Here is a 72,089-nt window from a genome sequence, read left to right on the forward strand (position 1 = left end):
TTATATCTACCTTGTACTGTGTATCCAGTATATCCACAAATATCCAGTCTAGCCTTGTTAGAGAAATAAGATATATATAAGCCTAGCTAGAAAGCCATGCTAACGAGGATCTGGAAGCCACCGTGCTGCTAGAAAACTACAGCCTGGTTGCCATTACTGAAACTTGGTGGGACGAATCCCATGACTGGAGGGTGGCTATTGATGGCTACAGGCTGTTCAGAAGGGACAGATGAGGAAGGAGGGGTGGAGGGGTTGCCCTCTACATCAAGAAATGGATAGAGTGTGAAGAGCTGTCTCTGAAGAATAGCCATGAGCAGGTTGAAAGCTTATGGCTAAGAATCGGAGACCAAGGCAACAAAGGAAACCTTGTGGTTGGTGTCTACTACAGGCTGCCTGATCAAGGGGAGCCTATTGACAAAGCCTTCTTACTCCAGGTACAAGAGGCATTGCACTCACAGGCTCTCATCTTGCTGGGGGACTTCAACCACCCTGACATCTGCTGGAAAAGTAGCACGGTGAGCTGCAGGCAGTCCAGGAGACTCCTGGAGTGCATGGAGGATAACTTCTTAAGCCAGATAATAGACAGCCCTACCAGCAGAGCTATGATACTGGATCTGTTGTTCGCCAACACAAGTGAGCTAATCATCGGTGACGTCAAGATTGGGGGCAGCCTGAGCTGCAGTGATCATGCACTGGTGGAGTTTGCAGTCCTGAGGGATATGGGTCAGACGAAGACTAAAGTCAGGACCCTGAATTTTAGGAAAGCAAAATTCCAGCTCTTCAAGGAGTTGGTCAAAAGGACCCCCAGGGACAAGGGAACAGAACAGAGCTGGCAGACCTTTAAGGATGCTTTCCACAGAGCGCAAGAGCTCTTGATCCCCAGGTGTAAGAAATCAGGAAAGGAAAGCAAGAGACTGGCATGGCTGAGTTGAGACCTGCTGGTCAAACTAAAGGGGAAGAAGGAAATGCACAGGCAGTGGAAGCAGGGACAGGTATCCTGGGAAGAGTAGAGGGACACCGCCTGGTTGTGTAGGGATGGGGTAAGGAAGGCCAAGGCACAGCTGGAGCTGAACTTAGCAAGGGATGCAAAGAATAATAAGGAGGGCTTCTACAGGTATGTCATCCAGAAAAGGAAGATCAAAGAAAGTGTACCCTCCCTGATGAGCAAGACTGGCAAACTGGTAACAATGGATGAGGAGAGGGCTGAGATACTCAACAACTTCTTTGCCTCAGTCTTCGCTGCCAACCTCTCTTCCCACTCCTCTCGAGTGGACGGCCTGCCAGACAGGGAATGGGGGAACAAAGTCCCTCCCACTGTAAAGGAAGATCAGGTTCATGACCACCTGAGGAACCTGAACATACATCAGTCTATGGGATCTGACAAGATGCAGCCCAGAGTCCTGAGGGGATTGGCTGATGTAGTTGCCAAGACACTCTCCCTGAGAGCTGAAAAGCCATGGCAGTCAGGTGAAATCCCTCGTGACTGGAAAAAGAGAAAAAGGGTCGAAAGGAGGACCCTGGGAACTACCGACCTGTCAGCGTCACCTCTGCACCTGGGAAGATCATGGAACAGATCCTCCTAGAAGCTATGCTAAGGCACATGGAGGACAGGGAGGTGATTTGAGACAAACAGCACGGCTTCACCAAGGGCAAGTCCTGCCTGAACAACCTAGTGGCCTTCTATGATGGAGTGAGTACATCAGAGGACAAAGGAAGAGCTACGGATGTCATCTATCTGGATTTCTGTAAGGCCTTTGACATGGTCCCCCACAACATCGTTCTCTCTAAATTGGAGAGAGACGGATTTGATGAGTGGACTGTTCGGTGGATGAGGAATTGGTTGGGTGGTTGCATCCAGAGGGTAATGGTCAATGGCTCAATATCCAGATGGAGATCGATGACAAGTGGTGTCCCTCAAGGGTCCATACTGGGGCCAGTATTGTTTAATATCTTCATTAATAACATAGTGGGATCAAGTGCTCCATCAGCAAGTTTGCAGGTGACACCAAGCTGAGTGGTGCAGTTGACACGCTTGAGGGACAGGATGCCATCCAGAGGGACCTAGACAAGCTTGAGAAGTGGGCCCATGTGAACCTCATGAGGTTCAACAAGGCCAAATGCAAGGTCCTGCACCTGGGTTGGGACAACGCCAGTATCAACCCCGTAGCTCAGGGATGAAGGGATAGAGAGCAACCCCATGGAGAAGGACTTGGGGGTACTGGTGGATGAAAAGCTGGACATGAGCCGACAATGTGCTCTCGCAGCCCAGAAGGCCAACCATATCCTGGGCTGCATCAAAAGAAGCGTGGCCAGCAGGTCAAGGGAGGGGATTCTGTCCCTCTACTCCCTTCTGGTGAGACCCCACCTGGAGCCCTGCGTCCATCTCTGGAGTCCTCAGTACAGGAAGGACATGGACCTGTTGGAGTGGGTCCAGAGGAGGCCACAAAAATGATCAGAGGGATGGAACACCTCTGCTATGAGGAAAGGCTGGGAGAGTTGGGGTTATTCAGTCTGGAGAAGAGAAGACTCTGAGGACACCTTACTGTGGCCTTTCAGTACTTAAAGAGAGCTTATAAGAAAGATGGGGACAAACTTTTTAATAAAGCCTGTTGCAATAGGACAAGGGGTAATGGTTGTAAACTAAAAGAGGGTAGATTTAGACTAGATCTAAGGAAGAAATTTTTTACACTGAGGGTGATGAAACACTGGCACAGGTTGCCCAGAGAGGTGATAAATGCCCCATCCCTGGCAACATTCAAGGTCAGGTTGGACGGAGCTGTAATCAACCTGATCTAGTTGAAGATGTCCCTGTTCATTGCAAGGGGGTTGGAAGGTACCTTTAAGGTCACCTAGTCAAACCAACTATTATATGATTCCATGATTCTATGCTTCCAGGATGCAGTCAGGTTTGAGTTTCTTTATACAACTTTACATTGTGCTTTATAACAGCACAGTTTGCACCATACAAATACTATTTTCTCCACTAATGAGAAAAAAATAATAAATCCCAGTAATAAGGTATTTTATGTTGTGTAGACCAGGCAAATGGTTGTGCCAAAACAGATTATAGCCTAGTAGATAGTGTACTGGATTGTAATTGCATTGGTCTTGCTTTTATTTTTGGCTCTAATAAAGGCCTGCAAGGATGCCTTGCTGAAGTCACTTTACCTTTTCTTTGTCTTTTTTTGGTAGCTGTACGGTAGGAATAATGACAGGATCCTGTTTTGTAAAGCACTGTGAGATCTACTGAGCTCTACATAGGAGTTAGGATGTATTATTACTAGTAATATTAATGTTAATTAAATTATAAGAAAATAAATTAACTCATTTGTACCAAATATAGATAAGCTATCCAGTAATTTTTTAAAAGTGAACCAAGCTGATTGTGATAAATTTTTTTCTTCATCTTCTTTTATTTGTTCAGTCACCTCTGTGCTATGAATATTTAGCCTGGTCCAAAGGACTGAATGCCTTCAGGCAGTCTGAGCACATCAGGTATGACCTGGAGCTCATTCTCCAGTTGAGTTTCATCCATAAGGAGTCCAAGTCACACAGTCCAACACCACTCCACAGTGAGAGCAGAAGTCTGCATGGATGATCAAATTTACTTCAAAACCTTATTCCTGATTTGTAATATTCTACAACTTGTGGTGGCAATCTGATGCCTATTTCCATCCTATACAGCTGTAAATCTGACCTCAGCAACCACGTCACAAAACTGTATTCCAGCTGATAGAGTGTTTCTAGAAACAGAATCCTGCAGGAAGTTCAAGTACCTGAAAAATATGGAAAAGGAATGAATGATCCACACACCAAGCTTGAATTATATCAAAGAATGAGCAGAGCAGATAAACATCGTTACCTCCAGTCCTGAACATATTTTATGTATACTCAACATCCAGGATCCAAGCCTGACAGTCCACCAGTTTTCAAAGTTGCTATTGCAAGGACACAAGCCAAGGATAAGGAGCTATAGCCAGAAACCATATGTGATGACCAGATGCTAGACAGACATTGGCAGCTGCCATAATTGGAGGAGGCTACACACAAAAAAAAAAGTGATATGAGGCTGCCTTTGCTCTCTTCATCTATTGTGTGAACGTCCTTTTGTTCTGTCTCAAGATTGGGAACTATGAACAACTTTCAGGAAAACAATTTCAAAGGAAACAGCCAGTTTCAACAGGCTGATGCAACACAACTGATATTTATAGCATTTTCTAGGGGGCTGTAGCAGAAAAGTCTCTGAAGGCCTTAAAAGAATATATGGCTATTTACAAAAGCAAAGAAAGCTAGAGAAAAGCCTATGAAAAGTACCTAGAGCCATTTACTCAAATAACAATAAAAAAAGAAGTATCCTCATTATTCTGAAGAATATTTTTCCAATGGGTCTGAAAAAATTCTATTCTAATGTTTCCTTTTGTGCTATTCAGACCAGAGCTTTATTATTGTGACAGATGACAGAAGTTATGGGATCTAAACCCATTTAAACAAGGATGCCAAGTATAACCACAGAAGCAGCTTTTTTCTGAATTTTGGTACATTTGATGCTCACTGTACAACACATCCAAGACTGCCATCTAATGCTGTTCAGTAAAATTTTTAGTTCAGTCTTATATTTTTTTGTATAATATAATGCCAGTAGGAACACTGTGGCAACATAAAAAAATTCTTAGAAGATAATTTTCTTTAATCAAATAACAACATTTGGTTTTGCTACTGCTGTTTAATTCCCTGCCGGTTTGGACATTAGGCAATAAGTAAAAACATTTTTTAAATTATATAGCTGTGATGAAAAATCTATGAACAGAAAATTCTACAAAGTTGTGTTATGTAATATGATAAACATTGACCTATAAATGATTATTTATGCATTGTCTGTTTGCTTAAATTTATCACTAGGCTGAACATTCATGCCACTTGCAAATTCTTATCTGAACTTGTTTCTAAATGCCTTGCAAATAAAAGCTCCTGTAAATACTAGAGTTTGAGCCAAAGTCATTGAACTAGATAAGATCAACAAGCTGATTGGCTTCAAATAGCTGCGGATCATGTACCTGAATAATACATCAGTTACCTTGATTTTTACCATGTTGGTACTTAGTCATTCAGTATTAAAAATAACATTTATTTAATCTTGCTGAGAATGTCTGAAGATTTTTGTACAATACAAGGGAAGAAATGTTTTTACAAGAGTAAATTATACCTCTCTTCCCTAAAGGAATACCTCAAGATTTATCAAAATAGTAGGTGATAGACTATAAGGAAATAAAATGTATTTCTTTTTTAAGCTTATGCTCCAGATTGCTACTTGCATATTATACTGTATTAATTCCATGTATCAGGAATTGTACTGGTTAGCTGTGAGAGCAAGGAAGAATTACTTTCTCTGCTAACTACAGCATTTTTGCTTTCCTTTAAACCTTCCTTGTACACTGACCTTCATAAGCAAAAGGTGTAGGCAAGCTATTCTGAAACTACTGACAGAATTAAACATTCAGGGATCTCATCACCTGCTCACTCACTTGAAGGTAGACCGATTCCATGTTAAGACCTATCACTCTGCACTACCAGTATGAAACACTACTGTCTAATAGAGTGCAGATTTTGATGTATGATACCATGTATTTTCTGAATAGCTATAAAGTCCTTAAACTTCACCAGCAGTGCTGGACCCCTTTGGCTCAGCTTTCTGGAAGTGGTTCATCCCATATGTTATCACAATATGGAAGAATGATTCACTTCACAATATTAGCATTAAAATGATCATCGCCTGGCATCTCCACCATGAGGATGAGTAAGTGACTTAACATTTCTCATGGATCCAGGATTTTGATGGAACCATCCCTACACCAGTCAAATTTTGTATACATTGGTAAGGGTTCATTGCCATGGCTATAACAAAAGAAACCTATGTATAAATTAAGATTTTGAAAAATACAGTATAGATTCCATGTAAAGTATCCACAATATGTCAGAACCCACTGGTTTAAAGACTGAAGTTTTCAAAATGATGTGTAAAGCACATGATGAATAATTTGAGGGTGTACCTGCGAACAAATAAATTTCAACACTTGGTAATATTCTGATGTGGTTTTCATGCATGCCTCTAAAATTTGCCATTGAAATCCAGCATTCAAGCTGTGCTTGTTCGCTGGATGTACTCAGAATACGTCCTACTGATGATCTTCTATTTCAGGATTCCCTACATTTTTCCAGTTAAATTCAAATTTTGATGGACTTAATCCAAATAAATGGAAACATATAAGTTCAGCTGAGTTCCAGATTGAACATCTAACTTATGGGTCTTCAGTGTAATGTCTCTGTGTCAGATGGATGTCTTCACTCCCATTATAGGGTTCGAGATCTGAGGTTCCGTTCAGCTGTGCCCACACGGGTGTCTTACAGCAGCAGAGATACCCAGGGTATCCGAGACATCCACACTGATATGGCAGATATGACAAGAGTCTTACAGGAGCCCTGTGTCCTTCTGCAGCAGAAGCGGGAAATCAGGCAGGATATCTGGGGCATCTTGAATGGTGCTAGGCACATTTGTGTAGTCATCTGAGCAGGGTCTATGGAATCTGTGGCATCATTATTACACAGATGGTTTAAAATGAGTAGTACATATCTGTACTGAATATACCTGAAAATATACAGATAGCTGCACTAGAAACTCATAAAATTAGGCAGACATAAATTCTTTTCATGGCTTTCATGAAGATTCAAGTGAATAAATATAAAATTTGCTTCACTCTTTATGAACTATGTCTACTAATTGAAAGTTTAAGAAAATTTTTCTGGGAAATGAACAATAAAAAGGTTTGAAATAGGCCAAGGATGAAGAGTATGCACAATTTAATGTATATTTACTGAAATACATAACAATAATCATCAAAGCTAAAAGTAAACTGAACGTTGCATACTACTGTCATTCAAATTAATGGTAACTTGGGGAAAGGACTTTTTCTGCAATTCAGGATTCTGATTTAGAGATCCTTTGAGACTAAATGTTTCACAGATCAAGAGACAAATAAATACACCCAAAACTATGGTGCTTAACACCCTTTCTGTTAAGTTTAAGAGACATTTGGACGATGCCCTTAACAATAATATGTTTTAACTTTTGGTCAGCCATGAAGTGGTTGGGCAGTTGAACTAGGTGATTATTGTAGGTCCCTTCCAACTGCAACTATTCTATTCTATTCTATTCTATTCTATTCTATTCTATTCTATTCTATTCTATTCTATTCTATTCTATTCTTATGTGTGGGGAATAACAGCATCAGTTTTAAGAGCTTTAAGGAGATCTACACCATTATTCCTAGATCTTGCCCTAACCAATGAGTGGACAAATAATTACTCTCATCATTGGGAGGAAAAATCCTCATGAGCAGTATTCAACTTCCTCCTCTGTTCCTTTTCCTTTCTACTGGAAGGATTCTACTCTTTGGATTTTTGAGATCATGTCAGTAAGTTTCTGCTTGCTCATTCTTTGAAACATAGCCACAAGGCATACTGAGAATCAAAATTGCTTCAGTACTTGACAGTACGGGCTTTATAAATCGTTCCTTATCCCTGTATTGTAGGAAGAAAGTCAGGATTTGCAAGTGAAAGTGTTGGAGTTTTTCATTCGGGATTCGTTGACTTAATTGGTGAAACTGTTTTCAGATTTGTAAGCTTGCTGTGGGACTCAGAAATACTTTGTGAGATTTGCAAAACGCATAGATGTTCCAACTTGAAAATACTCTTGAAATCAGCTGAATATCATACCAGTAGTTTAAAACAAAATTGGTTAGTTTTTAACAATGCTTGTTCAGTTTTTCATAGATCACAGAGTCAGACACATCTCAGTTACTGAGATTTAGTGCCTTGTAAGACAGGTGCTGCTGTGAGTTGTTATTTTTCTCCTGACAAGATGCCTGATGGCAAATGAACGGACGGTCAGGTATCAGGTATTGGGCTGTTGGAGAACAGGTAGGAAGAGAGCTCCTGGCATTGTTGGGAGATGTAGGGTCAGACGCTGTGCAAAGGCCGTTACAAGAGTTTGTTCTCAAGGCCACATCATAGAGAGATTAATAAATTGAAATGGCATGTTTTCTGCCACCTCTGCAAAGAAATCTGAAAAGGTCTCTGATGACTGTTAGGTGTTTTTCTACTCCAGCCCTTCTAACGGAAACAACATCACATTAAACAAGTGCCTAGAGGAAAGGGACCCACAGTGGACCAGCACTGCCATTTGTTAATACCCTTGTTCAGTGTATTTCTACAGGACTTGATTCAAATCTTGTTGGAATCGGTGGTAGGCTTTGGATTTGCCATTTCAAGAAACTGGAGACAAAACCACCCTTATTATGGGTGGCCAAATATAGCTTTGGTATATATTTAGAATGGAATGGAATGGAATGGAATGGAATGGAATGGAATAGAATAGAACAGAACAGAACAGAACAGAACAGAATAGAATAGAATAGAATAGAACAGAACAGAACAGAACAGAACAGACTGGACTCTTTCAGGTGGAAGGGACCTACAACAATCATCTAGTCCAACTGCCTGACCAATTCAGGGCTGACCAAGATAAAGCATGTTATTAAGAGCATTGTCCAAATGCCTCTTAAACATTGACAGGCTTGGGGCATTGAGCACCTCTCTAGGAAACCTGTTTCAGTGTTTGGCCACCCTCTCGGTAAAGAAATGTTCCCTAATGTCCAGTCTAAACCTCCCTTGGTGCAGCTTTGAACCATTCCCACATGTCCTATCATTGGATACCAGGGAGAAGAGATAAGCACCTCCCTCTCCACATCCCCTCCTCAGGAAGCTGTAGGGAGCAATGAGGTCACCCCTCAGCCTCCTTTTAAAGGCCTTAATCAATAGCTACGATCTCAACAACAAGGGTTCCTGCTGTTATTTATACAGCATGTCAGGATCATGGTTCTTGGCACTGTAGGTGCTATACAAATACATAAGAAGATAAACCCCCTATTCTAACAAGCTAATAAGATAGTAGCTGACCATAAATAACAGTAGCACGAATGTAAGAAAGAAGGATGACAGCAGCAAATATAGGAAGATTACACAGGTAGCTACTGAACAAGTTGATGCCCTACTGAAGGCAGTGACTTTTCCATTTACAAGCAAAAAAAAATGAAATTAATGGTCCATGGCTGATTCAGAACCAAATCATCATATGTTGGTCAATTCGTCATAGATATCACAGCAAACACACCTCATCTAAAGCTTACAAGGAACGGGTAAGTGGGTAATGCACTGCTTCCATGCTCAGTGCAAGACAAATTCTTTGTTGAAAATAAATGTGGTAAGTCTCAGGTAGCCAGAAGTAAAACATATGTACGATTTTAAACTATAATAGACTTTTTTTTAACAGTGATAAAAGACCCATGCTCAGTTTCAGGGGTAGGAAATTTTGATTTATTTCCATGGATAAAGAGGAATTAATCATGTACTGCAAGTTGTTGGTTGACTCATGAAATAAAGTTATACATTCTGTGAACTAGGATAAACAATCAAAAAAAGCCATGTTCCAAATTAATTTCTGAATCTAATCTAAGTACGAGAGCTTCACAACTACCCCATGTTTCATGGCTGGAGCTGTGTGCACCTCAATGGGCAAATCCTAGCTGGGAGGGAGAGGATCTGGTAGGACTTAGAGTCTCTTCCCTCAAACCACATCATTTCCTCTGTAGATCCATTTACACTTTTATCCCTTAAGTGGTGGTGTAAATATTCCAGCATTGAGAGACCTGAAATACACACCAGACTGGAAAGTACTTGCAGAACAACAGGCCAGTGTCACCTCTCCACTATCCATGCATATTTCATCTGTCAAAACAGATATATAAGGCTACTTCCTAGATTAGAGAAAAAAATGAAAGGAAATACACTAGAAGAAAAGTGTTAGAAAAAAACAGATGAAATCTGGGAGGTCTTTAAAAAGAACTGAAGTACCTAAAATGTCATAAATACACATCTAAAAGAGAGGATAACATTAGTTATAACCCTCCCAGCCTCAAGAAAAACTGGAAGCAGCACTTAGAAATTAAAAGGCAATATTTAGCAAACAGAAAACCGAAGCAACAGCTATCAACTAGAAGGAGAAGTTATAGGTTGTAGGAAATTAAGGCAGCAAAAGACCAAAACCTGTGACTAGCTGGAATAAGGTAGGTTCTGAATAATAGCTATAATAAAATTCTGATGCTTAGGGGGGTGGCAGAACTTTTAATGACAGATGTGTTTATTCAATATTTCTGTTTTGTATCTTGAAAGAAGCAGGAGGATGTATTTGAATCATATGAACATGATAAAGTATTTTCCAGTCCATTAGTAGCTGTGGAGGGTGTTAAACATCTCTCAGAGATAAATAATTTTAAATCAGCAGGCCGGGATACTTGCACGGATGGATTCTGTGTGAGTTGATGGAGGACATCTCTAGTTCATGCTCTGAATTTTTAATAGATACCAGGAATAGATAGGGATAGAGGGAAAACATCAGTGAGCTGGATGAATCCTAGCACTGTACTCTGATTCAGAGAGGGCAAGCAAGGGAGTCTAGGATACTATGGAAACAATTAGCCTTATATCTATCAAAGACAAAATTCAAGGAAAAGCTGATCCGGGTATAAATTCCTAAATGATTAGGCTGGGAAAGTGATTAATACCAGTCAATACATTTTTTTTCCCAGGAAAATCAATGCAATCAAAACAAAAAATTTCATTTTTTGAAATGACAGGCTTGATAACTGCAAACATACTAAGACTTCTGAAGAGTGTGGGATTTAGTATTTCACTACCTTCTGGTTAAAAGTTGTCAAGAAAGAACATTAGGTGGGTTGAGAACTAGCTAACTGTCTTTTCTCAGAAAGAAGTTCAGTGGAGAATTATTGTCAGCCTGGGGAGGAAGACGAGATGAAACAGATTTGCAAGGACTAGCCTACTGCCACTCAGTATTTTCATAAGAAAATCAGAAGCAAAAAAAGCGGCTGACGTCATGACAGAAAGCATGGAAAATTGTGATGAAGTCAGAGCAGTTTACAAGTGAAATACAGCCTACTAAGGTAAGCTAGATTCAAGTGCTTAGACACAGCCAGCACAGTATTAAACAATGAGGAACAGGCAATGAAGACCATACCTATAAAAAGAAAAACTATGTCTTGGAGAGCAACAGCTGGAAGAAGTTAGTGAATCAGTGTAATTGGGTCAAATCTTGGGCCCAAGCTGTTAATTCAGTCTTTTGACCTGTAAACAAGAGATTGACTTGTGGGATCTGTAAGGATTCTGCACTGAGACCAATACTACTACAGTGCAGCTGTTTATCTTGTTATTTTGAAAAAAAATCAACAACAGTGATTTAAGGGCTGAAGAAGTCTTACACCAAGAGACTTGAAGAACTTGATTTGTTTAGCTTCTCAAGAATGAGAGCCAACCACTTTACAATGTGCAATATCTTCATGAAGAGAAAGAGTGCTGTGTGCCAAAAGGTTCTTTATTCTCACAAAGATACAACCACTAAGTTTAAAGCTTCAACCAGATGAAAGTGAGTAAGAGTTATACATTTTCTTTTAAGAGTAAGGATGTTTAACTATTGGAAAACAGTGACAAGGGAAATGCTCTATCTCCTGACCAAGAGCAGATGCCTCGTTGAAAGGTAGACTTTAAAACTACAAAAGTAACAGTCAAGTTGCAAGGCTTACTGGTAAGGTAATGAGGACAAAAAATAAAAGATACTATTTGTTTTAAATTCTACCAATCCCTGATATACTGTATAACAGTACACCTGTCAGGAAAGGTTTATAATCCGGACAGCACTAACACAATTCATAGGCAAGTCTTGATCTTGGTGGCCACAAAGGCAAAACTTCTATTGATTTGAATGGAATAAACAATTAGCTAAGTCTGGTAAAATGTCAGACTAGATGCTGATCAGTGAGAACAAATCTGAAGTGATTTCTTGATATTTTCATTCCAATTAATAATTTTTGGCTTTTTTGAAGTGCAACTCAGCTGTGGCCAGTGATTGCTACAGCTATCATTATCTCACAGATCTGCCAAGCACCTAAAATGCCTAGTAGAATTTGCTTAGTTTTGCAAGACAAAAGATTTTGCAGCAAAACCAGAGTAACTAATTGATAATATGCAAATAACACAGTTTAGTTAAAGAAAGAATATGATTTTACTTTTTTGCATATCTGATTACTGAAATCTATTTTTATGTATTTTGAAATGGTGATTATTTTATCATAGCACAGATTTCCATGTCAAACCCAGGAAGAGATTTCTAATCTGTGAGGAAGCAAATCAAACAGGGAAATATTAAGAACCATGAACTGATAATGAATGAAAGTGAGAAGGCAAATTCAGACCATAAACAGTTAACACAATAATTAGCCAGGCGATTTATTCAGCGTAGGAGTAACATTTGCACAAGCTACTTAGCATATGGTGATAGCAAGTGCAAATATGGTTGTCTAAGAGAATTTTCATTGTGCTATCTCCGATGATCGACTCAATATAAAAGACAGTCAGTAAAGAATATCTGTGGAACAGATCTTTTAGTACTTGCAAATTTGTATTCTCTTTCCAATTAGCCACAGGCTAGTATATTGACACAGATTGTTAATATCTATATCAAAGTTCAGGCATCATCTAGTGTAGCTCATGAATGGGTGGCCAATTTGATGCGTAGAATGTTCCTACCATCCTACAAGATTACCCTTCAAGATCACATTGATAGAATATATTTGCAAAGAAAAAAACCTCATTGGCAAAAATGTTCTAATGCATCGCACTACAGCTGGCAGATTAAAAATATAATTAAATATATCTTCAAAAACACAACAGCACTGCCAGTAATCAACAGGAGTAGGGAAAAAAGTGTGGAATATTAGAACAACTTGCTATTATTGGTTTTGTATTTTTTTTTTTTTTAAGGCATACCTGGCAGCTGAATATTTTTACTCTGTCTGCAATAACCAGTCAAGCAACCCAGCAAATGCAATGACAACTTGATAAGAAAAATGATGTGTTCAGAGATATAAATAGTTTGAGCACACACTGCTATTTCCATAGATTCAGAGAGGTTAGGAATATATCTTGCGTAACAGAAAAAATCATTGACAACTATTGGGCACTCTGCAATACACATCTTAACCACAGTTTTTTAAAATGAGGAAAAAGAAAAGAAAAGATTTTTATTTTTTTTCCATAGGATGTATACTCAGAAGCCCTGCAAATTGTACATCCTCAAGAGCATGAATCAGAAGCACAAATATAAGCTTAAGACTTGATAGATGCAAAAGTGGTATAAATTGCTGTTAACATTGAATTTGATTGTGGCTTTGTCCCAGTCTCAAACAAGGACTAAAGGCATCAAAATCACACAAGAATTCCCCCTGGCTTACTCTTCACTGTGTTTTAAATGCAGTCTCCAGGCAGGCTTGGGGCAGAATTGGCTGATTATCTGGACCTTTGTTTCACAGGTCCTTGTTTGGATTTGGTCTTAGCTTGAACCTATTGGGATGCTGAGAGTATTGCGCAAAGGAAGATGAGGGAGGCCTACATGGACAAAATTTTATTCATGGGATCTCCAGCTGATGGCATACATTGACCCAAATGGTAACGTTACTCCCAGGGGATAAACAAAGAGAGAGAGCAAGAGAGAGAGAGAGAGAATGGAAAAGTGAAAACTCTCCCCAGTGGCTAACTAGGAAGAAAAACAGTCATGTCTCGCAACCTCTCCTGGATGTCCTCTCCAGTACAGCAGATATTCCCTCATCCATCATGACCTGCACAATCTCCTAGTTGATGGTTCCTGCCTATGATCCTACTAGCACTCCCTGGAACAAGCTTTGATTACATGTTGCACACTGATTAACCACTAAACTTTGTGCATACCTATTTTTGGATAATGTTTATTGGCTGTTGAAATGGTTATTGTGTACTGAAGTCATTCATTAAGTCTTCTTCTACTAAAAAGTTATGCACTAAAAGCTACAAAACAAAGGGCAGGAAAAGGGGGAGAAAGAAGAGAGTCATTCTCACATCAGCGACAACTGCTTCCAGGAGAAACTTGACTAAATCAATATGTGTCAGGATTTGTAAGTGCAAAGTCATGAGAACAACAGTGTAAAGTATGCAAAGATAAAAGTGCCACAACAGCTCCAGGGTGCATAGGTGAAGCTGGCAGAGTGGCGTCACAAGTGAAGTGGAAAGCCCTCATCATAAGAAAAGTTACGGCACTCTGCAACATGAAGAATACTCCAAGTCTTTCCTCTGCTTTAATGCGCAGTCAAGGGGGCAGTGACCTGCACAGGGCTATCATATGTTGTGCCTGCCCTCTGGTCCTCCAGGCATCCCATCTGTCCTCACAGTCATTCACCCACCCAGCACTGGGCAGAGATGTGGTGGGAATCCATCCTAGGGAGGCCCCAGCGTTACGTAGAGCAACTGCAGATGGGAACTGTAGGCAATCTGAATTTAGGCTACCTGCAAGGGTGATGTAACTGTAGGGAACTGTGTCTGGAGGAGGGACTGGAGACAGGCCGTTCATTCTCCGTACAGTCATAGCAGCTGTAACAAAGACATTTGTGTTTCTTGACCGAGTTCAAAAAAGAGGCTATTTCATCACCTCAGCTAGCTCAAATTACTCCTCTTTGATACATATGGCAGAGGGCTAACAATGTCATTGCCAACATAACTAAGAACAGTTCAAGAAGCTCTGCAGGAGCTTGTCTCTGTCCTTTACTGGCATCTGCAGTGTGGGTAATCTCGTGGAAGACAGGAGTCCCTCTGTCCTCCCATGTAAGCAAAGTCAGAATACTTGCTTTAGGGCTCTTTGACTTTATCAACATCAGCTAAAGAACACTTAGACCCATATCCCTTCATCTCTCGATATCTGCAGATGGGAAAGAGAAATTATTACGTATCCACTTGTTTTTCTGGCAGCACATGAATACATTAGGAAATTTTTGTCACAGGGTCAGAACTTAAGAAGGGGTTAGACCTCCAGTCAAGGCACAAGGTAGATGATATCCAAAAATAACCAAATAAAAATCAAACTGACCTGGAAGTTTCCTAAACTCACTTGGTTAGATCTCTTTATCACTGAATTCTTTAAAGTTTGATAGGGATAATAAGTCTATCACTAGAAATTAAAAATATGTGTGTATCATCATTGATACATCAGATTTTATGATAAATAATAAACCTCTCTTAGTCTAGGTTCTTAATCTCATCAAGCATCTGGAGGTTTGTGTTAAGGGACAATATTGGGCTATGGGACATTCCGTTTCAAGAGAGCTCCTCGAAGGATGAAAGAAAGATTAGATGGAAACAACTACAGGAAAGTGTTCAGTTCTTGTGCTATCGAAAGTACTCTTTCTCAAAAAAGTAATACATAATCTAACAATATTGCATTGTATGTTATTAGCAGATTCCTAAGGGACATTATGATTTTACCATACCAATTTTAGAAAGATTATAGAAAAATACATCTTGGAAGAAAACTTTAGTTTCCTTTTATGAAACCAAACAAGCATAAAATCTTGTGAATGACGTTTTCGTCTTGTCCAGTCATGGACAGTCATGCCATCATTCAAGCTATTTTAAAACTTGACCCTCATGTGCCAATGAAGACCAGGGTGGCAAAAATATCACTCTGAACTGAGATTGACCTACTTCTTTTAGCCACAGACATGAAGACTGTAAACACTAAAGAGTTCATGTGTCAAGACATTGTCCTTATTTTTACATCTGCTACATAGAATAGCTGAGGATAAAACACAGGCCTGCCATGGGAAAAGCAAACCAGCAGCCAAAATAAAGAAAGTGATTTCCAGAAATACTAAAAGTCCCCTGAAGGAAATCAATACATGAAATGTGTCTCATGAAGAGAAAACATAGATGTTTTTAGCACCTTGATTATTTTATACTATTAACAGTAAATATTTATAACACAGCAACATATCAGTTGTATTAATGGGAAATTCATTCGCAGGATTCTGTACAAATATTTAAAAGGCACAATTCTTCCCTACTAAGCCTTTTGTCACACAGCTACAGGCATGCTGAAAAAATATATTCACAGTCAAGGGCAGAGGGTTATATCCCATCTACCAACATGAACCATGTGCTATCCTTCAGAAAATTCACTGTTCTGTTCTAAATCCCTTCCCATTGATGTAATTAGGAACAGAGTCAGACCAATGAGTGTTGAGTCAGACCAACGAGTGTTCTTGGAAAATATACCTATAGTTACAACAATAATGCTGCAATAAGATATTCCTGAAGTACAACGAATGAGAATTTTTTGGCTTTCAAGTGAAGGTCATATTATGTTGTTGGAAGTGGAAGCGTATGGCTCACTGTGTGTCTAACCCAAGCTGAGTGTTTCTCTGAATGACCTGCAGAGCACTCTGGCAAAAGATAGCAATGCAGATTCAGTGACCAAAAGTACTGTTCTCCCTTCTCCATGCAATCCTTTGTACCTATCTTTGACAGAATAAAATATTGCATCCAAGTTATGAGGTCAATACTACAGATTACCCACATGGTCTGACAGAGATTGAAGAAAGGCTTTGCTGTACAGAACCCAGAACAGGCTTGGATTCCTGTAACAATGCCATAGCCTTGGATCTCGGATATGTGTCTTCACAGTTTCTGGAAAGGTCCGATCCAGAACTGCCTGCTGTCAATGCCAAGGCTTACTCACTGGTACTAGACTATGGAAACCAACCTGCAATGGTGACTGTGCTGGAGAAAGAGAGAGACGACTTGGAAGGCAGAAAGGAAATCAAGGTCCTCAGCTGAGAAGACAAAGCAAGGACTACAGCTGATACTTCACAACTTAATGCTGTGCATACTTGCGCACAAGCTGTTGTCCTGTCATTGAAAAATATGAAAAACACAATTCATGTAATATTAATGCCCACTTGAAAGATAAGAAGGAGGAACAGGGAAGGAATAATTTCTTATTAATCACCATTGTAGTGTGTAACACAACAGTCCTTCTCTGTTTCTTCTCTGTGACAATCTCAAAATAAAATGCCGGGGTGACACATTCAGCCCATCTATTTCCATCTTGATTCTTTAGTTATTCTTTCATTAGAGATATATCAAACATAGCATCTCTCTTCTTCACATTGCTCAGCATCCAACAAGTATCGTCCTTTCCCAGTAGAAAGAGAGTAGCTTGCCTAGGTGGTGGAGGAGAATACATCCCATTTATCCGCAACCATTTTCTTCCCTTTCCAAGACAAATTCTGAGCTTTTTGTAAACCTGAAGGAACCTTGTTTATTTAAATGCCCTTAATGAAATGGAGAATCTGAGAAGGTTGGAAGAGAGGAGAGGAGAGGAGAGGAGAGGAGAGGAGAGGAGAGGAGAGGAGAGGAGAGGAGAGGAGAGGAGAGGAGAGGAGAGGAGAGGAGAGGAGAGGAGAGGAGAGGAGAGGAGAGGAGAGGAGAGGAGAGGAGGGGAAGGGAGGGGAAGGGAGGGGAGGGGAGGGGAGGGGAGGGGAGGGGAGGGGAGGGGAGGGGAGGGGAAGGAAGGGGAGGGGAGGGGAGGGGAGGGGAGGGAAGGCGAGAGGAATTAAATGAATAGAGAAAACCCATCTCTGCTAAAGCAAATGGAAAAAATCTTATTTGACTTCCTTGGGGTCAGAATGTCACCTAAAGAACCAGGTCCTGAGTAAACAAGCAGTGTATGCTGCTTTCATCCAGAAGCTGAACAGACTGCGAACTCCATTGCCATAGTCTGCAGCACAAAGACCTTGTGCAGCAACCACAGAATGAAATACAGCATTATTTTTATAAAGGATAGACACAACGAAAAACAGCTCCAAATATAAGCTGGAATTAATGGTATTCAAAGCAGATTTTAGAAACATGGCAGGAATACCACAGAAGACAGTGTGAATATTAACAGATGAACATTAGGCACACAACCCACCCACACACTGAAAGTGCCTGTAATGGTTAATGATACTTTTTTAAGATGGGTGACACAAAACATGTGAAACCATTTGAACAACAGGAAATGTATGCTCTAAAAAGGAAATTATTCCTGTGAGCCAAAAAGACAGCAGGAAAAAGGTTTCCAATTTTTATAGGTGGAAATTAGAGAAGCTCCATCAACTTCAGGGGAATGACCGCATTATATGTAGGTTGAAAGTCTGGACCTGCACTGTCAAAGGGTAGTGTTGATCTGAGGATGTGCTCTTCTCCAAGAGAGTTTCAGAAATGGCATTTTTCATTGTAGCTATGTGATTATCTTTAATCATATTAAAATCTCAATTAATACTTTTGTTCCTTCACACTTTTGTAAAACTGAGCCAAATATTTCCCAAGAAGAAATAGATACATCAGATTTTTACTACCTTGGTCATTGAGACAGAATCTTTTGTGAGAATAAAGCAAACCTTGAATAAAATTGCAAGAAAAAAGTCTTTGTCCAAACCAAACCAGAAAATTTTTCATGGTTATATCCTGTTCCTTTTTAGGAACTTACATATACCACTAGGAAAGTGTTACATCTTGACTCAAAAATACAATATGATTTTTCTTTTATTTATCAGGAAAACCTGTAAAAGTCAACAGCAAACAATCATTTGGCAGACACTTTGGCTGTAGGGATCAGCATTTTATTGGCAAATGGGTAAATGAGGTGGCTTGTCAAAATCTAGTCCTTACCCATCCCCGATTTTATGATTTCCTATGGGTAGAAGAAAATATTTGCACTTTTTCACAGTGACGTGATGATGGCTCCAGGCGCATGCAGTTCAGCTATCTGAGCTCATCTGATGAACCCATCTTTTGTAACCACACACATACTCTGAAGTACATACAATAGGGATGATAAGGATCATTTTCTGAGATGAAAGATCATATAAAAACAGCTGGTGTGGCTAGATTCAAAGGTATTTTCCATCCAGCCTTAGTGCAGTGGAAATCTGGGAAAACAATTTTTCAAGGTTTGTAACTATCTGGACTTTCCTTCAGTTCATAAATACCTGAAATGCTTCTTTAGGGTATTGTTACAATCTCCCAGTAAGGAGAAGTTCATTTATGTTGTTCGCTACTATTAAGTCAACAGGCAGAAATGAGCAGCAGAATGTCAGGAGAAAAAAACAAACAAAATAACACTGACACTAGCATTAACACTAACACCAGCACTAACACTAATAGTCCCATGTGAAAATGTTTTTGTAGATAAGAATATCTGACCTTTTTTTGAATATTTTATTAAGCTGCTGTCTTTGTCAGTTTATTCTCCTTTCTTTTTTTATCAGTCCCAATGGAACTTCAAACCAAGTTTAAACTCTATTTAAACTGTTTAAACTGAGGACCTACATCAGAACAGCAGCGTGGTGCAAGATCAACACTATCCTATTCTTACACTAAGCTATGCTCCTACATATTCTTAAGAATGAAGGGTACTTTTGAAAGCAAAAGAAACGTAGGCTGAATTTTTAAGCCTCATCAACTTTTAAAGCCAGTTAAACTTCTTCATGTCTTTGTATTCCATTATGGAAGTTTGAAAAATTTCTAGCTATCCCTGTCTCCTTCTGGTTGGGTTCGAAGCACACAGAATTGTGCTACGAAGTTTTCCCGATGAATGGAAACCTTCCATACTGCTTAAACCAGAATGAAACTTTGAGAATGGTTTCTGTCCAGTGGCTTTGGTCCTGGGATTATTGTTTATTCTCTTAAATCCAGGATTCCACAGCAGACAATATTCCCTTTGCATAGCTTACAGTCTCTCCTGCTCTTTTTAGAGGGGCTGCAAGTGGGGCTTGTTTTTCATGTGAAAAAGTAAAATAAAATATGTAAAATGACAAAAGATGTATTTTTATTTGTTTTGAGGATGGAGTTCTGCATTCTATGAAGCAAAAAGGTAGTCTGTGGATTGATATTTTTGGTCTGTAAAATTATCTCTCTGTCTGCAATATATTAAGTCTGAAGTCTCTAATCCCCCGTCCCATTCCTATTCCTTTTTCTTCCCACTGTTTCAATTCATCAGCTATTTCAAAAGCACTCCCTGCTGTATTTGTTACATTTAATATCTGCAAGAAGCCACTTACAGAAAGGCGTTCACTACTATTAGAAGGAGGGGAAAAAAAAACCTCTCCCACTTCTATTAACAAGTTTAAAGCAACCTATTTAACTTTTCTGTCTTCTTTTTTTTTTTTTTTCTTTTTTTTTTTTTCTTTTTTAACTCAGTTTGCCTCACGTAACCTTTTCTTTAGTGTATTAGCTACAGCAACTCATTCTGGAGAGATACATGAGATACACGTGCACTCAGTGTCTGAGGACTTTTATACCCTCCAGGATGGAAATTCACGATGGTAATTTTAGCCTAATCAATTGAAATACAAGATTGAAGCTACTGCTAATTGACTGAACAAAATTGAAATTTGGTGAATGTCATAATGTCAGTTTACTCATTCGAAAGTTTCTCATTGACTGAGAAGAGAGGTTGTTAGAGGAGGGTGCCTGAATGAGAGGTTACTCAAGAGTTGTGGGCAGGTGTGCCTGGGGAACTGCGGGATAAAGACAAGGCATTCGCTTGAGTCAAGCTTCCACATATCTTGATGCAAAGTATGTTGGTTGTTTTGTTATCAGAAAAAAAAAGGCGTGTGTGGTTAAAAGACTTGCCTTGAAACATAAAGGGAGTCAGTGAGAGATGGGAGAACAGAACAGAAATTTATTTTCACCCATTTCTTTCCTGTTCCATTTGTATCTTTTATAAAAAGGTGAAAAATTTCATCCTTTGGTAGGAAAGCCATGACTACTCTCTTGGAAGATAAGGGCTGAGTATCAGAAGATTACTTGCTTGTTGAAAAAGGTTTTACAACTTCTTGCTTTTGGTAACAACTATTTCAAAGTCTAATAAATCTACCTAAATTAATCATCATCAAAGAATCCTAGATTTCTCAGAATTATTCCTTGAATTCAGATGCTCCCAATCAATCAAAAGTTTATTGAAAGTCTACAGGTTTGCTTATGGGTGAGAATTAACTCACATACAGATGTTTAGCACCATCTAAACACCAGTTAAAAACTCAAAATACATTATGTGGGATATTAACACTTGCAGTGGCTTTTTAGCGTATTCAGAGGCAACTTTCACCTAAACTTTCCTGTTTAAGAACAGTATTTATGTAATGAAATACACTGAAATTACCTGGGGTTTTCATACCATTTCACCACCAATGTTTTCTATACCTCTGGATAGAATTCATAGTTGATGTCTCTGAGGGAACTTTATGATGCAAATCTTACAGGGAGAAGCTTATAGCCTGTAGGGATATAGGTCATAAACTTATCTTCTAGTTTCTCCAGCTGACATGCTCATAGAAAATAGAATAACTGCTGGGCACACGTGTTATTCTTCAGATCTTGTATATTCAAAAGACCATCTGTTTTTCCCAAATATATCAATATATAGTATGAGGGAGTACTTCTGCCTACAAACCTGGTTTTGTCAATATCCTCAGACAACATTGGATATTAGTGCAATTCTCCAACAAGAATAAATATGGAATTTTAAAGTATTTAACATTTTTTTTATATTTACCCAGAAATCTTTTTGTTGTCTGCAGCTTAACCTTGACCACTGATGATTCTAACCCTTGTAGATGCTATACTCCCTTTACGACAGACATCTGAGGCAAGGTCAATGAAGCCTACCTTGGTCATCTAATATGACAGGGATATGCCACAATTAATAAACTTAGAAAAAGTTGACAGAAAGCAGTTTTCTTGAAAGCTTGTTTACTAACATTCTTTTAATCTCCCTACAGTTCAGTAACCTATACAAGCTTGTTTAATCTTCATCTACAGAGAACCACATGAAATTCTCTTTTTCTCCAATGCAACCTCCTAAATCCTCCCCCCCTTTGACTGGCAGCTAGTTCACATGACATGAACTGTGCTGCAGGCATGGTGCCCACAGCTTACTTTACATCTACATTCATTGAATTCCATTAGTCATTCTCTGGCATGAGCAATTAAAAGGCTCATATACTCCTGGTTGCATTTCTGAAAGATTTCCTAGTTAAGGTTGTTATTAATTTTGCTAAAGATAAGGGTTATGGCTCCAGAATAATACCACTAAACATATTTTATTTAAACAAAGGTTTTTTAATGAGAACTGGCTTTGAAAGGGAATGAGAGAAATTGATGGGGCGTAAACACCCTTATGCATCTTTTTAGCTCAGATTTCACCCCATCTACATTTCAGCCTGTAACTGAGGTATGTACATAAAATGGGACTGAAATCATTCTGAAGTTCTTCCTATTCAGGGGAGAGAGACAGATGCCTTCAAAGAGTAGGAAACCTGGATCAAACAACATTTGTCTGTCCTATAGATTCTTGTTGGAATTTCCCTGTTCTTCCATCTTACTTCCCTTGTAATCAGTGCTTTACCTTTCCAAAACAGTATAAGTTAAAGGCTTTTCTTTTCCTAAACAACTTTTTTTTTTCTTAAAAAAAAAAAAAGAATGATAATACTGATAGTTGGACTTTCAGAGGTAATTAGAGTGTGCAACTTGACCAATACCATTCTGAGTTATTTAGTAAATTTGTTCCTCTGATGCATTCTCTGGGTATTTTTTGAACAGCAAATATCAGCTCATGGGTTACATTGCAAATTGGTGGCCATCAAATTCTCATGGTACTTATCTGCTTCTCAGAAGAGCATCTAGAATGGTTTAAATTGCAACAAACAACTAATATAGTCAGGAGGACAAATTGTTCTGACAATCAGTCAGAAAGTTGTAACATTTTCCAAAACTCAGGGGGAACTGGTAAAGTTGTGGACCTGGATGCCAAATACTGGTCATTGTTGTCACTTCTTCACCTAGGAAAAGTTAGACTTACTGCAGGTTTAGACCCAGATTTAGACCGCAAAATAACTGTAGACTCCTCATCCAGCTAAAGATGTATTGGCCTAACTTTCCTTGGCAGACAGTGGAACGTGACCAGGATACATACTTGGGCCTTGGACCTGAGTGTAAGCAAATGATTTCACAGAAATGTTTAAGGAAACTTAAACAATTTTGTGGTCTTTTTTTACCTCAAACACTACATATTTCTTTTCATATGCATAGTGCTTGTCAGATCAGTCAAGAGAATACACAAAAATAAAGGTCTGCAATAGTGGCAACGCAGCAACTGCTTGAGAGTGGGAAGGCAATGCAGCTTCCAGGCTAGAAGCTGTGCGATGAATTTAGCGATAAGTATAAATAGGATTTCCATCATGGTAGAGCTCCAATTTGCATAGAAAGCAAAGCAGGGGATTCAGTTTGTTTACACAAACAATTTAATTACCTTGTAAGAAGGAAAAGAGCCACAAAAATTAAAAGGGTTGCAGAAAAAACCTCCCAGTAGAGACCTGATGCTGTGAAGATATAGAGATGAAATGACTCTGGTTCATGTCTTTCACAGGAAGGAAAGATGGGGTGTGATGGGAGACTGTAACACAGCAGAGGAAGCAGACCCAGAACCAAAGAGTGGAAGTTGAAGCTTTCGTGGCAGTGGAGGTGAGTAGCTTTTGGTAAAAAAAAAGAGAAAAATGAATGTGCTATCCTTATGTGTTTCAATGTTGCTTTAATGTTTTTGTGGGAAAGCTGTCTTGATGGGATCAATACAAGAGTCCGCAAGTGGAACTTGCTGGCTGGCAATTCAGAGGAAGTCAAAGTAGATGATCTAATGGTTTCTTCTGATCTTAAAATCAGTGAGTCTGTCATTGAGTGCCTCGTAATTGCAAGCACCACAGGCAGCGAGTGCTGGCGACCATGAATTTTACAGAGGTAGAACGCACTATTCTTGTACCAGGCCATCTTTGTATAATACATGAAGGAACAGGAACCAGATCTGTCATTTTGGCCACCGAATACAGAACAGAGATGTAAAATTGAACAAAGTCCATAATTTTCGTAGATTCTCATCTAAAACAAAGAAATGCATTTCATGGCTGATGGGGAGGAAAAGTTACCCTCCGGATGCCAGTTTGGGGGCACCCCTGTGAACCACACATTAGCTGGATGTGCTGCTCTCCAGCCTAGGACTTCATATGCTGGCTCATGTGGCACGATGACTATCTCTTCCCGTCACCCACCCTGGTGTATAAAAAGTATTGCAAGAACAGAAATTATTCTCAGGGTAGAACTACTCATAGACTGCAGATGAACCACTTTAACACATATTTTATAGTTTTAGAAATAAGTTTATTGACCTAGATTTGCAAAGACTACATTTCCTCTACTAAAACATATTCTGTTTGTTCCCTAGTAATATGTCCTCACAACATCCCTTTGACGATTCTCGTACTGCTGTTTAGTTATATTAGTATTCATTTCTGATCCCTGGTTATGTTAGCAGATGAAGGGAAGCACACAGACAGAACACATTTGTTTAGCAATGACTTGAAAAGGTTTTTATTAGCTGGAATTTTGAAAGTATCCCTTTGTACAGTATTTCAAGTGTTAGCTAGCAACCCTGGGACCAACAACAGCTGTTAGCTGATTAGCTGCTTTGCATCAAGAACATCTTGGTTCATGTTTTTTCCCTATGAACAGCCTAGTAGTCCTATAGATAGGTGTGTATGTAATTACTATAATTAATATGAGATAACTAATTAACAGTGCTGTAGGAAGTACACAATCAAATTAATGTTCCTATGGTAATTTGGAAGAGAATGAGGATGTTCAGAGCAGGGAGATCATCACATTTTTCACCCCCAGTAGTGGTGTCCTATCACTTGGGCAGCTTGCATGATGGCAAGCTGTGGTAAAGGCCCTGGACAATACAACAGAGTGTTTGGGCTTGGTTTTTATCAGAACAAATATCGAGTTAATAATTCAGAGTGGAAACCTGAAAACACTCTCCAAATCTGCTCAGGTATGCAAAATAGCTTTTGTAATTTTGTGCAGGTTCTGCTTATGAAAGTTTTTCAACTAGTTTAGCCTGGCATTTAGTACTCACTTCAAAATGATGCTAAATCATTTCCTGGCAACTCTCTGCCTGCTTTGGAGTCATGGCAGGTATATTCTCACCCTTACAGACCCCAGGAATTAGAACCTTGCATCCAAACTACTGGAGGTAAATAAGATTAAAAGGACTTTAAAAAAAATCAAGAAAAAATATACCAGGAGTATGGCTGGTCAACATTTTCCCATCAAACCTTTTTTCTTCCATCATGTTCTGCCGTTGTCCTTAGAGACACAAATAGGAGATATAATTTTGCTGGTAAGTCTATCCAATAATATAGAAGTGAAGGCTGGGGCAGTGAAAAACTGTTCCCATAATCCTAAAAGGTTAGCTCAGGCACAGTGAGATTAGTGTTAGACTGACTTTAAGTAAATCATTTCTGCTTGGCTGGTAAACTAAGACATTTTGGTTTGATCTTATATTGATCTTATCTTTGTTTTGAAGTATTCCCATAATCTTTTCCAAATCACTGTGATTTAGGGTAAGATTACTGAAGTTCTTTCAGCAGGAGTAAAATAATCTAGGCTTCTAAGGAAAATCTGCACAAATGTGAAATAGTTTCCAGTTAATTTTTTCAGAAAAGCAAGCTAAAAATCCATCATGTTTCTCAATTCATTCTATTACAATGAACAGCAACAATTTATAGCCTTCTTTCACAGTGATGATTTTATACAAGTTCAGAAACAGGCCTTTGAAACTTTATGAGAACCTAATAGCTTCTTAACATTATGACTAATAACAAAAGGCAGTCATACACAGTCATTTCCATGTGAGTACAACACTAGAAGGACAGCAATGATACTTTGGCCAGGAATGCACCCTCACTGCAGTCAAATATGTTTTGTTCTGATGTGACTTTAAGATATGAGTGAAATGGATTCACTAGATTTTTCAGGTTCAGCTCATATTTTCCCACCATCCTCATCAGTGCTATAATCATTAGAGTATGTCACTGGTTCTTGTATGTGACCTATAGCCACGTTACTTCTGGCAGACAGTTTTCGAGATATCTGAAGTGTCTAAGGGATGATCTCGGATGCATTTATCAAAATTTGAGCTCATGAAAACCTTAATTGTTCCTCTAAAGTTCATAAACTCTTTCGATTTTTTTCCCTGGAAATTCTAAGGAGATTGGTAGACATGGCTGAAATATCAAAACCCAGTTTCATCCTATGTGTAAATATATTTTCCTTTCAGAGCATTTGCTGAAGAAAGAGTGGATTTTTTTTATTCTCTTTCTTTTTTTTTTCCTTTCCCCCCCCTTGTGAAATATGACATATCCAAAATTCACATTTTTCCTTACAAAACATTACGGTTTTATTTGAGATGGCTACAGAATTTTGCATTACCAAATCAATTCCCTCATTCTTACGTATTTGAAGCTTCTAAATGTTTATTTCAGGTATTTAGAAGTATGCTACATGAAGACTGGGACTAAGACCAAAGACAGCATTTCTGTAACACACTCTGAATTCAAACTGAAATGAAATGAAGAAATTGCTAACCTACAGCATCTGACCATCTCAGAGGAAAAGAAGGAGAGGAAGCTGGAATGTTTCTCAGAAACAAAGTTGAGGACCTAGAACAAAAATTGCTCAGCATAATAATAATGACAGCTTCATATTTCCTTCCAGATTATGTTGTAAAACTGAACTTCTAGGGAACGAAACCAGAATCCTAGAGGAAGCATAAAATAGTTCACAAACCCTCAAGCTGTCCCATTATGAGACGACTAAACAAAGGTTCTGTTTATTTCGATGCTGATTTGGGGTCAGATTCCCCTTTTGTGCACACAACCACAAAGACAAGGGAAGGGAAGCCCACAGCAGTCAGTTGTCGTTTTTTTGAAGTTCTCTATCACCATCTGCTGGAAGGAGTGTCTCATTGCTCTGGAAAGATGCCAGTAAAATAAAAATATTGGTTATTTTGAAGACCTAAGTTTCTGAACACTCCATTCTCTGAACTACACTGGATCTTCTCATCATGACTTGTCTTTAAAAGTGGTATTACCGCTTATTCTGTTACCACCAGGAAGTTAAAAAACAAAAATTAATTATTTTTCATTAATTCTTGTTCACAATATATTACTATAAAATAATATAATCTACAAACTATATCATAAACATAATATAATTATAATATCACATGATAAAATAAGATGTATTAAATAATCAATAACATTTCATTAATTGTGACCAAAAGTAATTCCATACTCCAGTAAACACCACGTTACTCAGTTTTCAGAGGAAAATCTTTGTCAGCCCTCATTAACATTTGGCTAGTTAACATCTTCCTTAATGGATGATGTTCCCCGAAGTGCTCACCAAAGCGGATGAGTATTTTGGAAAATCCAAACCAGAAGAAATTCTAAAAATTTTGCCCCAACTGGGGAGAAAGGCAAGATATAGTTATTTTCATAGAAAAAGAGGTGCTTTAAAATGTGGCTAAAAATATTTCAAAGACAAAAGGACCAATGTGTGCTCTCTGATCACTAGGAATAGGACAAGAAACACGGAAGATCTAACTTACGTATTAGGGAAAGTTTTCTAATGAGAAGTTAATCACAATAAATTTTTGACAGATGCTATGAAAGCTCCTTCATAGGTGACACTTAAAATCAGGTTAAGCAATTATCTATCAAGAACTAGATAGTTACTGTTGATGCTGCTTTGAAGGAGACAATATCTCAGTTTGTTTCCAGTCCTTCTTCTGGGATATTATTCATATTGAAGTCTGTCATGTCTTAAAGCCCTGGTCATATCAAAGACTCAAGGCACCACTCGTCTCATAAACTGGCTTCCCAAATTAAAATATGTCCATCAAATTCAATATTTATATCTGTCAAAGTCAACATTATCATGGAAATCCTGCAACGATCTGCACCACAGCAGTAGATGAAAATCACACGTGTTATTTAGAGACAAGAAGTTTAACTGAAAAGATTGCTCTGTGTAAGACAAGGAATGGAAACCAAAGTTTAACTAACTCTAACTCTAGATGCCACAAAGCCAATCAGAACTGTCCTGAAGGGAAGAATATCTTCTCACTTCCTAATTCAGGGGAAAATCTAGAACCTTGGGCTCTTAATTCCAGAATACGGCAGACAAACCCTTAAATTGGGAGGTATTTGGGGTGTAGGATATTCCCTGTAAATTGCATAAATACTTTCTGTTTATGGAGACAGACCACAGCAACCCAGTGGCTAAGGCATATGATTGCACAACTGCAGAATGGCTGGAAAGGCTGGAGCCTGTTTTTCTACAGCTCTTCATTCTGGCTCTCTAATAGCAGTTAAATCTAGGTATCAACAGTTGTTTCAGCACCACAACAGATCTCTTCCACAAGGTCAGCAATTTTTATGGCTGAAGTTATGTTGAAAACTGACACAAATTCATAAAGAGTTTCAGCTGTCCCTGAACTGTATTTTTCAATAAGCAATAGCAATATTAAAAGCAAACAAACAAACCAACACACACACACACACAAAAAAAAAAAAAACACATGCATTTAGGATCTCTCTTCCATGCTCACAAACTTATTTTTAATTCACTGCCTAAAGAGCACTTCATTGTGAAAATATTTTAATTATTGACTGAAGTTTATTACACTAACAACATTTAGCTATTCCGAAAGCATTGCTGGAGGAGTTTATAACTATGCATAATAAACTGACAGAGAAAGGTCAAGTAAACAGTAATATAGTACTAGTACATCAATGTCTTATATTCAGCATCAAAGCAAACTGCTGTCTTTTTTACACCGAATACATTTCTTTTAGAAATGGGGTGACCAATGGGTTTAAGAAAGAGTTATTGGAATAAATTTTTCTTCTCAAAATTTTGCAGAAGTAGAGATGGTAACTGCTATGTGTGAGCTCTTCCAAGTCTTCTCCCTCAAAGTGCCTATAAAAATCCCAACAGATGATAATCAAAGAATAGTCCTCCTCACAGCAACAATTATTGTGTCTTTTGGGAACATTACCACTGTCTAAATTTAAGCACCTAATTGAAATGCTTTGCCTAAATGTAGGTGTTAAGTATCACAGTTGGAGGGTGTCCAAGAGTGTGCTGTCTCCAGCTCCTGCTCCAGGACGGTTCCTGCATGCAAAGAGCCTGTGGTATCTGCCATGTTGAGGTTTTGAATACCAGAGGTTTTTTTAATATGCTTTTGTTCCAGCAACTGACTTGAGGTCTTCATGTCTACACATAGATGTTTCTACACAAGGTAGTATCCATAGTGGGGTAAATTGAGTCACTCCCTAGGCTGCTTTGATGATATTGACCAAATCTTCATCAGCTATAATGGACGTTGGACACCCAGAAAGCCAGTAAACATCCACACGTAGACTCTAAATGCAAGTGTCTTAAGGACTCGATTCAGTTGCCAACACAAGGGCATCTAGTGCCAGTTGAAATATTCCAGGGTGTTTTGCCTACTGGTGCTCCAATGAGCACTGGTCTCTCAAAGGTCAGTTATCACATTGGTCACATTTCTGTGGATGCTATCAGTGGCTGTGGCTTCTCAGATGGCATTTAGATATAAGCCCTTAATTTTGGCTTAGATCCCACCTTAGCTCAGCCCAAATTCATGTAAGTTAGCAGTCTAAGTTCCTGTTAGACTCTACTCTAGAAATGAAGTCTGAGCAGTTTCAATGGGCAATACCTCCTAAAAATCTTGAACACTTAAAATAATCTCCTAAAACAGGTTATCCTTTGGGATATTTATTTCCTTCCATTGATTACAGTGGAAGGGATACTGAGAACACGTTTCTTTATAAGCTTTGACAACAGGTACACCTTCAACATCTCATGCAGTACCCTGAATTCTGCAAAAAACTTACTTTCCCTCCTGCAAAGGATGTACATAGCATATTTAGCATTTGCGTTCTGCATGCAAACCCACGTCGACATGCTGGCTTCCCTAGATTATTTCAATGGTAGTAGAACTTGTGTTCAGGCAACTGAGTCAAACTCACACCTTTATTTTTGTCGTTGTAATACCAATAGCTTTAAGACTAAGTATTTAAATGCTACCTCACCTTTCTTAATTCCTCTTGGGAAGAGAGAGAGATGCAAATAAGGGAAAGATACTGGACACAAAACTTGCCATTATTATGGGGAGAGCTGAAGAAAAAAAATCACAATTTAAGTTGTTTTCCAAAACTTTCATCCCACAAAGGCATATGCATCCCATAAGAGAAAGAATATGTTAATTTAACCATTTGGGAAAAGGGAATGATAACAGCACCTTCATTTACAAGTCTGTTGATAAGGTGGGAAACTAAATAATGTGCAATTAGAGTAAAGAAGACAAAAAGTGAGGCACTTGCTAAAGTGTCCTGCTTAGGCTTCCTGAATAGGTAGGTAAGATTATGTATTTTATTGTAGGAATAGTTTCTGATGGAGTGTTAGACATTATCATATTAAATATTTCTAGGCAAAGTGTTTGATTTATTGTCCTAAATATTTTTTTTATTTTTTTTTTCTCAAACAACCCATATGTTTCCTCCGTGGAAGATGCTGATTTATAACAGTACAAACCACCTAGGTGACTAACAAAGATTTATACAACCAAGTTTTAGGCATCTAATATTGGAGGAATATAAATCACATTGAAGGCTGGTGTGTTGTCTGTGCAGGAAAGCAGCAGGGGATTTTCTGAGTTCAGGGGATTTCTGTTTTATGATGTCACTCTTCCCTTTTTCTTTGAATTAGCGGAGGTCATATAACTAGCAGCTATGTTGATTCACAAGCTGTTCCCTGCAGTTAAGACTGCAGTGGGTTACTATCTGTTGCTCATCTGTCTTCTTTTCTTTGAGTGACTGGCCCACTAAGGTTAGTGGAATGGTTGAAGAATATTCCTGGTACAAAATGATATGTTGCACAAGCAACATAACCCAGCAAAATATATTCATGCTTTGCTTTAAAATAGAAATGATCCCTTTGATGTAAACTAAACACATGCAGAAATGCTTTGGTGGGTTGGGGAGAATGCTCACCATACAGTGATAATGAATACCTGGGTTCGTGAGCAAATACCCTTGTTTGCATGTGAATGCAGCTGTTTCCCATAATATTCTCCAATTATTTCTCTGCATGAGCAACAATGCAAAGAGGAATCAAAACCACAAAGCACCTGTTTGAAATCCGAATGAAAGTTTGCCAGAAATGTTTTATAGTATTACCCAATTCTACCCTGAGTGAACAAATGCCGATGAAATCCTGTTGGGTTTTTTTGGGTTTGTTTGTTTGCTTGTTTTTTCCCCCCAGGAGTTAAAATACCGCCTGGACAATTTAAAGGAAGAAGAAATTCAATTTTTTTTATAGTTTTGGGGTTTTTGGGGTTTTTTTTGTTTTGTTTTAACTTGGTTTTTTTATGCATGAAATCATCTCCTACAGCTCAAGAAGTGTTAGAACCACAGCGTACTGGAGCCTGGGACAGTAAGATGGGAAAATATCACGACACACTTACCCACCTCTTATACTCTCTTTATGATCCACCTTTCTAGATACAGTCATAACACAAGGTGTGGTACTGTGTGGGTGTTATAAACAACTCAGTTCAACCCCTCTGTGTAAGGAGTGGCTATCTACCTTTGGCCACTGTTGGAGACAGGATGGTTGGCTAGGAGGATCTTTGGTCTGACTCAGTATTGCTGTCATTATGCTCAGTCATTTATTTTTCTTTAATATTTAGCAAACAAAAAATCCGCCTTCCATCCAAACTCTCCCATTATTAATTGACACGGGACTCAGTCCCTCAAACTCTCAATGTGTAAACCTGAGTAGCAACAGAGTTAGATCACAGATGTCAAACTGAGTCATCCTATCTGCTAAATTTCTGAACTGTCCTCTGAAAGTAGCTCTCTATTGACTGTGGAAGTTGTTTAAGGGCTCTGTTCAACTAACCAAGCATAAAAACCTAATGTCCTTGGAGATACTGCAAGGTGTCTGTGAAAGCCACACATTTCTGGAAGACACAACCTCAGAACTAATGGGGGAACTGGGTCCTCCCAGAACAAGATACAGCTGGTATCAAAAGGTTCATGGCTGAATCAAGACCTAAATGACTAGCATTAACCAGATACCTAAAATGAGATTCATCTCACCAAATGTAGACATCGCCAATGTAAATATTTACATGAAAACTAAATACCTAGGCTATTTTCCAGCCAAAAGAATTAAATTAATATTTTAGCCCACATCATAAAATAAATATCTAAGATATTGGGTGAACTAAACTGAGTCAAACTTTGTAGGAAACAGTTTCTTTCCAGAAACTTTATCAAGAAAATTCTCCCTCACAGAAAGGCACCTTTTGAAGTGTCCCACCATTAAACAATAAGAAACATTTTTCACATTTTCTCAGTTCCTTACCTAAAATTTGTATCTTCAAATTTGTATGTGTCCCATATTATGTGTCAGGAGTTCGGAGACTATGAGGCACATAGAAAACCTTCACAGACTGTTTGTGTAAACACCCCTTGGTTTTCCCAGAATTGCAAAATACTCTGGGGACATAGCTTATCACATTTCTATTGGTTTTTGCAGGTAACGTTCATCAAAGGGTGACACTAGAGACCTTTTAGGCTCTCTATGACATGAGAGACCTTTTAGAAAGGATTCCACACAATAATCATTTCTCAGTTGTGTTTTTTTCTGCTTGATGGTCCTACCACAGAAGAGCCAGCAGGACAACTAGCGGCTTTACAGTCTGTTTATGCTCCAGATATATATGCCTGACTTTCCATATACCAGTTGCATCTCAGGTTCAGCCCAAAGGAAAACCAGCAGCATTCCTTCTCTGCTCCAAAAGTCAGCTAATGGAGACAAGAGACAATTTTGGCCCAAGATCTTTCTGAGCTTCTCACTGCACAGCTGTATTACCAGCTCTGACACGGACCAGGTCCTGAGGAGGCCTCAAGAAAATAGTCACATAAATTAAGATAGCAGTCTATTTCTTAGGCATTATCTGAAATTCACTGGGTTGTGGACTACTGTCCTTATCTGAAGAGCAGGTACTTGGTGGACCTGGTGAGTCCAATAATTAAGTCCATTTTGCTATCATTTTTTTTGTCCTTCAGTGAAATACTGTGGTTTCAAAAAAAGTAAATTTTGAGCATCAGTCACAGCAGTGATGCTGCCTCACAAAAGACCAAAGAAAAAGTGGATAAATCTCAGGGCTATACCCTGAAACACTTTGTCTTTTACCATTATGTTTGACAGCCCTTCCTTTTTGTTTGTCTTCAGTCCAGACCTCTCGGTCTCTCATTGCCTTAAAAATTTAGTAGACTGTGAGTTTCTCTTTCCAAGATTATATGGAGAGAAAAAATTAAACCTTATAAACCAACAAGGTTTGCATGTTTGTGTTGCACCTGCCAAGACCATTCCATGAGAGATAATGTGGTACACAGATTTTAGCTGCACTTTTTTTTTTTCTGTCATCTCAAGAAACAAACTTCAGAGAACAGAAGGACAGAGTTGGAGACTAAAAGTTTTTCCTGGAATAAAAGAGGTTTGGATATTTCTGGATATTGATATTTTTTGATACATGTGTACTTTCCTGTGAGATCATATATAAGAAAACCTAACCCTCCATTTTGCCATCCCTTTTGAAGGGGACATTGCTCCTTTCCATGCAATGCATAGCCTGTAAACTCTGGGGCTAGGATTGTTTGGCTGGGACTTTTGATAGGGCTTATTTCCATTGTTCTTGAAACATATATAAAATATGCTCAGATGGCCCTGTCCTCTGCATGACCAAGTCATGCCTGAAGTAGGTTCTGCGGGCATCAAGAGCAGACGGGTGAGGGTTTTTCGCCATCGTGCATTTACTAGCGGGGGAACATAAGCAATTAAGGCAGCCTGGTGGAGGTTTAATAAAAGAGAATTTTTAGATGTTGGGAGATGGCCGTGACCAGTAGGTGCCACTGCTGCTCCATGCCACCGAGGGGCAGACACCACATATGCTTTGCTGTCAGTGAACTGCTGCGTCTGCTAGTTTATATATTTTATGATTCAAAAGAGGTATTGAGAGAAATATGAAGCAGGCTGTGAACCACATTTTTAGTGGTACTTTTTAATAGTTAGCTCATTTTTATACCCTATCCATTCAGCAGACTAGCTCCTTCAGTTGTATAATTCTACTTTTGCTCAATGTTATGCTTTTTTTTTTTTATATACTTTCTGTTCAGCAGAAGAAAAAGAAGAAAAAAAAGAAGAAAATTAGGAATTAGCCCTATTGAGAATCACAGAGACTGTTCACTGTATTTCATAAAGTTAGCAGAAGCATAGTCACAAGTTGCAGTAACAACTCTTTGAAAAACTCAAACCAAACAAATAAAAAACAGAGAAATAAATATTAGAAGCACTGCTTTTCCTCTCAGTGTGTGTGTGTGTGCATGTCAATACATGTGTATGTGTATAATTGTATATGTATATACACACTCTACATAAAACATACGAGGTGCTTATAGGTAATTTTATGTATATATGAAATATATACTTGCTGGTTTCTGTAGCTCTACTGAATTCTTGACTAAAGCTGTCTGTCCTGAGTACTTGAAAGGAACATCAGCTGAGAAAAGTAATTTTTTTTTCCACAAGATGTCAGTGTTTCCTACAGTTTGCATCACGGTAAGTTTGCTGGTAATGATTATTCACAGTACCTTAAGAGGAATTCAGTTAATTAAAAATAAGCGAGGTGGTCAAACACGCAACTCAAAGCATTCTACTATTTAAAGAATTTGCCTTAATTGGAGACATGAAGCTATTGACTCTGCTTCTACAGAGAAAACTCGAAAGATTAATACTGTAAAACCAACATTTTATCCTCTTACATTCTCTGATATGATGAAAGATATGAGACAGTTGCCATACACAAATGAGATACTATGAACTATGAAAAATGAAAGTGCTGTTTGGAAAGTGTCTGCGATTCCTACCCAAGAGCAAACATTAAGTTCCTATTAGTATACTATCTATTTTAAAATATTAAAAATATATATATATTTGTGCAAGAGCTACTCATACTGTTAACTCTGACAGCAAGCATTTCTTTAAATACCAAAAGCTAAATAATGGTACTTTTCTTTGTGCCCACAGGATGTCAGAGTTCACTTTAGAATATAGTCATTGAAAAATTAGGGGGACAAATTAAGTCTTTGTCATCAGGGTTTCCAGTATTCATAAATATGTGATTTAACCAAAAACAGTGGAAATGATCAGAGTAGCTGGTGCTCAACATAATAAACATGTCAGAATCCACATGTGCAATCCAAGTAGACATGTTGACTTCATTCTTTTACACAGAAGAACAGATTTTGCCTTGATTCAGTTTCCCTTTGCTTCAGTGAGTTTTCATCAGTGGAAGAACCAACTTTAGTAGAGTTCATGGTTTTCTATCGGTTGGGTACTCAGTTATCCAAATGAAGCGGCAGTATTGTATTACTTTCATTGTCCAGCTAGTTCCAGTGTAATTTTTCATACCAAAATATTGCAGATCAAACAATACTGTAACCATCTGCCTGTTAGCCTGGTGTAAGTAGCTGCATAATCAATAGTCCTGACTATCTACATCTAAGCACACCTGTTCTTTTGCAATGATACAATCAAAAATGCAGTTTTTGAAGACAAAGGTTCATTGGTTTCTTATTGGACTCCATTATTTAATATAATATCTGGATTTGTCAGACTGAGAAGCACGTTGTACATTTATTACCCAGCTAACTTTAAGAGGGATCTGTGATCAATCGCATGTGTGCAAGCAAGCACTTCTGGGAATAATCCTTCACTCCTTACACCAGCAAACAGACCATCTCAGACATCACTGCAGGCAATGAAAGCTTTGTTTTCCTTAAGCCTACAGAATCAAAGCTGTGATGAGAACACGGCAACTACTTGTAGCCATTATTCCACTGGAGGACACAGAGTCTGTTTTGTTTGCAAGTTATCTGTGTACAACGCTTCTTTGGAGGATCTGTTTGTTCTTTGAGATGGTTTGAAGCTTTTATTTCAATATAGGGATTATTTGGCAACCCTTCTTTGCCATTGGGCCGCTGGCAATAGGTAATTTGATATGCAGCTAGAAGGTTCACCAACTTGAGATTTTATCATGCTTTTGATGGTATATGGTGTATTTTTTCAAGCCCCTGTTTCTCGTGAGGGTCCCAGACTCTGAGGAGTCTGCATGACTGAATGCCATCCGACAAAGAAAAAAAAAACCCTTTCTCTTGCTTTGAGAAAAGGTAGGACTTTACCAATGTGATTTTTTGCCCTAAACCAGCTCCTTCAGCAGTCAACATAGATGCTACCTCTGGGAGGTATCTCAGGCCATTCCACCTTTGCTACATATCTACGTTACTATATATTAGTGCAGGCTCAACCATCATTTTCCCTGGTGACTCTAAGGGAATTTCTAGCTTACCTGGTTTTAGATTGCTAATGACAGGTGAAACCAATTCCAAATGAAATACAAAGCTGGGATTTCTGTTGTTTTAATCCAAAAAAGGGAGAGTTGAAGTAATTGAGTGAAAGGATTGGATATCTTACAGTATTGTGCTGGAGGACCAGAGCTTGTACAAAACCTCTTGTGTTTTCTGTTATTTGTTCATTGTATTCAGTGAGCCAAGAGCCCTAAATTCTTCTAAGCAATTCCATGAAATGAATAACAGCCTGGAGAAGCACCTAGATAAACACTGATGAGCTGCATATAAACACAGGAACCTCTCTCTCCTTTAAAATTTCTTTCAGTGTTGTTTACCAATATGCTTAAGAACATACCACTCTGTTTTATAATCTACAGTGTTTGCTTCTCAACACCAGCTTCTTCTGAAGGTCCAGTAAAGCTGCAAGATGAAGACAGGAAATCTGAAGTATGGACGTAAATACAGGAGAACCAATACCTGAAAGTGCAGAGCAGCACTTTTCGGGAAGCTTTCTGCATCTACTGTTCAGATGGTTGATATAGTTTATAGCAGAGTACTCAGATATACTGTCACTCCACAGCAGAGACTGCAGATGACTTTGATTTAAATGACTGCTGCCAAATTCAATAACGTCTCCTTGAAAAAAACCACTGTTGATTTTAACTGTGTTAAACTTGAAAAAAAATAAAAATCAGAACATGGTTCATAATTCTTTGTCTTATATTTCTCATTCACCTGCTAGCTCCTTTTAGGAACCTACTTTATACCTGACTTGTGGGGGACCTGACAAATTGATGATATCTCCTGTCTCTAAAGTCCTAATCTCAGTAGAACTATATAAGTTTTCATTACCCATGTATGTGGCATATAGTACTGAAGGAGAGAAAAAAGATGATCCAGGCATTCATTTTGTGCAGCTATCCTAAAGTTAGTTGCAACTTCTGCCCCTGCCCCAGGTTTCCACTGTGACCATTTGCGGCTCAGCTCCCTGTAAGTAAAATGGGTCTAATGACATTTTCAGAAAAATTGTAGGAATAAACGCATAAAAATTTCTGAGAAGGTCAGATACAATGGTAATTCGTGTAATTGGATTATAATTTTAAACTCCCATTTCCATGCTGAAGGTGGTCAAAGATACTCCCTCCCTTACCGCTGGCAGCAAAGCCCAGAGCTGTGGTCTTCTAGTTCTCATCTGGCACATCTCTCATACTTCTGTTTTATAATTCAAATCAGACCTTTTATACACATTACTTAAACGAGGCACCATGCAAGGCATCACTGAATTCAAGGAATAAAGCCTGTAAACTTAAGCAGTCGATCTGATTCCCATTGAAGCCAGTGACTTTTTGTTATTAACGGTACAGAGGACCAGCATCAAGCTGCCACACCTTCCATTTTGCCACTTAAAAGCCAAAGAGAAAATGGAAGTAAATTCCCTTCACAAGCACACTTCTTTTCTCTTTGCTCACCTCCCAGTAATATTGAACATTCCCTAAAGAAAGAGTAAACAACTAATTTGGGTTGAGTAAAGAGCGAGCCTCAGAGGCGATCAAAGTCTCAGTTGTTTTTTTTTTTAATCCAGCATTTCTTTGTGACAACACATTATGTCAGCTCCGCTAGCTCATTTGTCTGCTGCTGTTCTACTTTATCAGCTTGGAGTAAAAAGAATTGATACGTCTGGTTAGATAAAGTAAATGGAAACTCAGGACTCATTCCAATTTGCTGTACTTTGATATATTTCACAAACCTGAGAGTACTGCATGTAACACTAGTTGCTATTTGTATATAAATATTGCACATTAGAAAATCTCTTAAAGTAATGTTTACGTTTATTTCTCCCCTTCCTGCCTCCTCTGGTTGTGTGTTTATTGGTTTTCTGATTGGAAGACAAATGTCATGCTTTCTGACTACATTCTTTTTCAATCCAGGATGCTACCCCAAACAAGAATTCATCTTCATTGGTACCTTGCTAGTCTGATAAAACAGAAGGAGATATTTTCTAGGAGCACTGGATACTAATGCAGCTGAAGCTTATAACTGCAATAAGTTATTCTGTGCTGTGCAAGGTGAGTTCTTAAAGATATTTGATCATTGCCACTAGCCAAATCTATCTTTGTTGTAATTTTGTTGGCTAGACTAGAAATGCACTGAGGATGGTTCTTGAATCAGGTCTTCTTTATTATGGTTTTTGTTCAATGTTTTAGTGTGAGGCTCCAGATTTAAGAACAAAAAGGAACAATGTTCTGGAGGAATGGAGAAATGCTGGTCACCAGTGACCACTGAGTATTATATTTCTGGTGGGAGAGAAGGATTGCTTTTTTGTTCTACTCTCACTGTGGGGAGACATATTCTGCCCATTTGAATCCTTATTAAGGTGATTTACTGTTCAGGAAGGCTGCTTTACAATTAGACACAGTTGGACAATGATATCTCCCTCTCATGATCAGCTGAAATGTCATCGCGCATCAGTGGACACCTGCTATAATATAGGGGCAAGTATTTCTATTTACAAGTTGTTTTTTCTGCCAGCTGGTTTGAGAGGGGTAGGAGCAGGCCTCGGAGCAGGAGAAAGAATATTGCAAAAAGGCAGAGACTGGTTGGATTTTATCCTATTTCTCTCAACATACAAACATAGGGTTTAGATCTTGTTCTGAGACACCACACCATCATAGTTATGCCCATGCAGGACAAATATAATAATATCCCCCTTTTTTTTTTTTTTTTTTAGGAGCAACCCTGTATAAACAGATGATTGTCCTGTACTGAGGATGTCAAATAATATTGCAGCAAATAAAGTCACAGTACACACCTCTTGCTTCCTATAGACACATATATCAGTAAAACCTGGAATTTGCGATGGCAGCACTGGATTCCTGTTTGGAGATGACAAACAGGACTTGCTGTGTCTCAAAAGGAGGCTATATAGGACACCCAAAGTAAAGCTGGGCTGATAATAGATTTTACAAGTTTATGGCCAGAATAGAACTGGGGAAAAATGGTAAAGTCAAACTGATATAAGCTGTTCAGTGTTGGGTCTTTGTTTTGGAAAATAACAGTAAAAAAAAAAAAAATCAGGTAGACCCATAATGTTATGTTTGATATTAAATGAAATAGTCCACTTGGCTTCTAAGTGATTTAAATCTATAATTTTTCCACTTCCTGTATATGTCAGGTTTTAGGCAAAACATAGTGCTTCGAAAGGAAATGTCACGAAATTTGCTTTTTTAACACTGATATAAGACAAGTTAGCATTTTTTAAAAGAAAGAACTCATTTGGAATAAGTGAAAGCATATACTATTGGCACATTCAAACTTTTTCTTTTTATTTTATTTTCTTTCAGCCAAAGCCACTCACAAAATTTAATCTGAATTTACAAGTAGTTTTCTTTCTCTGTACTCCAAAAAGAAAGCTTCATTTCTTACCAGATTTACCCTTTGTTGAGAAAGAGCTCAAATTCAGAAACTTTTATCTGCTGTGCAAATTATACATCCTTTGGCAAGAAAGAAACTCTTATTTCAGCATCTAACAACGCATCTACTATTCTTGCTTGAATTGGTATTTTGCCTAAATAGGAGCATTTAGTAGCATGTCTGAAATTGTCACCATGAATCATTTGTATTTGAGGATGATAGTGGCATCATGGAGGCATGTGAATTCAAAACATTAGCCATTAACATCAAGCCCATATAATCATACTGCCAGCCCACAAGTGATGTTCAGCTCTGTGTGGGGCAGCCATGGAAGAAGGGTCATGTGCATGTACAGAGTAGGAAGGAAAGCTCTTGTCTTTCAAAAGTGCATGAGCTACATCGGTGCATCCAAAAGCTCTAAGTGGATAAACTGAACAAATGAGTTTGGAAGTAACTCAGCTGTGATAAACAAATGTGTCCCAAGGCAAACTGAAAGCATTATTTGTATTTACAAGTATATCCACCATGAGACAAATCCTACTTCCCAGTTACACCTGTGGAACATTTTTGCACTCACTGGAACTGTACACACACAACCAAAAAGATGCCTGAGAAAGAAGAATAATTTTAATCAGAAAGTGCCAGGTCGTTGCTCCATCCCACAGTCTCCTGAGCGAAAATGAGAACCATGGCTGCCCTGTTCTGTGGGGAACCTAATCTGATTGTCATCTTCTCAGAATACATCCTCGTACATGCCCTAGAAGGCAGAGAGGTAGTGAACATGTCTGTGATTCCGCCACAAATATGAGGGTTGCGGTTAATCATGTGTCATTCTGAGATTTAAGATCTTCTGGGCATGCACAGCATCCCATGTAAAACAGCTACTCAGTATTCATTTTTCTTTTAAAAATAAATTTTAAAAATTGCTTCCCAAGCTAGGCAGCAGGTGAGGTCCAGCTGGGTTTTAGGTCTGAGACCCTGAAATGGCAGTTTGATGCTCAAGCTTTTCAACAGATGACAACTTTTGTGCTTGGCAAAGTTAGAGCTGTACCATAGCTGGGATCTCCAAAAGATTTATACCAGTATGAACAATTCCGAGCCCACCATGTACTTGAATTTTGAGTCAAGTCAATACCATTTGAGACAGGAAAAATGTAGAGTGAAAAGAAATACTGACACTTTTTTATTGCCAGAGTGTCAACCATATTTTTATTCTCTCAGCCTCAACTGCTGGAATAAAAAAAAAAAGAATTAAAAAATGTTTTAGCTGAAATCTCAGAAGCTTAGCTAAAATGCCAGAACCTTAGAGGATCCACCAGAAGAGCAGAGGTATTAGCACAATTGTCCTATTGACAGTTTTAACCCTTTCGATCTCTGAGATATGAAAGTTCTCTGAAGTCATAAGAATGACCGACATTTTTTCAAAAAGTTAAATGTAAAAAAAAATATTATCTTTACTTTAGGTTGGATGAAATTCAAGTAAATTTCAGAACAAAAGCACTGAAAGTTCTAAGATGCACGTTTTGGTGTTTTTAGGGGCATTTTTGGAGGTGGGAGTTCAGATAAAACAAATCAATACAAATTCAAAAAATTAATTTAGACATTTCAGTTTGTGTGAAACACATTTCCCATGGAAAAAATAAAAATAAAAAATTACCCAGTCCTGCAAACATCCCCATTTAACAGACAGGAAAACTGAAACACATAATGTATGCAAGGTACCATATCATAGTTATTTTCAGCTCACTAGAGAGCCCAAATAACAGGACTTTAATTGATATATCGATCCTCCTAGAAAGTCTACATTGTCCACCAAAAAGATACCAGATTTCTTCAGTTTGTATAATATTAACCTAGTTTTATTTTAGTCTGCTACTGCCGAGTATATGCACATACCTGCATAATAATAAATATAAAGGTTCTATGCACATGCACTTGGTTACTGGTAAAGTATCAGTATCATTCATGTTTTCAATTTCTGTCCCCTTCACCCTGTGCCAATATCAATTAGCTTGCATCACAGAGACAAATTGCTTGCAAGATTTTTATATCATTTTCAAAATCTTTTTAAAATGACAAAGCACCAGAAACATATTTTAATTCGGGGGTGTGGGGGGGAAAGTGGGGAACAAAAAATCCCCAAGCAACTTTTTAAAGAGACAAAAGGAAATTAGAACTTTGAAACAGATGACAAACTTCTGAGTCAACGGGAGAGGGGTCAGTAGGCAACCGGGCAATGGGGCTTACATGGGAGCAAGTTTAAGACCATGCTATAATATCTTGGTCTGGTTCTCACTGTCCTGGTTCCGTCCTACGCTGTGTCTCACTTACACTTGTATAAAAGGAATGCAGAATACAAGATACTCCAGCCCTCTGTATACAGGTTTCACAACAGATGAGGTTCAAATTTATTCAGTCATTTCACTAATTACCTGAGTTGATCATGTGCTCAATCTGATTCTCCACAGCAGTGAATGATGAAAGCACAATAAAAGCTTGCTAATAATAACGCTTTACTTTTTCTCGTGGTCAGTATGAATTAACCTGTACACAGCCTTGGAAAATACAGATCAACATTTCTCTATATAATAAATAGGAAAATTTTAGCAGCATTTGGCTAGAGAACATCTGTGAAGAAATTAAGAACTTGAAGAGTTCTTCCAGCATTGATATGAGTTTGTCCCTAGCCTGAATTACTGAATGACCATCATGATTCTCAGTGGTGTTTTCCAACTAGTGAAATTCTGCAGGAAGTTTGCAACTTCTTTGTGTTTTTTGAAAAGGCCTTTGAGGACACTCTTTATTTAGTTTTTATAGCAGCTAAACTGTAGGAGGAAGCTAGAACAACCAAGCCGATACCTTGTTTCTTCAGTCTCTTGCACCATGAACAGGCAAAATCCACGGCACACCTTCTCAAAGTGGGAGCAGCTGTGCTGTGAGCACATGCTTACAAGGGTCCATATGGGATGTCAACAAAAGAAGTGGGCAAGTACTGCAAAAGCATGTATCTCCATCTCTAGCTGAATTACCTCAGCTGTTCTTTTTGCATAAGGAGAGCCAAGCTTTGAAAATGAAGTAGGAAACACACTCAGAAGAGGCAGGTTATGGCTGTGTTTTTAAGGCTTTCAGTCTCTTTTTTAAGTGGTTGGAATGAATGAAGTGAATAACGGAAGCTACCTGCAACACTCTCAGTTTCAGATCTCAGTCTCTCTGACAGATAAATGGTTTCAGAAACAGTATTATCAATGGTTTTTAATAGTTTCACATGCTGCAGCTGTTGAATTTTCCATCTTGCTTTTCCCTAATTGAGGTCCCTCATATGGGGCCTCTCTTGCCATGCTGCCAGTTTCAATGAAACCTTTAGCATTTCAACACAATTGAAATTTCTCCCTATCACATTTGGCTGACACTTTTTTAAGATTGAAAGTCTTTGAAATGAAAAGAAGATGAGGGACGGAAAGAGAGAAAGGTATACGATCACCTGAAGTTCATTTCTTTAGGAACGCAAGAAAAATAAACAGGTATTAATTCTTTTTTATCTGCAGGTCTCCACACAAAGGCTATTCTCTCAGTGTGGAAGAAGTCTTTACTACATGAGAAGATCTTTAGGTTCTCCTAATGCTTGCAAGGCTGGTACTTCTCCATTTCACTGGCATCTGGGAGAGCCATTCTTCACCTCCTTGAAGATGTCTCCTAGCTCCTTCCTGCTTTTGCATTGCTGGAGGAGAACTTTCTTCTCTCTCACAGATGAGCTGAAGGAGTTGTGCTTGTCTGTAGTTAGTCTAGCATGGAGCCATACCTTCATCTCCCTGACCCAGCATGTTCTGTGCATCTTCCTTCACTGCTTTTTGCTAATGCATTGCTTTAGCAATAGAGTAATGTTGTTCCTTAAGAAAAATGGAGATTTTTTCCACTGCCTAGAAAGTAGTTTGCAGTCTGAAACTCACTCAGGGATGTTAAAATGTTTTGGGGCAACTGTGCTAACAGACCCAAATATGATCCTTAACATTTGCTTTGTACGGTCCCTACAAGTCTCACTGCCAAAACTGTAAGTCCTGCCTCCCTGGCAGGGGGAACAGATGACTAGCAATTTTGGGGTCACCCACCCTGGCTCCTGGCAGACAGTCTAGCCCTTCGATGAATTTTTCCAACAACCACCACACACTATGTTTGTGTAACGACCTTAATGTTTCAGGAGCAGTTTAAAGTTTGTTGAAAGGTCATAGATTGGAAAATTGCCCTCTCCACTCATTGTTTCAAAAAATGAAATCAGATGAGAAGATCTAACAGAACCAGATCATACCAAATTAAACTAACACAATCTATTCATCTTCCTTTGGGTTCTTCCAGACTCCTAGTAAGCAATAACCAATACTACGCATCTAAGCAAATAAGGTACTTTTATTAAGTCAGGATCACATGAGAACATAAAATTGGCATTTTAGTAATTTATTCTCATCTTGGGAAAGAGAAGGGAGAATCTTCAACCTCAAAACGATTCACCAGCTTCAGTTCATGAGAAAAAAAACAACCCCTCTTTCTTAGAACACATATCTTTTTGAGATGCCTGCAGATATGACAGAGGAATCAATCAGAAAGAACTGTGTAGGTCTGATTCAGACCAATAGAGAGGCAGTGGCAAATATCCCAGGCAGAGCATCCAAGCAAGCACACTATTTTCATCTTTTGCTTACCTTTTAGCCCTTAGTTTTGCAATTTACATTCTGCACTGCAGCCTCAGCAGCAGCACTGAGATTGGAACCAGTTCCACAGGTCTGCGTGCCCTCTCTCCCACATGTACAAGAGGGAGTTAAATGCCATGTTCATAGTGGTCAGATTTTTTATTTTTTTTTTCCTGAGAAAGAAGGAAGGAAGGCAGATAAAATTTGGTCTGAAAATCTGATTCAAAAACGTTGGGTTTGAACTCACGCTTGGTACTCAGTGAACATTTGATCTATTTTTTTAAAATTATTATTCATTTAATACCTGAGCTAAAATAAAGAAAGCATGTTGTGGCTCAACCTAAATATAATATATATATTTTACATATATATAATATTTAGGATGATGAAAATATTAAGTACAAATGAAAAATTCTATTTTCAGTTCTGGTGACCTTGTTCTTCAAAATATCACAACTTTAGCTCAATTTCCAAAAGCAAATGTTGCTTTTATTTGCTTGAAGTTTGAAACATTTCACTGTGGAATAATAATAATAATAATAATAATAATAATAATAATAATAATAATGCTTTGAATTGATACATTTCTCTCTCACATTTTTCTTGGTTTTGGAGACTGAAAGTGACTGTTGAATTAAATTCTGTTCATAAATGACATGATACAAACCCAAATCATAATTTTCAGATTTTCTTGAAAACCAGTTGCTGAGTCTTACTCTTTTCTAACAACAACATCTGTCTCTTGCAGTTTTATGCATTTTTTTTCCTATATATTCTGTAAGCAGAAAGTGTTTTGTTGGCTTAAGGCTGATGATTGTTTATATGTAGGATTCTAAATCTAAATCCATTTTCTTTCCTTATATTTAAAACATTTTAAAATTGCCCTTGATCTAAAATTCCCTAAGTGACCTCAGTAATTATCCTGCAATGGCAAAGAGATGTACCCAGTGATCTGTATTTGTTTTTTTTATTTCTTTTCTAACTCTCCATCTTTAACTTCTCTGAACAATGTACTAGATTTCTCAGTAACTGGGAGGCACTGCAGAGATGCAGAATAATCTTGCCAGTATAGATTCAACTACAAAGGTACACATTACTTCTCAGCCCTATAAACTGCAAGTAGATTTTTTTCCAAGCTCGTATATACTTATTTTATGTTTTATTGCTCTGGTGGCAAATTTTAATTTATTTTTATTTCCAATGTTTTATTATGTTTGCACTCAACTGAGTTAGAGACCAGAATGGGTGATTGTTATACAGTAGTTTACTTTTTAAAAGAAATAGGGCTTCTCAAGCAGCTAATACAGGAAGATGTATCACCAGCTTGAATAATTGTGACAACCATAGACGGTATCAGTGCCTGTTTGTTTGCACAATACCCTACTGCATTAAGAAAGCCATCCCAGCTGTCTTGGGCTCTGGAGTCACCCATTTCATCACTTGACACTGCAGCAGATGTTATGGATTGATAACAGACTTCACTTCATTCACTCCACATCTAAGATTACCTCTGGAAAAAAAAATCAAATACATTATAACACTCCCAGCCATTTGTAAAAAAAAAAAAAAAAAAAAAAAAAGATCAGCAATTTATTCTCTCTTTTGCAGCATTAAATGTCTCCTTTTGGGCTTTGAAAATATATATCTATTTTTTTAAATTTTTTTTTGCTTTACTTAACATATTCACAGTGGTGGGTGTGCATCTTAGTACCTCCTGAAAGAAAGACAGAGATAGATTTAATGATTTAATTATATTAAGACTTGGACAGGTTTTAGGATTATGAGTTACATTCCCATTATATCAGATGCCTTATGTTTTTAGTGATAGTATGTTAATGCAGCACGTTCATTGTGTTGGTGGCAGAAACACCAGACAAACCAAGCACTGCAGTTTTTGGTCTAGTAGATGAATAGTGATATTCAGATGTGCTATGCTTCCCTTCTGGTGATGCTGGGCATCGTATTTTATTTGAGATACAGTAGGTGAATGTGTAATTAAACACTGTAGTGTCATGCAGATAAGTGACCAGAAAATGTGTATTTGTGGCAGGGCAGGGGTTGCCCACTCGCCTTTTAAGAGTGCAGCTAATGGAAGAACTGCATAAAATACATGGGTGGAATAAAATGCATGGCGCTATTCTGCCATTGCCTGCAACCTAAACCATAAGGTTGATGACAGTCATGGGACTCGCTTCTCTGTCTTTGAAGGGGCTAGAGCAGCTGGTGTCTTTTGTGGGGCTGTGCCAGGCATGCACCTAATATTGTGTCCTGTGAAAGTTCAAGGGATGCAAATGAAAGCACTGAGGTTCGGTTTCACTTCACTGACTCTGGGCAATTACATGAATCACCTGAAGTAGGAGCACAGTCATCTTGCATTCTTCGTGCAGCTGCAGAAGAGCAGTCCTGGGCAGGCTGGATCACACCCTGGAGAAGATCACACCTCTGTCTCTCAGCAGCTGTATAGGCTCCTAGGGCAAGCAGAGTCTAGCTTGGCTCAAACAGTGAAGTGGCTAGAGATAGAGTGTGGGAGAGAAGCAAGTTTAAGAATGGGACTTCAGTGAATTCTAAGAGAATGTTGTGGATTTGACCTTGACTGACCACCATGTGCCCACCAAGCCACTCTATTACTGCCCCTTCTCAACAGGACAGGGGGAGAAAATACAGTGAAAAGCTCATGGATCAAGATAAGGACAGGAAGATCACTCAGCAATTACTGTCACAGGCAAAATAGACTCAACTTTAGGAAATTAAATTAATTTCTTGCCAATTAAAGAGAGTAGGATAATGAGAAATAAGAACAAACTTAAAAATACCTTCCCCCATCCCTCCCTTCTTCCCAGGCTCAACTTCACTCCTAACTTCTATCTCCTCCCCCTGAGTGGCACAGGGGGATGGGGAATGGGTGCTGTGGTCGGTTCATAATGCTTCTTCTCTGTTGCACATTCCTCCTCATGATCTTCCCCTGCTCCAGCATGGGGTCCCTCCCATGAGATACTATCCTTCATGAACTTCTCCAATGTGGGTCTTTCCCACAGGCTGCAGTTCTTCACAAACTGCTCGAGCATGAGTCCTTTTCACAGGTCCCTTCCTATTCCAGTATGGGTCCCCCACAGGGTCACAGTCCTGCCAGAAAACCTTCTTCTGCGTGGGCTCCTCTCCACAGGCTGCAGTTCCTGCCAGGAACCTGCTAGAGCATGGGCCCTCCACAGGCTGCAGCTTCCTTCAGGGCACATCCACCTGCTCTGGCATGGGGTCTTCCGCAGGCTGCAGTGTGGAATATGCTCTGCTGTGGTCCTCCATGGGCTGCAGGGGGACAAGCTGCATCACCATGGTCTTCACCATGGGCTGCAGGGGAATCTCTGCTCTAGCACCTGGAGCACCTGGACAAAGTGGTTGTGAGAATTACTTAGCTTGAGCAACTTTTTCCACCTCAGTATTTATTTATTAATAAAGTGTCCTACCAGCTATTACTTCTGAACTATGCAAAAAGATAATAAATACAAGCTAGATACATAAAGTTGATTGTTTCCACTAATACATGTATAGTTCAGCAAAGTGGTACGGCAATTGAAACTGAGATAACATAAGAAATGCTTTTAATGTCATTTATGCAGACAGTTAGGACGAGAGAAAATGGCCTCAAGCTGAGCCAGGGGAAGTTTAGGCTGGATATTAGGAAAAACTTCTTCACCGAAAGGGTAGTCAGGCAAGAACAGGCTGCCCAGGGAAGTGGTTGAGTCTCCGTCCCTGGAGGTATTTAAAAGACGGGTAGACGTGGTGCTTGAGGACATGGTTTAGTGGTGGACTTGGCAGTGATGGGTTAACGGTTGGACTTGATGATCTTAAGGGTCTTTTCCAACCTTAACGATTCTATGATTCTATGATTCCACAGAGAAAAACAGTAATTTTCCACCATGTGCTTCAAGTCTGCGAGAAAGAAGTTTGCTCTATAGCCTGTAGCTTGCAGAGTTTGAAAATACTTAGATTTTTTTTTTTTTTTCTGAAAAGGAAATGGTACATTGCTCAACCTAGTGAGGAGTCAGTAATATTTCTTAATATGAATAAGACCAGGCAGATTTTGCCAGGTATAAATGAGGTTTAATTTACCATATTTTTATTCATCTCTCTGTTCTTATTCTCTTCAAAATCCTCAGATCATGATTCTGCAGTGATGGAATTTTAAGCAGAACCATTTTTGTTTAGCTGGTTTTTTTTCCCACACACTTAAACAACTGCAAGAGCTGAAATAATGCATCACTCTGACATCTTCTAACTTCTTCTGGCTAGCATTAAAATAGCCGTTGCTAGATATGACAGAAAATGGTGTTGGGTCCTCAAGAAAAGAGTGACTTCTGGATACAGGCTCTGAACATCTTCAATTCTCTGTTTCACACAACTGCAGAAATACATGTTCTCGTCTGATAAAAGACTTGGCAGAGAAAAGCAGGTAGATTTCTTTCTCATTTCATATATAATGAAACATTAATATAAAGTCTCAAGGAAGCTTCTCAACTGAGGAAAATACAGAAGATTTTCATTATATTAAATCAAAGCCTCCAATTCATTTTGTCTACAGTAGAAAGACACGCAACAGTAACTTACTGTAGGCAACATTTCATAAGTTAATATCTAGATCATTATTCTTGTGTGTGTTTCCGGGAAAGAATGTTAGGTGTGTGGGGTTTTTTTCTATGAAATACATATTCGATTAGCTTATGAACTTTCTATTGTTATTGCTTGTATTCTGCCTATAGGACTCTTCTGACAAGGTACCTGCTGATGTCAAACTGCCAAGATCAGTAGACTTATTCTTACTTACTCCAGTACTGTGGAAATTTGAATCAGTCTGTCTCTTGGGCTACTTCTGTGCTAGTTGTTAGGTATGAGATCATCCAAAGCTCTACCTACTTACAGTAAACCCTTATACTCCATGCTACTTTGTAGTAAACACTCACTTTACTGGCCAAAGTTGTCCATCTGGGTGTTGGTACCCATGATCATTACAAACCATTCACTCCCCAGCCTACTCCTTCTCATTGTTCTTAGTGTTTGTATTAAATCAACCACACAGACCTTAAACAAGGAAGCCTGCCAGCATCAACACTCCCCTACTCAAATTTTCTGTTTTCTGGCCACTTATATTTCACTTCTAGCTCATATCTATAGGTAGAGGAAGTAGTAGGTGAAGAGGCAAGCTATCCTCAGCCTGACTCTTGAAATGTCCTTGCTTAGCTGTGCTGATGGGTTTGTATGTGGTCAGAAAGGGATCATCTCTGTCTTTCAGCACAAGAATATATAAAGGTCTGTGATCAGAAAGCAAATCTGAGCTCCTAACCACTTCCTAGACCAGTCCAGTTTTGCCAGGCATGCAGCTAACAGGACTGAAGTGCGGTGGTTCCTTTCTCTGTATAAAGTCTGAGCCCTAAATACCATGCACAAACTCAATCATCCAAATAAAGAACAGAAGTAACTCATCAGGCAGATCATCAGGTGTAAAACACTATCATACACATTTTTAGGATTGGGACATTAAAATGCAGAAAATACATAGATTACTGAAAGTCTGGCCATCAAGTCAGTAGCTGTGTCAAGGACATAACTCTGGTTGTTTGTCCTGGTTTCTTTCTCATGACAGTTAACATAGAGGCCAACAACTCTCAAGAACTATATTCATTCTTCTTTTGTTTTCTATGGGCTTTTTAGTCTGAGGAATGCTCTTCACTTTTCAGACACAAAATCCTAAAATTTGTGTCCAAGCATTTCTGGAGTTCTAAATCTATGAGCTTTGTTTCTCTATCCATAAAAAGAAAGTATGTGAAGAGCTGAAAGTACTGATGATGAAAACTCTAGGACTATAAAGTCTGTGTTCCCCTGTATTCTGCTTCTGATCCTGAGAAGAAATAGACTGAGACTCTCAGCACACCTGAGGATGTTCAAAATTTCAACTTCAAAATCCCCTGTTCAGGAAAGTATATGCCCCAAGCCATTCATTCTTCTGCACCTTACTTCAGGAGCCTAAATTAAAAGTGTTTATATTTTTAATTCCTCAATATATAGGAAGGATGAATCTGTTCCTCAGTGCTTCATTCTTTGACCCGAGGGTTTCCCAGACATCTGAGACATGACTTAGTTGCCTCAGTATTGGCATTTAGTACCATCTGAGACATCCTTCAAGTAGGCCACCATGTGGGACTGGTAGATATGACAAGGGATCTACCACTGTTACGTACTTGCCACATAGTTCTATGTTAGTCTTAAAGATATATAAAATGAAATTCTTCACCAGCAGAAACTGGTATTGCTCAGTGGAGACAGATCTTAACTTATTGTGACTATTTGTTCCATATTGTACTGCAGGCACCAAAAAAGGCATAATCCTGCTTTCACATGCACTGGTTTTATACTGGAATAAATCCATTGCCTGTCATGAAGTAATTCCTGAAACATATCAGTGTGACCAAGGGGAGAATCAGGTGCCTGTAATAATGTTTGCAATAAGAAACAATTAATTCTTCATTGAAGAGATCAGAAGAGGGTCAAAAGGGATTCCCTGCTGAAAAAGAAAACATTTATTCCCCTATTTGGAAAGCCTTTTTAAGATTGTTAGATGATTAATATATTTCTCTCTGCAAGTTTTCAACACTCGTTATGGAAAGGAACTTTAATTTTATATTGGACCATCTCGGATTGAAAACAACCCAACTGTTATTAATTAGTAGCATGTATTTCTCTAGGCATGCTGAATATGTGAATCCTGTTAAACTAGAACTGATTTTTTTTGCTTCTTAGGACTGTGACACATATAATTGACATTTTCTCAATGAAAAATATTTTGCAAGAAAAAAATATTTTCTTTATGTCTTTGAGTTCTAATGTTTTTTTTTTCTGCCAAGACATTCTCTGCATACCTTTCACATTATCATGTATAAGTCCTCTATGATGTTGGAAAACACTGTTTTTACTGTTTCACAGACATTTGGAAACTTTGCTACTGGAAGGTCTTTGAAAAACTCTTTCTCAGGCTGTACAAGAAATCTGTATATGAAAAGATGAAGAAAGTTGTTCTGAAGTCCGTGTTAGCACCCTAAATATAAGAACCTTTAGCAAGTTGACTGCTCCTTTCTTTTATTTTTTAAAGGTGCATATGATCCTACCCAGGCATTGATAATAAATGTACATTATCTGTATTATATTTCAGCACTTTTTCCTGTAGATAATAGATTCTAAATAAGTCACATTTTATGATTGTCATCTGTTCTTTTATCCATCTTATAGGAACTATTGACAGAAAATTTGTAGGCTTTTTCCTTCTATTTCTTTCTTTTGAGTTCCACAGAACAGCTAATGCAGGCCAGCACACGACAAAAGAAGCTGAAGATAAAAAGTGTGAGATGAAGCTAAACATGAATAATAGAGGTGAGCATAGCTTGCAAAACTTAACAAGAAAACTGTATACACCTCTAATTCTATCACTTTGTTGTCTTGTCAGAGGGCTGAGAAAACTATAGGATTTCTGCACAAGCCTATAGTAGAGTGAAAAAGCAAAACCATCATTTTTACCAGCAGAACACGAAGCCCTCAGCTCAGAAGATTCAGAAATGTTGATCCAGTAGAGATTGCAACAGTAACATATGGTGTGAGGTGACGTAGAAGAAGGGGATTGCATCACCCATCTCCGAAATCTCTCTGATGTGAATTTCATGAAAATGAGATGATTTAGCACCAGTGACATGGTGCACAGCTGTTTTTTTAGCTACCTAGCCAGAAATGTATGAGAAAATGGTGTAACAGAAAAAGGAGTTAAATAAGGAAAACAAAGAGCAAAAAAACCTTTGGTTCTGATATTAAACAGGAAATAAGGAAGAGCTGTATTTTAAATCTGATGTACCACTGGAATCAGCATTTTAATGAAGTGTAATTAGTTCCACAGGATGGGTGGAATTCCTTCCTTGCTAGCATTAACCATTTAAAATGCGGCACCTAAAATGAAATTCATCCCATTCAACCCTATATAAAATTAGCTGCTCAGGCAAAGCTAGCTTTTTAAGCTCCTTCTTTAATCAATAGAAAGAGATAGCCACACCAGAAATTAATTAGTGCCAACTGTCTTATCATAGGAAGAATTGCCTTTTGGAGGGGAATGCGAGATGACCTCAGAGGTTAGAAGCAACAAGGGGACTCTCAGTGCTCATGGACACATAGATACCATGAAAAAGGATAAGGAGTACATATTACCACCAGGAACAAAAGTCAATGGCCCATGAGCTTTGGCCAAAAAGAAGGGGCTCTAAGAGGTCTTGTTTGAAGTAGTCAAAGATATTGGACTACTATAACAAACTACAGAAGAAAGCCAGCACCTAAACAAACTCACATGGTGCCATGCTTCTGTAGCATAAATCCAAAAGCCAGGAGAGAGGTGATGGTGAAGGTCTATGAAGACTGACCTCATGAAGACACTGAAAGTGATGCTGAGCAGTACTAGCCATTAGGACACTGTAAGTATGGCAAGAACGTGATCCAGTTTCTTACTACTCAGTTATTTTTCTGTCCTTCTAGTATGAGCAGTTCAGTTAGCTACTTTTCACTTTGAATACTAAAAGGTGCACTTTGGAAAAGAATAATATGTTCCATGAAATTTGACTCATTTGACTACTTTATTAGGTGTTTTCATTCACCTTTGCATGGTTTAAACAACGAGAGAGCAGAGATGATGCATTGACTTGGAACGATCTTTATCTCCTTTGAGGTAATATGATTTCTGCTGCGTGATCAGGACTTTCTGGGAAAATTACCTCAAGCCCACATATAAACAATATACTGGGAGCTTCAAAAACATACTAAAGGAGAAGCTGAAAATAAGTTTTCTTCAGTAACGAGAATTTGAACAGCAAAGAACGATTATGCGCCTGATGTAATGAAAACGCTCCCCACTATGCAGAGCAGGACAGTCACATTGCTTACTGTGCTTGAGTATTTTTCTGTTTCCATTTGTCCTCCACAGAGACTGTAAGGTCTGTGGGACAAGGAACTGCCTTTCCATTTGAATTTTCATGGTCCCTAGTGTTCCACAACTTCATATGCCACCACTCGATCACAACTGAAATGATACATGCAAAATAAATATGAGGCTTGTCATGCAAGTCCGGCAAAATGGCTATAATTATTCTTAACCCTGAGAGCTCTTGAGAAGTTCAGCTACTTACTGTGATGGAATCTCCTTTGGAAGACTTTTGGGCAGAAGTTGGCGAAAAGGAGAGATGGGAAATACCTTGAGATAACCCTTCTCTCCGGGCATTAGTGTTCACAATAGCAGCTCGAAGCACTGTAATAAGGAGTTCAAGTCAGCACTCTTTGACACTTCACGTTTCAGAAAGGAGGCCAGTGTAGTACTTTAGCAAACTAAATATTATTACCAAATTTTGATGTTTTCAGGGATATTACCTTGATAGAAGTGAAGATAAAATATAGTCCTTTCATAAAAATAAACCAAAAGCAACTGTTTTATCTAAGGACTAACTTAGTCACTTAATTTATACGTAATCTAGTAATTTTAATAAGGCACAAATATATTTATGTTTAGCTGAGTGATGACACTATCAGGATTCATTTCAAAGAAATAGCTGATTTTGTTTTTCTTCAATTGATTACTCTCCACAGACAGAGTGAATTTTGTTCTGCTATCTAGCATGCTACTCTGTCAAGTAATGGCCATACATATGATAGTTGCCCTCCTTCAGAAATTATTTTCATACAATGACAAATCCCACAGCGTGAAAAACAATAAATGAAAAATCATTTAGCGTGGGCCAACATCTCTAAAAAAAGAGATAATCACAGCTAATACTGATCACATCAGTAAATTCCTTAGCTCTGTGGGCTGAAGTTCTAATGAGAAGTGATTGCTCCCATATAATTTGCTTTACAGCCTGCAGCACTGAAATCCCAAACAGTAAATAAGGGCAACGCTCAAGAAACACTATGTAGGTGTGAGAAGGACAGTGACTATCTGATAGTCATGACTGGGATCCTAAATCGTGGGAAAATGTAGGCAGGCTGTGTGAGATAAAAGGTCAAGAAAAACAGAATGCTTGAACCGAGGAATAAGATTCCTTCTGTCCATGCACTTAAACTCTGAGTTACTATGAGAAAGAAGGATATCTGACCACACAGAAGCTTGCTTTAAATATTCCACTGTAAATATCACTTCTGTTATTTATCAGATGCTCAGCAGTTCCTTATTAATATCATTGCTACTGTGAATGAAGAATTCCTTCTCTAACATTTAGCAGAAAAAGCATCCAGAGGGATGTAAATAAAGATAAAAATAAAAAATAAAAACAGAGGGTAAAAAAGGAAATCTTTCAAACATTTTTTCTTTGAATTTCTCCTAAGGTCTATAGAAAATATCTAGTGCCTGATATTTCATAAGCCTCCAGGTGCATGAGTGCATAAATTTTACCATTGTAACAGTGTACTACTTATCTAGTTACATGCCTAATTCTTCATGTACTGCAATGAAAAGCCTGTTTTCTGTGGTACCAGTGTCCCAAGGGGAAATCCAATTGCAAATGTAACTGTGCTTCTTCAGTATTCTTCCCAGAAATCAGAATTACTTTGGAATCCTTGATCTCGCATACACCTTTGCATGTCAGGCTCTGCACATGTAGGAGCAGTCTTCTTATGTGCTGAAGCATTTCTAGTATTTAGGATCTGCTGAGAGAAGAGGTTTTTTACTAAATATTGGTTTTAAACGCTTTCAGATAAGCCACCATTTTAAAGAATCAAAATCAACTAAATAAATTGTTTTCATTTGTCACATAAATCCAATAAGATGTGCAAAGAGAAAAGTGGCAAAAATCATTAAGTAAAGTCTTTGTTAAAATTAACTCTTTCATTTTTAGAAACCAAGTAGTTAAAGAGAACATTTTTGGGATGACAGTCCATCTCAACTAGATTGAACAGATTTTGAAAATATTTTTTTGTAGAATCCAATTAAATGTACATATGCTTCTATTTATTTAATCATCATAAAATTCCATCACATTTTTTCTCCACAAGGTTGGATATAGAGTATCTTTAAAAAATAATGCTTATTTGGTTCAAGGAGAAGATCTAAAAATACACAGCAATGGACAGGGTTCTAATGACTGTACATTTCTTTAGCCTCTATTAGGGGGGTGAGAGAAGATGAATATCATAGACGCTGAGAGTTTTTCTGTTTGAAAGTAATACAGTACATCTGGATTGGCAAATGCTAAATAATCAGTCTTAAGAATCTGACATACTGAAAAGTCTGGTCAGACTGCTCAGTTAATGGATAAAGGTATCATATGTGCCCTCTATCTGAAGCATTTACACATGACATGAGATCTGCTAACATGAAACAAAATCCCTGACCCTCATTTCTGACAGTAACAGTAGCTGCAAGTACTTAATATGTTGCGGAGCTGTAGTTGTGAAATCTCTCTTTCCCTATAAATATTCAGAGCGTGCTGTAAAGAGTTTAACTTCATGTCCCTCAAGTCTCAAATCGCAGTTTGAGATGTGTTCTCAAATTTTCAGAGAATCTTCACATTATAAAGCATTTCATAAGTTCTCAGGATCTTGAATATTACACTTGGAAAATGTTCTACAAGAAAATCCTGCCACAGATTAAACCAGAGATCCCATCCTCCATTGATATAGATCAGATTAGTTGATTTTCCCCACTTGAGGATTTGACCAAGGAACTGTATATTATTTGCATTTGATTTGTCAGAACACACCAAAGCTGATATATTTTGGATGATTAAAATTTCATAGTAACTCTGCAAGCATATCCAATAATCTTTGCTGGATTTAATTTTATGAGCTGAACTGAAATATCCCCATCCATGCAATTAATCAAATGAAAGAAAGATTGCAATACCTGGTTGTAGAAAATTGTAGAGAACCAGTGGGCCTGTTGTCCCCGGTCCTTCCCCTCACTGCCCAGTTTTAAAAGTGATAAACAGGAATAACCCTGAAAAAATAATGGAGTTATGTTAGAATAAATGGGAGTATAAAAAAGGACTGCTCAAGTTATGTATATTATATTCCATGCATGCATAGGTACATGCAGAAATCTATGATTTTCCTGAATTAATCCTTTATTAGATTGTCTTAGTTTTAGGATGCTCAAATCAATACACACTAAAATGTTTTTGAAAAGTTTGTGCACTTACACTCTTGCTTATGTTTAAATCACATGAATATATATGTGATTCTTCAGTAAATTATGTAGATTGGACAGCCAATATTCTGGGGATCTAAGCCACCAGCCATCCAGTAAGATATATGCTATAGTACCTAATCCAGTATTATGGTATAGATCTTGGAATATACAATACATTTTAGAGCTATACAGATAGAACATTTACAGTAAAATTGTTTTGCTTGACATGGAAATAATATATATGCATATTTCTTATGCCACTGGCAGGCAACCACAAATTAAACATTTAATTTTTATATATTCATTTCAATTTGTTGCAAATGAACTTCAATGGGGACTCAAAAATGACATGAGCGGCAACTGCATTGGGAAAGCTCTTCAAACATGGCTTACGCACCAAAGCTAGATGCAGCTTCATATGCATCTGCATAGGTATCCTCCTGTTTGAAAATATATGCATTTACATGGGGATTTCGACTTTTCTTCAGATCTCTTTTCAAACAACCAATATGAAAGGAAAAGAACTTTAAAAAGCTGGCTTTTCAAGTAGAATAAAACTTGGCTTGTCATGCTTCTTCTAATATGTTTTTCCTCCATCTGACCTTTGCTCTGAATTTTTACGATGGAAGTTTTAGGGTTGTAGGACCGGGAGGTAAATGTTTGTCAGCTTCATAAGCTTTTTTGGAGAGTATTCAGCTTCAGATCCAGCTTTATAAGGAAAACAAAAAAAAAAGAAGGAAAAAAGTAAAGAAAGAAATATTTTTCATGCCACTTCAATTAGGCCCCCGGGTGAAGATCATACAGCTTTGAAACTGTTCCGTTTTGACAAAGTTCCAAAGTGCTATACACATTAGGGAAAACTAGAGTTTGCTGTAATGTAAACTGTTTAACATGCACACAGGGGTCAAATCTAAATTTTCCCAAGCGTTTGGGTTTGTTTAAACATTAGAACATGGTTTGGTGTCAGTGAATAGGAAAACTTTAATGTTGTGGGTGGGAATCTACCCATCTTTCTTTGTTAAAGTTCCAAAGGCTACTGCAATAAAAATATTCATTTACCAAGGGGGCTATTGTGATAAGCGTCCAAAGACGTTATGCATTGGTGTGAAAGAAACAAGCAGGAACAGACATCAGCATTATGGGTGAAAAGAAACAAGTCTTCCTTTCTTTTTTTCCTTTCTTTTATTTTTTTTCTTTCTTTCTTTGTAGGAGTTCCAAAGTCCTGTTTTAAATGATTTTTTTTCAGGGTGGTCTGGTTATCTGCACTCCCATATTTTTCTGGTTGAATATAATAAATCTTGAATAGCTGTGATTGCTAAGTTAAACAATAACTGCATATTTTATTTCTGTTTTCAAATCAAGCCCTTAAAATCAATGTGGACTGTATTTACCTGTAGGGCCAGAATCGCACACGGGAGACTGCCTGATGTAAATCAATATAGCTTTCCTAGGACAGAATCATAACTGGTGTAAATCAGGAGTGCTTCTAAGGATATGGTTTCTGAACTTAAAGACAAATGTGCAATTTTTTTTCACTTAATACAGAACCTCAGACATTTAGCACTAAGCTAATATTGCTAATTAATCATTACATTTTGCAGTGCCAAAGAGAAGAGAAGTATCACTGGTAAAACACCCTACTGACCTGATTCAAATGTCCTATCCAATGTATTATATATTTAATACTTTTAGAAGATACTTGCATACTTTAAAAGATAAACCTTGTGTTTATTTCTTTTTTACTCTTTTCTGTTTTTTAACCAGGAGTTAAAATCAGTTGCGTTTATAGTTTATGATACAAAGCTGGACTAGGCAAATTTAATCCTTTTGTCCATAAATTTATAAAATTCAGGTATCTACTGCTTGCTGATTAGAGAAAGGAAATAATCTAACCCAATGAGCAAATCACCATACTATGTTGAATGGCATTCTGTGTGTTAAAATACGTACAAAAGAAGGCAGTAATGCATCATCCTCTGTTAATCTGGTATTTGCTCTTGTACCAAAAGGGATACATTCACAACTCAGCCTGAAGTACCTAATTAAGCCATCTACATGATATATCTAGAAGTATGCTCATTCACCTGGCCAAATTTAGTTGTCTGCCTTTCCTTATGGCTCGCCATATAGTCAGTGTAGAAAACTAAGGTTCTCCAAAGACAGCTCAGAGGAATTTAGGAAAACTTAAAGAAATAATATGTTTCCCATCAGAGAGAAAATAATGGAGAGCTTTGGGAACACATGTAACAGTTACAATTTTATAAGAATTCTGCTTCCTTACTTAAGTGCCCAGTGCATGTACATGGAGAGTTCATGAGCTGTGTGCTTTCAGATGACCTCTGCTGCTGTTAAAAAAAAAAAAAAAAATCAAAAGCAACCAAAAAACCAACCAAACCCACCCAAAAACCCACCCCAGCAGTATTAAATAATGAAATCCCAATCTACGCTTGTTCTTGAAACCTGAAGCAGCATTCTGGGGTGGTACTCAGGAAGGCAGAGTGGGTTTAGTGCACTCTCATAAGCCTTTGCAAAAAGTATGGCTCATTGTTGGCAGGTTTGGAAAATGTAAAATGTAGGAATACAGGAAAACTTAGTGGCCTTTTTGGTTTTTTTAGCCAGATGTCAGACTGTTGGCACCAGTGTAGTGGACTTTGTATCTTGTCCCCACAGAGGGCTGGCCATTTTAGATAGCTGGAGATGTATTCCTATACTCAGTCCAATTCACCTGACACTGCTTTTATAGCTCGCTCTCTAATCAGGGCTGCAAGGTCCCAGTTCAGCACATGACAGGGAAATAGTAACCTAAATAAAATTTGAATACGGAAAAACCTGTAATATCCTTTATCCTATTAAATTTCTTAGTGGAACAATAGGACCAGATACAGAACCTAGTTTCCATGACTTGTTTGGACATGACCAGTGTGCTTCCTACATTGGTCTGAATTCCATCCAAATTACTAGCAACTGAAGTCCATTGCCATCCAAAAAGCTGTTCAGAGGTCTCTACGAGAAGAAAAGCTTCTCTTTTCTTGAGTTTTTTGAATATAGCCCTCTACGCCTTCCAAAGTTATCACAAGTAGTATAGGATGGTATGTCTTACCCAAATTATTGAATATGCAATATTTGACCTGCCAGGTAAATGCTGGTTTTCCAAATTTGTATGCGTTGATGAAGTCCCATCTCAGAAACCTCTTTTATATTACTGTCTCTGAAACTTTCTTGAAATGCAGCTTGTGCACTAAAGGCTCCTTATAAGAAATGGTGGTTGTATGCCTGAATACAGGCTTTTAATTGAGGGAGAGGGAGAATAAATACTCTGCTTATGACTGTAGAGTCAGGTTGTTTGCAGTCCAAAGGAAAACAGCTGGGGCAGGTTCTGGTACATGAAAACAGAGCTCTGGTGCACCTTCTAAACCCCTCCATCACCAAATTGGTCTTGCATAGCTGTAATTATAAATCATTTTTTCCCAGAAATGTAATGGTTACATAGGAATGTGTGGGCCTTTCCAGAAGTAACATGTTGATGCTCTTTCAGTCTCATGCAAAGACATGATCTGGATAAGAGACTGGGCATCTGTTTCTTCAAAGCAAAAGGAAATCATTTAAGCCTTTATTAGGAAACAGAAATATAAAGATGATCATCTCTGGAGAGCTTCATGGACTTTTTTTGTTCTGTACCCATGTATCTGCTGTGTGATTCATAGCATAGATGCACATCTTGGTCCCCCTGGAAAAAGAGAGATCTTAGACACTATCTATCTCCTGACACTACCAAAACACAAAAGCCAGCTGATGATGAGAATGGTATTGAAACCGGAACGCCGAGGTTTAGCTTTGAACAGAGAGCATGGCTTTGACCAAGTTACTAAAATGTCTTCTGTGCCTCTGCTCACTTGTATATAAAATAGGCATAATATAACACTGTCTTACCTGATTGACAAACTGCATGTATTTGCTAATTGATTTTTACCATTAGGAGACAAAAAATGATATTTTGGCATTTTTACACATATAAACAAATGGATCATCAGTGAAATGTTGAGAAATGTAAGCCTCAACTGCCAGCTACTGCGCTGTGCTTTGAGATCTGTACATGCAAAAAGTATAAATCAGACTCCAAGGCAATAGCCATGTCTTAACATGGGAATACATCCAAGAGGTGGGGGAGATTCAAAAGACAGCAGGTGTTGAGAATTAAGAGATCCTGTAGAGTGAGGTTTGTTATCACTAGGATGATGTAATGAATTCATGAGCTGCAGAACACGTGCAGATTTGCCATAATGTTTCACTATAGAAACACCAGCTTCCAAAACCTGGGGTAAAAAAGCTGTGGTTTAGTTAATTCTTGAAATAGGGCTCTTATTCCCCCTGTGGGGTAAATACTAGATGGCTGACTTGTCACAATACATTACATATACTGCAGAAAGGGAAGATCACAGCTTTCTGCCCCTCCAGATTGCCATTCATTTGGCTTAGATGGTGCTAAGACAAGAAATCACTTCTTACAGAGTAAGTGGGGGCATACTGTACTGACTCATGCAGATAATTGTAGACTGACATAAGAACACTTTATAGACCCCTGTTCAATGCTGACTTAAGGCTTACCTTTAGGTGCATGTCCAGAACACCAAGTCCCAAACTAATGTGTGATCGCATAAGCATATCACCTTTTGTTGAAAAAATAAATATATCTCTTGTTCTGTAGGTTGGGAAAAGAAAGAAAGCTTGACCACATGAGTTATATAGATCCAGTACATGGAAACGGCCTGGATCTGCAGGGAAGTCAAAGGCTTGGAGAAGAAAGAGTTGCCTCAGGCATGATGAGTACAGAACAGTCTTTTTAAGGTAGCTAACTTAGAACCTGTAGCACCGTGGAATTAAAGAGGACATGGTACTTCTGCTCTTAAAGTTCCCAATTTTCTACAGAATGAAATGTCTGTGTGTAAAAAACTTGTGTTTGAAGAATCAGAAAACTTGTAATGAGGAAAAATTTGGCATCTCCAAGGGTTAAAAGGGATGATGTCTTTTAAGAGAGAAACATTATCTAAACAGCAAAACCCCCACTTAATTCACAGAAGGGAAGCTCTGTTCTATTAAATCTGCAAGCACTATAAGCTGTTCTGCAAACATCTTTTCATTAAAATCGTATTTAATAAGTCAAAATGACTTAGAAGGTGGAATCTTTAGCATATTATACCTTGAACAGAACCTGGCTACATGACATGGGTTGTAAATTCCCCCACATGGTGCTGCAACACTGGGTTAAACAGAAATGGTGAATTTCACCAGTCTGCATAGTCTATGGGATTTTCCATGTCTTAGAAGAATGTTAATGTCATAACTCTGTCAGCAAGAAATACTAGAAAGTCTGGATGAAGGAGAGACTCTCTTATCTGGGAAGCTCCTGTTCACCTCAGGAATATTTACAAAGTTTAAATCTTGCTTTCACTAAGCCCGATGATGAAACACCAATCTTGATGACTGAGAAAAGCCTGGTATCTAGTCACTTCTTACAAAGGGAGAACTACTCTTATTGTCTACGTTATATCCTTGATTCTGTCATAAGTTTCAGCAGCTTCTTAGATTACTTTTTCCCGGAGAAAAAAGAAAGTAAATTTATAAAAGAATTCAATGAGTTAGTTAAAATATAGCAAAATATCTCTTATTCAGACAAACCCCATTATATATTACTAAGTGCTGGGTTCGCACCTTACTGATATGAATTTTATTGATACAATTGATACAGGTTATAACATTCTGATATATGTGTTACCTTTACAGTTTAAGATCTCTGGTCCATTTTCGTTCTGTCCAATGTACTGAAACAGTAGTGAAGAAAGAGCATTTTTTCCCCAGTTTCTCTTGCTGTTCATGGACATAGTCATGTACCTCCAGGGTATGACTGATCCAACTGAGATTTAACTCCATTGACTTTACAGGAGGCCTACAGCATCTTCATTCAGTTAGACGGGCTGGATTAGTAAACAAACAAGTCTAATCCTGTTTAACAGAAGTCACTATGTCTTCAGCTCTCCTTTCTGCTTTAAATATGTATCATTTGTAAAGCCTCTTGATTAATACATAGGTTTTCATTTTCAAGCTCCAGATGTGTCACAAATAAAAGTTGTGATGACACTTCTCATTTTCTGTTGTTGACATTGACAGCAGATGCTTTTCTCTTGGTCAGATTAGCACAACATATTAAAAGAAGGAACTGAAGAAGATTTGCATGTTACAACTAAAAGTGAACCCTGTTATTCTTATCACCCCCATCTTCCTCATAGCTACTCTCTTGTGATACCATGACCTCCTACATTGATGAATGCTGCAAGAGCAGAGAGGTAGATATTAAGGGTGTATGTCTGGCTTTTCTGAGGTCAATGGCTGTTTTGCCAACAACTTCACTAGATCCACAGAGTCATTTCATGGAATAATTTGGCATCAGTCCTGCATATGGTTACAAACTAATATATCATGCCTCCTACTCACAGTCCAATTAAGGTTGGTTCTATATGTAACTACAATCCCTTCCACTGAATATTGTCAAAGACCTATAAGCATAGATAGCTGTTACTCTGGTTGGCAAGGACATCAGGAGGACTTTGCATAGATCTAAGGGGGAAATGATGCAGATACTCCTCGAAATTCATGGCACTATTTAAGTATAGGGAAAGGATTATTGAAGCATCATGTTATCTTTTATCTATGGCAACATGAACAGAGCCAGTGGAAATATTTTTTTATTATATGTACACAAGTAACAACTCCAGTATAAAAAACTCTGACAGGAGAATTGGAGGCATTACAATTGCTATTTTTTTCTTTTGCATTTTTTGATGCAAAAAATCAAGAACAACAAGATTCCATCCTGCTTCTACCATTAAAAATGAAGGAAAATGACTTCTTTATTTCAGTTAAAGCTCTGTTTAACTAAGGGCCATAGAATTTAGTCCACCATTTTAGTCTGTAAAGCCAATGCATGTTTACCAAGTGATGTTGGTAATATTCATTAGAGAACAAAGGAGCCTCATTTTGTAGAGATACAGTGATATTGCCATGAGTAAAACCGTGCATGGAAATTACCAAATTTGGACATTAACAAAATCATAGGTCTCAATAGAAAGGAAATTAATTTCTGTTATTTTTCACAAGATGGAGAAAAAACATCCTAAAACGGGCGCAAAGTTGATCTCACAGGACATGTTTTCCACGGTCTGTAGCATCAATTCCCTCTGATCTTTTTTGTCCAGTTACCAGATTCAATAGCAACAGGGGCAGCAGATGCCACCCTGTCAACAGCAACTCTGAGAAGAATAATGTACATCACTAAAGCTACACGCAGCAAAATATGGAGCCATACATACAGCAATGTCCCAACAAACATAAGGAAGGAAGAATTTAAGAACTTCAATTCACCATGCCTTGGAGAATGTAAAACAATAGTTTTCTTTTCCTTTCCAACATAGTTTTTTTAATTGGCAAGAAACAATGTACAGTGTTTGCCACAACTGTAGTACAAGAGATAACCTCTCCATGTAAAGGAAGCATGGGAAAATAATTTGTTTCAATTACATAAATCTGCACCTCTAAATTTCAAAATTATTTATTGTATTAATTTTCAAAAACATGTCCAATTATGTTATATGGCTATCAGATTTTTATATTCTGGAAAAAACTCATAAACTGTGGTTATGTGTTATTGTTGAGACACTAGAGAGGGAGAGATAAACAGAGAGATTGGTCTAGGAATCATACTTGAACTAATAACAGAACCTCCCTATCTGAAATCTTTATCCTGACTTTTTTTTCCCTCCAGTAGAGACTACAGGATTACCATAATTTCTGTAAAAATTTCTGTTTTCTGTTATTTTACCTAGGAGAACTTGGGAGCATTGAAAACTGCTTCAGGAAACTCATGCCATCTAACCTTATTTCATGTGTTTCCTCATATGAGCTGGAACAAAGGAATGGGCTGGGTAGAATTAGAGTGGAGTGTGTGAGTGTGCATGTGTGTGGTGCATGTGTGCCTGCATGTGTATAAAGAAGTGGTGATCAGACATTGCTGATAAGAGAAGCCAGTGGTGCTTCTGGGTGATGTGTGTATTCAACTCCAGGCTGACTCCTCTTATGCTAATACAGCCAATTTCCTCTTTTATTTCATTTCTGGAGCCTGAATCTGTGATCTCTGATAAGGTTCCCAAGGATACCGCCTTCACTCACAAATGGGCAAGCAAAGGGGGGGGTAAGTGACGGAGACGTGTAACTCGCAGAGAGCACTAGCAGATGAATAATTTAAAACTCCGCCCGGAGATTTGAGGAAAAACGGAGAGATAAGAGACACCACAGGGTCTTCTCTGTTTATTCAGAGCTTCATCTTCCAATGACAGGTGACCTCCGAGGTCAAGGGCATTATGGGAAATGGAGCCAACAGTGGGGAAAGGTACTACATCCCAGAAGGAAGTAATGATTCACTTGGTGTCAAATGAAAAATTGATCCTTTTTCCCCTTCTTTGCAATTTTTCTCTCTCCCACTTTTCACGGAGAAACTTTGGGCCCAAGGCTGACACAAGTCTGAACTGCAAGAGCAGATCATGAGCAAAATGGCCGGTAGCGATGGGATTGCACCAGTGTGAAACTGGTGCAAGATAAGAATCAGGACCTTTGTCTGAGCAGCGTGCTGTCTGTGTCTGTACACAGGGAGTCTGCTTTGCTAGCAGTTTTATCAAATCAGATATGTATAAAGGCAATACCTCAACAACATCACAGGCTCGATCCACCTCATGTAAATTGCTGTTTTTCATTGGAGTGACCTTAATTTACATCCACTCAGAATCTGCCCTCATGTTTTTAAACAAAACACTCCCTCCTAACAGTTTTATGCCTTAATTTCATTTATTTTATGTTGGCCTGAAAGTATTTACTATAATGGTTTCATCTGGTGTTTACAAAGAAGCCAAAAGAGCTGAAAATTCTCAAGAAACACCCCATATTCCTTGGTCCTTACGCAAAAAACAAGGCACATTCACAAGCTCTGGCTCTCGTTGTTGCTTCTTTCATTTGAGAAACCCTGAACTCGATGCCTCCGTTGCAATTAGAAAAATCCAAAGCTGTTCACTCTGGTCATATTTATGTTGTTAGCTTTGGGTTCTTACAAATTCTGACAGTAAGAAGTATCCCTAGAATGCTTCACATTATCAAAACCTTCTGCTTGGTCATTCCTATTTGTTTCAATATAATGCAGCCATGACCTCTACAGCAAAAAAAGGCAAAGTCAAACGTTTCTCAGTGCTGGTTTACATTTCCCTGCCTCTTAAACTGCTGTTTCTGCTTTCCTCTGTTTGAATGTTACCCATGTTTTCATTCCTGAGCAATCACATACCTTTTATCTTTTTAGATAAACATGAAAACATACTAAGGTCACTGCCCGGTGAGAAGGTAAGGTTTTGCGTGACTGCCACCCGATTGTACCATGTATGCACTTCCCTTCCAACTCCCCCACTCCCACTGTGAGCCAGTCCCATCTCAGAAATGTTTCTCGCAGGCTTTTGGAACTGTTTGGACAAGTCTTAGGGCTGACTCACTCACACCTCGCTTACTAGTTAACCTAACCCAAGCAGAGAGCAATGTGCTGGGCGGCAACAACCTGCCTGGACTTCTGGGGTGGCTCACATCCAGCCATCTTGCCCACTCTTTTTCATGTCCTTGTTTTCATTCTCATACCCTGATGAAACAAATGTGCTCATGGGTCTAAACCTGAACATCTCACCCACAAAAGCCACACCACAGGGAGGGCTTGAAAGAGTTAGGTGAGCCAGACAACCCTGCTGCTATTTATGTTCATGACAGATGTTTACCATGGGGGTCCTCTTGGGTTCCTCCAGCTTAGCCAAAGACAGCTTTTGCCTCATTTATAGCAGTTTGAATAGGTGCAGTCCTCACAGTCTGAAATGGTGTTGAACTGGGGCAAGTGAGATGGGAATCAGCCCTCCTGGTCTCACAAGGGTGTTTCTCCCTAGCTATGAGTAATGGTGGTGGGTAAACAAAATATTCTCCTTCATGTTGCAAGTGAGAATAGGGAGGTGAGTGATGTAGATACTGACTTCATTTTAAATCGCTGCATCCATTCAGTAATGGGTTTTTGCTCTGGAGGGCAGGATAACAGCATTGAGGCTAAATGGTCAAATATTATAATGGCCATTTATGTGTACAATTTTATGTCTCGAAACTAAAATGTATGTTTGTACATGTGCATATTTATATATTGGTGAAGTCTAGAGTATTTCCAGACATATTATAGCTAATTCAGATAGAAATGTATACATATCCACATTGTGTCTAAAGCAAATATTCAGAGTCATAGCCATAAAACCTGTGTTGGACCTTACTGCTTAAACCATTTCTCTCAAAGGCAGAGCGGGGGTTGCACTTTTCTTTTGAGATGCAGTTATAGTTTACACTCCAAAATTCATTCCCCTTTTCATAGAATAAGAAAGCAATTAGAGAAAATGCACACGATGTGGGAGGTTCTGGTTCAGTTCCTTCTTCTGTCCAAGAGGGTTCACACACACACATATAGACTATTTTGGCTTCATTAAACATTTGGAAAAAAGTTCAATATTTCCTTCAAAGAGGAAATGCATGTTTTCCCCATTAGTTGTTTAACAAAAAAATGCATATCTAGTTGCTGGAGCAGGACCCAGAACTCATGCCACCTCCTTAAAAAAGTATCCTGACCACTCTGCATCTCCTCAGTTATTTCCTATGAAGGGGAACCACTTCAAAAAAAGGCTGAATTGATGGAAACTGTAGACTGGAAGTCAAATCATTTTTGAGATGAACAGTCTATTAAACTAAGTAAGTTAACCAGTTCTCAATTTCTGAGATCTTTCATGACAGCAGAAGGATGATGCCACCATATTTTTTAAGCAATGTGATGGTCAGTGCCACATTTGGTAGGTTTGCTCTAATGATGGTAAAAGAACACTTAAAGTATTGGATCCCCTGGAGAACAGAGAGGGGGAAGGTTTAGATGACAGATCCTAACAGGTCTGAAGCATGAACCACAGAGGTGTTTAGCACTGACATGAATGAAAAATTTTCTTCGGAGGACAGAAAACACCAGTCTGGGTTTGATGAAAAGTTACCAACAAAAGTTAGTCTTTATACACCATGATATTAAAATTTTATCAGTCTCTTTTTATTTTTTCTAGTTTTGGTGATTAAATTCTCTCTTAGTAAGGGCACTTCAGTTTTGAAACTGTGATTTGCTAAATATTAAACAGTAACAGCTCTTCAAAGTGAAAGATATTCTCTGTCGGTTTTGGGCAGAGCAATGCAGTGATGTTACAGAATCTTGCATTGAACTGAAATACTGCATTTACAGTAACATTCTGTGTAAATTTTTGGGAAAAAAGAAGCATTTATGACAATGCTCTTTCGTACCTGTTCAAAAATTAAAAAGAAAAAGAAAAAAAGAAAAGTTAGGTGGCAAATCTAACCCTTTTGACACTAATCTAAGAGTTTTTTCCAATGAACTGACCTCTGTCTCCATTTACACCACCCCAACCCTGATACTGATTGAATTAGCTTATTAAAAAAAAAAAAAGGAAAAAATATAATAATGCTGTTCAGAATCTGTCATTTACAATTTCCTCGTTATCCACACACTCTAAACTTTAGAAAAACGTATTCTGATTCTGTTCTGAGTAATTGCCAATGGGGAAAAAAATGTTCCAGATGTTATTCAGTCCTGTTTGTTTTACCACACTGCAGTGAAGATTGCTATGGGACTTCCATTGCCAAACGAAAGGATGGATCAACCTGATAAAACTAAAAATGGAACCAAAGTGAACACAGAAAGAGCCTGGGTAAAATTTTTTTATCTCTGCCTTTCTTTTAAACATCACCAAATATCCCCTCTTCCAGATTATGGTTAGTACAGGAAATTAAAGTGTGAAGAGGCTGGCTACAAGACTGGACCTGGTTCAATGAGGTGATTCATAGTTGTGTAATAAGTGTTGATGGTTGAATCTTGGACCCATTAAAATCAATGTCAGGCTCAGTGATTTACTCAAGTGCTACAGTTTTCTGTCTCTAGCAATCATATTCTCCATTTCATAAAAACAGAAAGAGGAAGGACTGTAGACATTAAATAATAGAAACATGACTATGCATCAACTATGCAGCAGGTAAGAGTAGGCTCCTGAATCCCATAGGCATACTCCATTCAGAAGACAGACTCAGTTTTTACTGCTGAACAGACCTTTCAGGCATTTAAAATTGGTTCACCCAGCAGTGAAGACAATTTATAAAATGAAGGGCCCCAACAGGAGCATAAAAGCCAGATAAAGGCTATATTACATATTAGGGATTTCTTTTGAGTCTACCTCCCACAAAAAGAACAGTAGCAGGAAATAATGTTAAATTATTTTCTTTCATTTACATCAGTTTTACACTGACATAATACCATTCAGTTTGGTAGAGCTACTCCTGATTTATGACGAGGTAAATGAAAGCAGAGTCAGACCCCAAAGGAATATAATATAGACCACCTGTTTTGAGAGAACAACTGGGCTAAGAAATGACTTATATACTGTACATATAAGAAGCATGTGAAAAGGGCATGGTGGGAGTAACAAAAGCCTTCAATTATCCAGGCCTAGACTGGATTACATTAAGTGGAGGAAATAAGGTTGGCAGTATGTTTGTGGATCTGGGACAGGATTGCTTCCTAATTCAATATGTGCCACGAACAACCAGGAAGGAAACCATATTAAAGTTGTGATTAAGCACTGAAGGGGCATGATTGAATACCTTCCCTCCCTTCAGAGGTAGGGGACATGCAAAGATCATAGGCTCAAAAGCTCAAGAACAAACCAAACAGAGAAGTTGGAGTTAGGAAAAATGACCCAGTTGCTGAATTTGGAGAGATTAACATAGGAAATACTTGCTGCATACTGGTTTGTTAAACATGTATATTTGGCTTCTGTTGTCAAGGTGATTACATACCTTGATACCACTAAAAACAACCCATTGCAAATTCATAGACTGTGGCAAAATCTCCAGTTTGTTTATAATAAAAGTAAAATCCATAAAGAAGGCTGCAAAACCAAATAAAACAAATAAAGTCTCATCTACACTTAACAGTTTTATAGGGATAGCTGTACTAACAAAACTTTCTTTATGTGGACACTGCATATATTGGCAAAATTAACTTTTTGCTGGAATGGCTTATATTGGCTCAGCAAGTGCAATGAGCGAGGAAAGGAAACCCACTATTTTGCTGGTTTAACATCTACCTTGGAACTGGGACTCACCTCCCTTGACCTTACCTACCTACTTGTCCAGTCCCAGCCAGTCATCTAGGCCACTCTGTAGTCAACAGAAAGAGATAGGTATTCCCAGAAGAGGATAATTCCCACTTATATTTAATACTAGCTTTATGATGGGTTCAGTTTCCTCTAGGGTTTCTGATTTTCTTCATTGACCTCAGGAATACTAATTGCCAAAATTAAATGTGCTGTCTCCTACCATCAAGCTTCTCAGGTAAGTACACTATGCAAGGCTTTTAGAGGCACACAAATTACTTGTGAAGAAGCAGGTGTGACAACACAGATTGGGTGCTACAAGCAGTAGGATTACATCACTGTGGCTAGTTTGTGGGCTAGTTAACCTGTTCCTCTGGTGGTATTTCATGACAATGTGGTTCCACTGCTTTGGGGTCCTGAGTTAGCCCGTGTCAGTTACGAAATATCCGCACAGTACTGCTTATCATAGTCAGATCCTTCTGGTAGATAAACACCTAAACAACAGCAATGAAAAGCATATGTCTGAACAACACATGGTGAGGTTTTTTGTGAGGACCTGGCTTAAGTTGCTGATTGCATCCCGGTTCAAATTCAGCTGCCCAGGAGAGCAGGTTCAGAGATCAGTCCTCTCTTCAGGAGTCTGTCCTACCACATGAAGCAGCTAGCCTTATGGACACTAGGAAGAGCAGCTAGAAGCCCTGTGCCTCCAACTCATCTCCTCCCTTCCTACAGACACTTACTGCTTGGATTGGTAAAAAAGCAAATGGAGTGAGTTGAAAGAACTGGACTGTGGACATCAACTTGTGGTTTTGAAAGGACTGCTACATTTGGCTAAATAAACAAGGAATATAGCCTTTTCAGTGGTTGTGTTTTATGAGTAATTGTATCCTAGCCAAATTTTAATTTGAAAAGCTGCCTAATTTCCTTTCAAACTAGAATTTCAATAGGATAAGGTGACAGTTTCCAAAGGCTCTTAGAGGATTAAGAGGCACAGTTTCTTTTCATTTCAAGTCCAGGAGCAGTGCATACCTCACTCACCAATATGTTTTTAAACCCTTATAGTTTAGGGTATAGTATAGTCCCTTTCCTGTGTTATGTTATCCAGTGTTTTACACCACTATTTTCCACACCACAGTGGCTTCATTAGTGAAGTTATTTCTAATTATCCAAATTCTCTGAGAACCACTGCTCATTCTTATAGTCACAGAAGGTCTTCTTCAAAACTGGGCTAGAGACTCAAAAATGGACGAGGACTGAGGTGATTAAGCTTCTCCTAAGGCAAACCAGCATCATTACAACAGCTTTGCTTTCAAAATAAGATAATGATTTCTGTGTCATGTGCATCCCACACATTAGTGCTGTTTTCCTTCTTTTCTTTAGTTCCCAGATTTCACAAAGAAAATAAAGTGGCAAATTGGGACTATGAAAGATAGAGGTGGGAGTGGGCTGGGGGTGGTGAAGGGAGGAAGGATTAATAAAATGTCAGTACACAGAAGTGAAGAGTCATAAAAAATTTACTAAAGAAGGGCAAAAATAGTAGAGGGAAATGAAGAACTAAACAAAGAAAAATAATACATAAAAGAGGAGGATAATTTGAAAATGAGTCAGTTAATAGACAAGTGTGGGAGAATCTGTGACAAATGAGCTTGACTTTTGGCAAGAGTTTCAATTATTTCTCCCCAGCATAAAAAGATGTTAAAAATCAGATATCTGAGACTATCATACAGATCTTTAAAGAACAGTGGCAGTCATTTGTCCCCTTACTAAGCACTTGTTGATCAGACATCTGGGTTCAGTACACGAGCAACTAGATGAAATATGATAGCATTTGTTTTAGAGGAAGTTGAGTTGCATCATCCTACGATCCTTTCTAACTCTAAAATCTTTGTTTCTATGAACCTAAGATTTTCAGTGGCAGATACATTCATTAAGCACCAGTTCATTAACCTGTTTAACATGACTCCATCTCCAGTCTGGAAAACTGTATTGGTAGCAGCAGATTTAAGTTAAGCAAGTGCTTGATGACCTTTCTGAATTAAGGTATAGATGACCTCTTTAACATTATTCT

This window comes from Platalea leucorodia (genome assembly GCF_965183815.1).
Source record: "Platalea leucorodia genome assembly, chromosome: 4".
Classification (NCBI taxonomy): domain Eukaryota; kingdom Metazoa; phylum Chordata; class Aves; order Pelecaniformes; family Threskiornithidae; genus Platalea; species Platalea leucorodia.